The following is a 72,089-nucleotide window of genomic DNA, read 5'->3' on the forward strand; positions in this document are numbered from 1 at the left end:
GTTGAGTTTCAATCAAAGCACATAATGCCTAGTTGTGCGTGCTGTTGAGTTGTAGCCGCATGAGAGAAAAACGAGACCATTCGCACGTAGTGCAGTTTCGTGGTGCCCCCTGCAAGGGAAGAGAGAAGAATGTGCAGCTGTGTAGGTATTCTAGCATGTAAATCTTGTTGGGGCAAACTCAACTTTTTGGGGGTTGATGCATGCCAGCAAAGCCACTACACAACACAACAGTAAAAAATACATTAATTGCACTATAACAATAATGATAATTGCACTATTATGACAAACAGTGCCCACAAACTATTTGGGCCTACATAAAGTTGTTCCAACAGCAGAGCTTTCTTTTCAGCACCACGGAGTGAGCCCTTACCACTGCTACAACTGGCTATCAGCGGGCCTTGTTTGGAAGCAAAATCGTTCATTCAGCCTCATTTAATGCCTTTTTAAAAACATAGCTTATATGACTGACTTTCTTAAATAAATGTGGTTTCTACTGACAATTGAGAAGTACAAACTATGGCATAAGGGAATGATGAGCGAATTATAGGCAAACCATCATTTCGATTAATACATTAATGAGCGAGCTAAGACGGACATAGTCAAGATAACTATTTGTTCAGCACTTTTGAAGTGTACAGTGACAGAATCCAGGGCCGTTCTTACTGTATTGTCCCTGTACACCAAGTCAGAACTGTAGGATAAATAAAGGGGACAAATAATAAGCCAAGGAAAGCTCTTAGAATATTCGATGATGGCATTTCTTTAAAACAGGCTATAGGCTACATGTGCACCACCAAGTCAGAACAGTAGGCTAAGTTATGAGGGGAAAAGGGACCAAATTATTAGGGTAAGGCACATGGGCTACTAACAGCTTACTACACAACATACACTTTGTATTACTTTCTTAACTGCAGTATACATATCTCCCTGGAATATTGCATCATTTATGTAGCAGCATACAATACATTTTTGGACCATTGTGCTGTGCTCACTTGAACAAGAAGGTGACGTGGTGGTCCTTCTTGTAGGCAAATTCTGACATCAAACTTTGTCATAAAAGACTGGCATTCCCTGGATTTATGGTGCTTTCAAGACAACTGGGAACTCTGAAAAGAACAAGGTCAAATCATGATGTTTGTGATCTTCAGGTCGGAGCTCTAGAAAGAGGCCCGTTCAAAACGTATTTTCCCAGTCGGAGCTAGTTTTTTCTCAGAGTTCCCAGTTGTCTTGAACTCACTTAAGTCTGAGATTTCCCAGTTCAGAGTTTCCAGTTGTTTCGAACGCAGCAGAAGTCATGCTGGATTGACAGCATGGTCAATGTATTCAACCTTTTCTGGCCCATGGTGTTGCGTGCGAATGTTTATTATTTTAAGCTTGGAAAAGAGACCCTTAAACCAAGACTTAGACCACACACCCTCTCCACCGAATAGCAGGAGAAGCAAAATAGTGATTGCTTTGCAAGGCTTGCAGTTATTCACTGATTCCTTCCAAACCACTCATTGTTGAATTTCCCATTTTCAAATTGTTGTGTAATGTTTATGTCCAATGCAATAGCCGATGAACAGCGATTCGTTTTATCTATAATTGATTTTCATATGACAAGGATTGAAAAGGATTTGCCAGTAGATTGTCGACGTGATTCATGATGATGACTGCTTGTCTCGCTTGCTAGCTAACATTTTGAAAGTATGTTTACATGATCAGTCCAATTAAAGCTACGGTAGATTTAACGTGATTTGACATCATTTTTATCTGTGGCCACCGACCTTGAGCCTTCTTGGATGGGCACTTCTAATGTAAATCTATGGTAACACCCAAGGGGGCATGAACATTCTACCTCTCCCTGTAGATTTTGCAGTGACGTAGTGTCCCCATGAGTGGCAGAACACTGAGCCAATCACGGCGCAACTAGAGAAGATTACCAACCCCTACGCACTGTATTTTCTACTGACTGCCCCTCCACAACAGAAAACACTGAGCTAGACTGAAACACCTGCAAAAAGGAGACCATGTTTGTATGCGGCTTTATTAACTCAATATTAACTCTTTGCAAACTGATATGTGACACATATTAATGCCAAAATAACATGCAAAACAGGCAACAACAAACAATAAATATACAGTTAATGAGCAGTTACTGCCTTTTTGCTTGGTAGGGCAGAGTACCAGTCAGAAGTTTGGAGACATCTACTCATTCAAGGGTATTTCTTTATTTTTTTTATTACTATTTTCTACATTTTAGAATAATAGGGAAGACATCAAAACTAGGAAATAACAGTCATGTAATAACCAAAAAAGTGCTAAACAAATCTAAATATATTTTATATTCTTCAAAGTAGCCACCCTTTGCCTTGATGACAATTTAGCACACTCTTGGCATTCTCTCAACCAGCTTGACCTGTAATGCTTTTCCAACAGTCTTGAAGGAGTTCCCACACATGCTGAGCACTTGTTGGCTGCTTTTCCTTCACTCTGCCTCCCACCATCTCAATTGGGTTGAGGTCGGGTGATTGTGGAGGCCAGGTCATCTGATACAGCACTACATCACTCTCCTTCTTGGTAAAATAGCCCTTACATAGCCTGGAGGTGTAAAGAAACCCCCTTGAAATAGTATGTTTGTCCAAACTTTTGACTGGTACTGTATATATGTATTATTGTTTTTTTTTGCAAAAACAATGACAGGTTTCCACTCTATTTGACATATTTTGCCATGAGGCCGAGAGAAAGTTTTGCTGTTTTACAGCTAACCATGAGGCTGAGAGAAAGTTTTGCTGTTTTACAGCTAACCATGAGGCTGAGGCAATCATTCTAAAATCTCATTTGAAATGAAGTGTGTTTTTTTGTTGTCTTACAGTAGGTTTTACTATGCTCTTATATTTGGTTCCGATATGTACAATACTGTGATTTGTGATCTTGCAGACGTTGATTCAGCAATGATCTCACTTTATTAAATAAGCACCCTTCCCCAGTGTAGCCTGTTCTCTAGTAGAGTAGAGACGGAGCGTAAAAGTAGAAGCTTCGGGCCTTTAGCTGTCAGGAAGAAGGGTCGAGTAAAAGTCGAATCCACAGTAGGGTGAGAATATGTTCCGGATTGTGCGGGACAGTCCTGCATGTTGGTCCTTTGTCCCGCAACCAAACAATCAATGTCCCGCATTTTATCAAAACAATCTAAAACCACTAATTTACAAAAAAATATGATTTATTACGTATTTCAGTTAGGCATTCACATCTGTCTCTTTTGCAGCAGAGAGGAAGAGGCGAAGCAATCGCCAAAATATGTCCAAAATAAGGCCAACGCGTTTCTTTGTGCTTATTTCGGACCTAATCTTTTCGCCTGCCTTTGGGACAACGACTCCCATTGTTAGGACACAGACATGGGCATCTCGTCATTATATACTGATCTCTGTTTGCAGTCCTGTTGCTCTTTAGACAAGATATACATCATATAGGTGTGGTACTGATGATGTTAAACACTTCTCCAATCCTTGTTGAGATCTGATTTTCTGCGCAGCGCAAGGTGATAGGGCAAATGTCGTATCGTCAACCAATCACTTTTGTAAAATCCTTTCGGTCTAAATTCCAAGCTAAACTTGGAGGGGACAGTTAAAAAATAACGCTTCTGACAAAAAGCTACAAAGTAAATAAATAGCCGTATTTGAAAATGTATATAAGGTTATTAAATTGAAAATATATCATGTGATTTTATCAAACTTGTGAGGCTCTCCATGCTCATCAGTTGTTCATCTAACATATTTGCTGCTACGTCACTTAATCCTGTTGTCAAAGTCTCCCATCCTAACTGTTTTACATTCCCTACGACCAACCAGAAACGTTTCCTTGCCCAAGTATATTCCCAGATGTTCACAAAACAGACACACATTTGCTCATTACACACATTACACATTAGACATAATGGTCTAACCATAGGATGGATTGCAGTCTCTCCTTATCCATAAGTGTAAATACCAACATGTAAATAATAATAGGAGTGTAAAAAGTCCTGCTTAGAGGTATCTCTCCAAGGGGTTTGGCCAACCCTGATCTGTTTCCCAAATACTGTGGTTTGAATATGTTCACGTGACATTTGTCATTCTACAAATGATCCCACATTTAAGAAAAATCTAATGAAAATCTTCAGGTGGTTGAGGCTGATTTACAAAACCTTGCCATTATCTTACTCTACATAGGCAAGATATTCTGCAATTATGCCTACCGTTTCTACCTAGTAGCTTGCGCACAATACTAAAATGACAAATCCGGATATTTGAGGCAGGGGCATTTCAATATTGCCTATTCTCATTTCATGACTTAGACAACTGTGAGCTCCAAAAGTATTGGCACTGTGACACTTTCTTGTTTTTGTTTCCTCTCTGTACTCCAGTACACAATGACTTAGTTAAAGTCCAGACTGTCAGCTTTAATTTGTGAGTATTTTCATCCATGTCTGGTGAACAAACCGTTTAGAAAGGACAGCACTTTTTGTACATAGTCCCCCATTGATTAAATCAAGCTTGTGACTCTACAAACTTGTTGGATGTATTTGCTGTTTGTTTTGGTAATTACAGATTATTTTATTCCCAATAGAAATATATGGTAAATAATTGATTGTGTCATTTTGGAGTCACTTTTAAATACGAATATAATATGTTTCTAAAAACTTCTACATGAATGTGGATGCTACCATGATTACGGATAGTTCACGCATGAATCGTGAATAATGATGCGTGAGAAAGTTACAGACGCACAAATATCACAACGGTGAGAGGTTAGCATGTCCTGAGGATATGATATTTGTTTGTTTCTATTTTTTTATTTGACCTTTATTTAACTGTGTTTGTAACGTTCTCACTCATCATCATCCACGATTCATTCAGGACTATCCGACTATCTGTAAAACGTGTCAATGTCCCAAATATTTTGGAGCTCACTCACTGCCCATAAATGCTTACAAAAATACACTGCCCTAATTGAACATTTTTTTTTTTTTTTTTTTTTTCAAAGACACAAGTTCGCATATATCAGATTTCAAATAGCCTAATTAAACCAGCACAATTACTTAGATGTGAAACAATAACAGTATAGGGAATAACAGTAGTATTCTTGCTGTGATAAGAATGATCATGGGATATCTTTTGTTTAGAGGATAATCGCCGCGGTCATTTTAGTGTACCACACTCAGCGTTGTACAACCCCATCACCACTGGGTGGCGCTGCGTTGTATGCTACATTTGAACCACGATAGACTAAAAAGCTGTTACCAGATGCATGTAAATCATTCAACGTAGGCTATGACGAATTGTAGCCTTTTTGAGTGGCATATAGTAAAACAATATTTTGACAGCGTCAAGTTTGTTTATAAACTCATAACAATATCACAAGAAGTAGAAGTAGATGTAACAAGTAGGATGGCTAGTAACCTAGATTCTGACTATAGCCTACACGACGTGATGGAATACTTTTTAACACACATCCATAATATTTTGTTCCTTGCTGACTCTTACAGTGAATAGCCAAATAATTCGTGACTTCTCTCCTCCTCTAAAGGAGCATTTCCTCTGTTACAATGAGCGCTGGTGAAGAGACGCCTTGGCAGAGGAACATGCTGTGTGTGATTCACAAGGGATACTACAGACTTGAACAACTCTGTAATAATGTTGCGCGTCGTAGTGGAATCAGCCAAAGGCATCCCCAAAAAGAAACTCGGAAACCCAGATCCCATAGCAGCGGTAGTGTTCAAAGGTGAGTTATTGTTTTGTTTCCCCTTGCTGTGGCATTTAGCCTACATCTACTCTTTGGTTTCAATGCCTTGATGGTTGGCTATTCTTGAGAAGTTCAAAACATCTGGATCAAAGACGTTCTCCAAATGTAGGCTAATATAAATCAAAGATGAAGACATGCAGAGTTGCTTTCGGGTTGTCGCCTACTTCTTAGTTAGGCTACTTTATAGTTATTTTGATTTTAAAGTCATATTATCCTTTCTGCCCTTTGCTGTCAATGTTGGGTTAGTCGACCAATTTTCTGTCTATCATTTATTCTTTGAACCAACAACTGCAATATTCCACAATAAGATGATATTCTGATGGAATGTGTAGTCCCCAACCATTTAACATGTTCAATAAACACAAACATGATGATCTTTGTATTCAAAGTTGAAGTACTGCATCGTTAACTGTGCGCATGTAAGGGCACAAAACTACTATGAATTGCATTGAAGGTACAACAATGGTACTGTGCATTAGTTCTGAGATTCCCAAACCTCATTTTGCCTGCTTTAAGGCAATGAGTCACATTAAATCATGTTGCCTGTATTGTGTTACACAGAGGGAAAACACATTCCCCTATAAAGGGTTGGAATCATCCATTCTCCCCCTGTCATGAAGAGCTCTGCAGCTGGGTCAATGTGCTTCATTTTTGTATGGATATTTTAGGTCAAGAGTCAGTCCAAGATGCACATTCAACTTTTATGGTTCAATATGTTGCCTCTGTAAGTTGGCTCAATGTGTTACCAGCCCCAGGGACGTTGTAGATATTACTCATTTTAAAACTACCTATATATGTTAAAGGCCCAGTGCAATTAAAAACATGATATACCTGTGTTTTATATATATATATTTCCATTATGAGGTTGGAAATTGAAATTGTGAAAATGATGATAATGCCCTTTTAGTGTAAGAGCTGTTTGAAAAGACTGCCTAAAATGTCAGACTGTTTTGGTGGGGTAGAATTTTGGCCTACCTGCCTACCAGGCAGTAAATTAGTTAAGAGACCAATAAGAAACAACCCTCTCTACCAATAACAGCTAGTTTTCCCCTCCCCACTTAAACCACTCCTAAACAGTCCTTGCAAAATTATTGCTTGAGAACTTTGCATTTTTGCAAAGAAGCTATTTTTGTTTATTTTTTGACCATTTAGTTAAAAACAATCACAGTAACATAATTGTGACCCAGAAATGATTTGATATTCAGATAAAAACGTCTGCATTGGACCCAGAGAAATATATTACATTTACATTACATTTAAGTCATTTAGCAGACGCTCTTATCCAGAGCGACTTACAAATTGGTGCATTCACCTTATGACATCCGTTCCTTCTGTAGCTCAGTTGGTAGAGCATGGCGCTTGTAACGCCAGGGTAGTGGGTTCGATTCCCGGGACCACCCATACGTAGAATGTATGCACACGACTGTAAGTTGCTTTGGATAAAAGCGTCTGCTAAATGGCATATTATTATTATTATTATCCAGTGGAACAGCCACTTTACAATAGTGCATCTAAATCTTTTAAGGGGGGGGTGAGAAGGATTACTTTATCCTATCCTAGGTATTCCTTAAAGAGGTGGGGTTTCAGGTGTCTCCGGAAGGTGGTGATTGACTCCGCTGTCTTGGCGTCGTGAGGGAGTTTGTTCCACCATTGGGGGGCCAGAGCAGCGAACAGTTTTGACTGGGCTGAGCGGGAACTGTACTTCCTCAGTGGTAGGGAGGCGAGCAGGCCAGAGGTGGATGAACGCAGTGCCCTTGTTTGGGTGTAGGGCCTGATCAGAGCCTGGAGGTACTGAGGTGCCGTTCCCCTCACAGCTCCGTAGGCAAGCACCATGGTCTTGTAGCGGATGCAAGCTTCAACTGGAAGCCAGTGGAGAGAGCGGAGGAGCGGGGTGACGTGAGAGAACTTGGGAAGGTTGAACACCAGACGGGCTGCGGCGTTCTGGATGAGTTGTAGGGGTTTAATGGCACAGGCAGGGAGCCCAGCCAACAGCGAGTTGCAGTAATCCAGACGGGAGATGACAAGTGCCTGGATTAGGACCTGCGCCGCTTCCTGTGTGAGGCAGGGTCGTACTCTGTGGATGTTGTAGAGCATGAACCTACAGGAACGGGCCACCGCCAATGCATATACTCCCGAGTGGCACAGCTGTCTAAGGCACTGCATCTCAGTGCTTGAGGTGTCACTACAGACACCCTGGTTTGATTCCAGGCTGTATCACAACCGACCGTGATTGGGAGTCTCGTAGGGCGGTGCACAATTTGCCCAGCATCGACCGGGTTTGGCCGGTTTTGGCCATCATTGTAAACAAGAATTAGTTCTTAACTGACTTGCCTAGTTATATGCAGGGTATATATAAAAACATATATTGCATGTTTTAATCTTGCCACTTTGTGTAAATGCTACAGGTGAAAAGAAGAAAACTAAAGCAATTGATAGTGAACTCAATCCCGTGTGGAATGAAGTAAGTATACATATTAACATTACAATCCATCCTCTCTCTGGCAGTCTCTGGGAATGTTGAAAAAGGTGTTGAGAGTGAAGTTTTGTGTGGAGGAGGATATGAGAATGAATTAGGGAATGAGGCTAAAATGTTGTCCGCTGTGTGCAGTTATTATTAGATAGAGGAATGATAACTGTGAACACTTCCCCTTTGATTTAACGCATTTGTACCCCCCCATGTTTCATAATTTAACTAACATTGGCAAAGTTGCGTTTTTTATGAACTAACTCAATTTGTGGTTGCAGGTGCTTGAGTTCGACCTAAAGGGCTCCCCATTGGATGTGTCCTCCTTTATAGACGTGATTGTGAAAGACTATGAGACGATCGGCAAAGACAAGTACGTACCTGACATGTAGCTACTGTATATGTTTCAAAAGTTTTGTGAGGGAACACACATCACACACACACACACACCTCCTGCTAATCAGACGCTGCTAGTGCTGCTAGGGAGGAGGTGGGACATAGTGTTTTACTCAGTTTGACCTCTGTCATTTGTCAGTCAAAGTGCCCCTCCATTAGAATGTGAACCTGGTCATTACAATACAGTGTCTGGTAAGCACAGGTTATACAGAGAGTGAGTTAAAGGGAACATTCAAACCCTGAGGCCAGTGCTGAGTTTAAACTGAGTTGTAAAAAAAACTAGAGTAAGCACTTCTGCGGAGGGAGATCCATAATGTTCATTAAGGTCAAATCTTCAGGTTACTTGCGTAACCCCGTAGTTCTATGATAATATGAGTGAGCTATCTTACATATGGGGGCATGCCCTTTGGGGCGAGATCATAAGGAAGCTCCAATCACAAAACATCTGTCGTAAACAGACAGGAGGCGTGGCGAATAGTGGGGAACCCCACTTATTATAATGCGTCAAGTCCCGTACTCTAGCTCATTATCAAACATATGTGTTCCTCCTTAAGCATATTGAGATACCCCTCATATTATCAGAGAACAGGGGTTACGCAAGTAACCTTAAGATTTGACCTTAAGGAACATCATGGATCTCTGACTGCAGAAGTGTTTACTCAAGTGCTCTTTCAAATACTTTTTTCGTTATCTCAAATATGGGTATCTCACATGTAGTCTACTCCCATAGCAGTTGACTATATCGGTGGCGAGTTCACAATGAAGTCGGAAAATAACGAGACAAGTCGTGCTGAGGAGAGTGTAGAGAGAGCTTGTGATCTCCGTAAGGAAGAAAACGATTCATGAGCTAGAGGGCGGGGCGCCTTATAATAGGTTGTGTGATTGGAGTGTCCTTGGGACCCCCTCCCGAAGGACTTACCCCATACGTGAGATACAGAAACAAGTTTTTGAAAGAGGACTTAGTTGATCTACAATTACATATAAAAAACTCAAGAGAGAGAGAGAGAGAGAGAGAGAGAGAGAGAGAGAGACCTTTGAACTTCTATAATGTGGGTGGGGGGCACTGGCAGAGTCCAGAATCAAACACAAGCAAAGTAACAGAGCTTGCACAGGCTTGTCACTGGCAGATGGGGGTTTGAGTAAGCTTGAGAACCCTTTGCAGATGTGTGTGTATATGGGTGAGGTTGACTCATCTAGTATGAACACACACTCAATAAGGGGGGGGGTGGGTGGATATAAGGACATCTCCTAGTGACCACCATATACAATCATTTGTCCTGTTGAGGCATTTCGAATCCTCCATATCCAACGTCCAAATAAAATTAAAAAAGCCCAAAATGATATACAAATATGGATTCATACAGTATGTTTTTTTCTGCTAGAGACTAGACAGTAAACTATAGCCTGCTCTTGCCAACTCCATTACTCATTGTCAATCCAAACATGGCATGACATTGATTGACAAGGAGTTGACATGATAGCACAAATAGACGGGCACAGTTAGCAGCAGGGCCTTTGATATCAGCAAAAGAAAGAACTCCATATTATGCTGTATTATTTGACTTCATAGTGTGGAACTGCTTTAGACTCATAAAAGAGGAACTAGCCACTACCCAGTGCATAAATATAGCCAACTAATGTGCTGACAGGTAGTGTGTGTTCTATATTATTAGTCAGTAACAGTCAACTAATTTCCTCAGAGGGAAAATATTCAGCAATGGGTATTTTGCATGTGTCTGCTCACCTTTGAAAAGTCAACTGCCAACTAATTGAGTCAAGAAAAAATGTGAAACGTGTAGAATTCCAAGAGGAATAAAAAACAAAAGACTCAAAGAGCATTTCTCTCTCAGCTTCAGAGTAGCCTGCTTTCAATGCCAAGGTGTGATCTCTACCGCTGACCCTGTAGTTCAACGTCATTTCCAGGACCTCTTTTAACTCATGATTGTTTATCTCTCTGTGTGGGATGACAGATTACTTCAACACTGAGGTGACATAGCCAAGAGGGGAGAGGCATGACAACATCCCACCTTCCCCCCTCTCTCTTCTCTCCTACCCTCTTCTTTCCTCTCTCTCTCCCTCTCTCTCTCCCCCTCCCATCTCTATTCTCTCCTCTCTTCTTTTCTCTCTATCCCCCCTCTCTCTCCCATGCTCTCTTTCAATTCACTTAAATTATCTCTCCCTCCCTCCTTCTCTCTCTCAATTACATTTCTCTCTCTCTCTCTCTCTCTCTCTCTCTCTCTCTCTCTCTCTCTCTCTCTCTCTCTCTCTCTCTCTCTCTCTCTCTCTCTCTCTCTCTCTCTCTCTCTCTCTCTCTCTTGTCTCTCTCCTCCTCTCAGCCTGATACACAAGGCCAGACTACAGGCATGCTTGTGGTAGATGCTAATTGCTCCCAGCGGTTAGTCTTTCCTCGTCCTCCCTTTTCATGATTCTTTCCCCTCGTCTGTGGGATCGAGTGTTGTTCCTCACTACAGAGCACAGATGACATTTTTCCCAGTGTTCTCCGGGGAAGGCTCTAATGATTGCCAAAATAAGCTATGCTAGGCTGATGTTTGTCATTGTGACAGCTTATTAAGATCACTCAGTTACAGGAAAGTCGTCTTCTCGCTACAATCCTATCACTTTGTTTTTCTTGAGCCCCTCCAGTCCAGCACAAGCAATGGGCCTCAATGGTATCAACAATATGTTGACATATACACACTTCTTTAAATTGTGGCTGCATGGCACGGTGGTGGCTTTGTAAACATAACGGGAATAACTGAGATTAAGCAATGCAACATGATTCTTAATCATTGCGTAATAAAGAACCCTTGGTACCTTTCTAGTTAGTCCTCAGTTCCCCCATAAGGGACTTTCATCAGATATGTGTGGTAATTATAATTGCTCTATATGACTTGATGCTAGGTTTGTCAATTCTGAAAGATTACAAATGAGAACTGGATACTGCCTGGATTAGTCAAAAAAGTAATATATTCATACATATAAAATTTCATACATCATTGTTGTCAAGAGAATTATGTTCTCGATGTTCATAAACCCAATTCAATTAAGTGCTCAGCCTGAAACCCAGAATTTGTAGGAAACTGGTTGAAATGAATCAGACGGAGGCCCAGCTACGATAGTCAGAAAGTTTATTTACGAGAGCGCTGCTCTGTTGTACAAAACAATTCATTTACATTTACATTTAAGTCATTTAGCAGACGCTCTTATTTGATACTGGCTTATCCCGCACACACATTCACCCTCACACACGCACACACATTCACCCTCACACAGGCACACACATTCACCCTCACACACGCACACGCACACACATTCACACTAACACACCCATATGCGCACACTTTCTCACCAACCTTAGCACACAATGCCCTGCTACGGGATTCCGTGAGACTTACCCCCCCTCCTCCCTCAAGATAGGGAGACTGGGAAGTACTCTCAGTGGCCCCAGCCAAGGTCGGCCCTGAATCTTGCTCAGACAGTCTGTCTGTTATTCAAATAAGGTTTATAGACATATTGTACAGACTATGGTCATACATAATTCAAATCAATTTCATACTCATACGATTATACGGCTTCAGGGTTCAGGGTGGATTATTCTAGTCATTCATATAAATTCCCATCAACAATTGTACACAAACAACAGAGGAAATCTACACCTCTTTATGCAGTAGACCAGCAAGTATAATACATGCATTTATTTAAGTGATCTGGGAATGATATTATTATGTTACTGTATGCGTTTCCACAAGAAAGATTCATGTCACATACATACAGGTGGTGCTCATGACTTTTGACCTCTATTCCAGATTTATTGGCTCAGCTAAGATCTCTCTCCTAGACCTGGCTCATGGTCACACCAAGTCCCTCCCAGCAAAGAACCTGTCCCTGGTCAATGAGAAGAAACAGGACACTGGGGTGAGTTTCTCTATGGCTACACACTTGTGTCATTGAGAATGAACAGCTTCAAGAATGAACAAGATTTATAAACATGTATAAGCATTTATAATTGACTTATTCTTAAAAGTAAACAAAGCGTAACCAATAATACACTTTATTGTTGTGACATTGTCAAGAGGTTCGGTGCTTTTGGCTTAACGGCTAATGTGTTGGGTTGACAATCGCTGGACCCGGGTTCAAGTCCTGGTCAGAACTAACACACAAATTCCCTACATTGGTGTAATAAGTGGGATGGCGCCCATAAGGTCATCGGAAAGGCGAATACACATGAAGGACTTGGAATAAAGAAGCTTGGGGAGATGTTCTCCTGAAGGGAGGGGCTAGTGTAGCGAGTATTTCGCTACACTACAAGCATTTCGCTACTCTCGCATTAACATCTGCTAACCATGTGTATGTGACCAATACAATTTGATTTGATTGGAGTAGCGACCTTAACCCAACACCTAGGGACCTCGTCAAGAGGTTCAGGTCTCTTGGCGTAACCGCTAAGGTGTTGGGTTGACAGTTGCTGGACCCAGGCCTGAGTCCCAGTCAGAACTACCCCATGCATATAATAACTAGGTTAAAACGTCTTGATCACTGACCATAATATGTCAATGTAAAATAATGCAAGTTAAAGTTGTCAATACATTGAAGCAGCATGTTGACATTTAATCCCATCTTTTTTTAGGCAACCATTAATTTGATGATTGGTTATGAGCCGCCAGCTAGCACAGCTCCTAACCCTAACAATCAAACTGATGAAGACCCGTCGTATGGGGACACAGGTCAGTTTAACATAACAAATATGTGCACGCCATCCTTTGTTTTGGTTAAGCAAAATGGCGTCCTTCTCTCATGAGATCAGTTCCAATGTCTTTGGTATGCCAGTAATGTAAATCAACTCTTATACATGTCGTTTGGGAAAGGTATGCAGCTGTCTCAGTGGTATGTTTGGGTTTGGTATTGCAGTGGTATCTTGGTTCCCAGATTTGTATGTTTGTTAGCCAACTCCTCGTCGTTCAATGTCCTGTAATGAGCAGTTGACTAAAGTACAGACAGATCTGGTAACCAGGGTTGGGGCACACAACAGGAAGCGTTTGAAAACGGAAAACAAAGGTTGCATTTCTTATTGGGCAAGTCCTAGGTAGTCCCTACCTGTTTCAGAGTTTTTTTTCTCACCATTTGGTCTCTAATGAATACTACCCAGATAACCAGGCTAGTGGGGTGGTGTGATGTTGTGGTTTTAGGCTTTGGTTGGTAGGAAGTATTGGAGTGGTTCTGGCTTGTCTGTGTTCATGACACAAGTGAAAGGCTGCTTGCTGTTTATGGAAATGGAGGATGCAAATTGAAAAGACAAACACCACTTACGGCCTTTGGCAGACTTTGCCACGAGGAAACAGAATCAACCGAACATATTTTTTAGTACGTTCCATCGGGGGCTCGCTTTTGGAGTCAGGTCCGGGAATGGTTGTTATGTCATAATATCAGGTTACAGATGGACCTGCAAACTGTTTTGTTAGGTGATCTGAAAAACCACGATCTGTCAATGGGAAATATAATTTAACTCCTGGGTAAAGTATTTATTTATGGGGCAATATTGGTAGAAATGTTACGAACAGGGAGGTTCAGGACTCTCATAAGACATCATAGTAAAATGGATGGATGTATTGCAAAAGGAAATAGCAAAATGGCATTATACTGGGAAAGATGGGTGACTGTGGACATCGGAGAGTTGGAGTTCAGATTGAATGGTGGATTGGCGCTGTGGGTAAAAATCCAGCACTTGAGGAAATTAGGAATGTTTCTGTATGTCTAATTATTTAGCTACAGGTACTGTAGATATGAGGGGAAATAGCTGTAAGTAGCAGTAGAAGTTTTGTTGTCTCTTAGTTTACTCTAATCAGGGTAGAGATGGTAGGGTATGAATGTTTTTAATGTATATTTGTATATTTTTTAAATATACACACGACACAGGTACACTCAGCAGACAATATGCTGAACACAAGTCACCTGGACCAGAAGTCCCCACAATAATCGTAAACTAAAATGTTTTTACCAACTGGGGATATTTTGTAGGTCCCCACAAGGTCAAATTCTATTTCTAGGGGGTTTAGGGTTTAGGTTAGAATTAGTGTTAGGGCTAGAATAAGGGTTAGGAGCTAGAGTTCGTTTTAGTTTTAGGGTTATGGTTAGGAGCTATGATTAGGTTTAGTGTTAAGGTAATGTTTTCGGGTTAAGGTTAGGGTACAGGTCAGGGTTAGGTTTAGGGTTAGGGACATTAGGATTTTAAATGGGACTGAATTGTGTGTCCCCACAAGGTTAGTTGTACAAGACTCTCTCTCTCTCTCTGTGTGTGTGTGTGTGTGTGTGTGTGTGTGTGTGTGTGTGTGTGTGTGTGTGTGTGTGTGTGTGTGTGTGTGTGTGTGTGTGTGTGTGTGTGTGTGTGTGTGTGTGTGTGTGTGTGTGCGTGTGTGTGTGTGTGTGTGTGTGTGCGTGTGTGTGTGTGTTCTGGCTTACCAGGTGGGGATGAGGAAGGGAAGGATGGGGAGGAGGTATCCCTTGGGGGTCAGGTGGGGACCCCTGGAATTCCACCCACACCTGGCCAGCCTGGTAACCCCAACCAGAGGCCTGTCCGGACCAGCCGCAAGAGACAAGGAAGCCTACCTGGAAGCCCTGGCCAACAAGCCCCAGGACTTCCAGGTAGAGTACATAGCTAGGACATGAAGTGCATGTCAAACGTTTAAAGTATCCTCCCCTCCTCATCTCTCTTTCCTTCATTTGCACTGATCTGAAACCACAGGACAGATGAAAGCAGTATGGTGGATGATGGCTTTCAGATCAGTGGGAGGGAAGACTAGCAAAGGAATATTGAGATGCAGCCCTGGATGGTAGTATGGGGCCCTGTTTAAATACTTATGAAATGTGTCCTTCATCCTATTTTATCTTACTTGAGGTAATCACTAATCTGTATAGGCATGAGAGGTGACAGCAATATGATAATTATGCATGCATCAATCCAATCACTAACAGATCAGTGATTGCCTCAAGGAAGGAAGGAAAAAAGGAAGGAGATATGCATTTTGTAGTAGAACAGCACCACTTTGACCTCTCCTATTATTGACAAATTAAATAAATAAAAGGCGTAATTAAGGAATTTTGTGTTTGTTGAAGTCACTCAGTGTTAGTTAAACTCTTATACTCTTGTCTTCAATGACCAGATTCGCGTTCGAGTTATCGAGGGCCGACAGTTGCCGGGAAACAACGTTAAACCGGTTGTCAAAGTGAATGTGTGCGGACAGACCCACCGAACCAGGATCAGACGAGGAAACAACCCCTTCTTTGATGAGGTAATCTCTTCATAACTCCCTGCTCTTAAACTCAAAAATCAAAACCACTAGGGCAAAGTTACACTTCTCTGATTGCGTGAAAAGTCATCTTTGTTTCAGAATTTAATATTTTTATTGACTGTCTTTTTCACCTCTTTAAACGCTTGTCTTTCTAGGGAGTTTTTCCTAGCCGCCGTGCTTCTACACCTGCATTGCTTGCTGTTTGGGGTTTTAGGCTGGGTTTCTGTACAGCACTTTGTGACATCAGCTGATGTAAGAAGGGCTTTATAAATACATTTGATTGATTGATTGATTGTCTATTTGACTCCTGCTCCTCTTTTATCTTGTCCTGCTGATCCCTCTCTCAATGCACTCCTCCTTCTCCTGCTTCAGTGAGTTTCATTTGGATCTTCTTCTCTCTCTGCAACAGTGATATGTTTGAGTAAATCTAAAGCAGAATCCTCCATTAGATACATTATCTATCCCCCTTGACCTCTGACATGCATTTTCTCAACCTTTTCTAGTCAATTACTATACAATTGCTACAGTATGTCTGTATGAATTTCCTTCAAAATCAAGAGTATAGAAAGCTATGGAAAATGGTCATGGTTATGCCTAACTCTTTAATATGTACATAAATAAACCATGAAAATACTGTATATATCAACATATTTATAAACCCTCTCCACAGATATTCTTCTTTAATGTCAACATCCTGCCTTCGGAGCTTTTAGATGACTATATCAGTATTCGGGTAAGTACAACACTCCTCTCAGACTGGGTATAGTCTCTATACAGTGTGTTCACGAGTTGGGCTTCTCTCCATCTGACGAACATGTCGGAAGGGGTAGTAGTTGGAGTATGGTATGGGGTTTTTGGCGTGGATGGTGGACAGGGAGGCCAGACCCCGATTGGGGACAACGAGGTCGCTACTGTTGATCTGACCAAGTTGCACTTCGGGGAATAAGCTTTATCACCTACTCAACCTGGTTGAAGTACTTGCTGTAGACATGCTCTAGAGTGGAGCACATTGAGTGTCAGATGGTGCATTTAGCACAGAGGAGGCAAAATGAGCCAAAGGGAATGGAAGGGGTGAGAAGGTAATGTAAGGAAGGCCCAGCCCCTGGTCGTGTACCAAGGTTGTGCTGAACCCCCTTTCTGGTAGGGCCAACCCTCAGTTGTTGACTAGGTTTGACTGGACTTCCCAGTGCAGGAAAAGGCCCTGGTCATGGACCAAGGTGTGATCTGGACCACCCAGCATAGGAAAAGATAGAAGTGGAGAGAGAGATGGTAGTTGTTCTCCTATGGCAGTTCTTCCAGGAGCCAGTGAATATCCTCCAAGTCTTTAGCCAGGTAGTTCTTTGGAGCTAGGTCTGTAGCTTTAGCATCATCTTGCTCTGAGGCTACCTTCGTGACTGTGGGCTTATTTTTCAGGTCTTGGTGCATCTTTCAATGGATTACCATGTTGGTCGAATGAGTGTTTTGAAACTTGCATGAAGGGTTAAAGTTGGTTGCCCCCCCAAAAAATGCTGCCTTTGATGGGAATAACACTCTGGGGAGTGAGAAGGCTAGCAAACCCAGGAGTCGTTGAGTGGCGGCCACCATGACTGGTCAAGAGTGCATGCAACAAGCTAGTCCCGACTAGTAGGGGTCAGGTGGGGTAGGGATTTGGACACAGAGCAGTTGTAGGAAGTCACGGGGGAAGCAAACCTGAGCAGGTCAAGAGGGAGCCACGTCAACCTGAGCAGGTCAACAGGGAGCCACTTCAACCTGAGCAGGTCAACAGGGAGACACGGAGCTGTTAGAGTATGGGCTCATTGTAATGGCTGGAATGAAATAAATGGAATGTAGTCAAACATGTGGTTGATGTGTTTGATACTATTGCATTCATTCCATTCCAGTCTTTAGAATGAGCCCATTCTCCTATAGCTCCTCCCTCCTCCTTCCTCTGGCACACACACACAAGCACGCACACATTCACACACACATACACACACATTCACACACGCACACACGTTATCTGCTCCAAGATCTTCCACTTGACCTACAGCATATGGTGTGTATCTGACCATTGGGAGGTTATCCAGAGTATGGTTTAAATAGAATGATATACACTGACCCTCTTTTGCCACCAGAACAGCCTAAATTCGTTGGGGCATGGACTCCATGTTGACTCCAAAGCTTCCCACAGTTGTATTAAGTTGGCTGGATGTCCTTTGGGTGGTGGACTATTCTTGATACACATGGGAAACTGTTGAGCGTGAAAAACCCAGCAGTGTTACAGTTCTTGATACAAACCGGTGCGCCTGGCACCCACTATCATACCCCGTTCAAAGGCACTTTTGTCTTTCCCATTCACTCTCAATCCATGTCTCAATTGTCTCAAGGCTTAACAATCCTTCTTGAACCTGTCTCCTCCCCTTCATCTACACTGATTGAAGTGGATTTAACAAGTGACATCAATAAGGGATCATAACTTTAACCTGGATTCACCCGGTAAGACGACGTTAGACTATGTCACTTCTGTGTTGTCTCCGTATTGCTGTACTCTTTGTTGCTACTTGGCTACCTGCCAAACCTTTGAACTATTTAATCCAACTCTGTATTTAACCAATTTACCAATGTCTTAGTTTTGTCCTCACAAAACTTTTTACTTGACATTTTTCACCCCGGATGCTTTATTTGGACATAGAGCTGCAGGACCTCCTCCGGCCAAAAAAAGACAGGAGAACCATTGCCTTATGGTGAGCATAGCCAAGTTTCAAGCTCGGCTTCAGACGCAGTCGTTTGGCAAGGGCAATTTAAGTGTAGGAAATCACTGATCATAACCTTGATGTGATTGGCCTGACTGAAACATGGCTCAATCCTGATGAACTTATTGTATTAGATGACGCCACTCCTCCTGGTTAAACTAGTGACCATATCCCCTGCACATCCGGCAAAGGCGAAGGTGTTGCTAACATTTACAACAGCAAATTTCAATTTACAAAACAAATTACTGCACTTTCTTCTTTTGAGCCTCCAGTCATGAAATCTATGCAGCCCACTCAATCACGTTGTACTACTGTTTACAGGCCCCCTGTGGCGTTACAGCGTTCCTCACTGAGTTCCCTGAATTCCTATCGGTCCTTCTAGTCATGGCAGAAAATATTCAAAGTTTTCCTGACTTCAATATTCGCATGGAAAGTCCAAAAGGCTTTTGGAGCCATCATCGACTCAGTGGATTTTGTCCAACATGTCCAGACCTAAGCATTGCACGAGTCATACCCTGGATCTAGTTTTTTCCCGTGGAATGAATATTGTGGATCTAAATGTTTTTTCCTCATAATCCTGGACTATTGGACCATAATCTTATTATCCTTGCTACTGAAAAGGTAGCAACTCACTGCCTTCCTAAAGACAAATAATGTGCATGTATAAGAAACGCTCCAGGCTGGTTTTATACCCCATCATAGTACTGAGACTGCACTCGTGAAGGTGGTAAATGACCTTTTAATTGTGTCAGACCAAGGCTCTGCATCCGTCCTCATGCTCATAGACCTTAGTGTCGCTTTTGACACCATTGATCACCACATTCTTTTGGAGCGATTGAAACCCTAATTGATTTACACAGACAAGTTCTTGCCTGGTTTAGATCTTATCTGTCGGAAATATATCAGTTTGTCTCTGTGGATGTTTTGTCCTCTGACAAATCAATTGTGCGTTTTGGTGTTCCTCGAGGTTCCGTTTCAGGACCACTATTGTTTTCACTATATATTCTACCTCTTGGTGATGTTATTCGGAAACACAATGTCAACTTTCACTGCTATGCGGATGACACATATTTCGATGAAACATGGTGAAGCCCCAAAATTGCCTCCCCTGGATGCCTGTGTTTCAGACATAAGGAAGTGGATGGCGGCAAATGTTTTAATTTTAAACTCAGACTAAACAGAGACGCTAGTTCTAGGTCCAAAGAAACAAAGAGATCTGCTGTTTGATCTGACAAGTAATATTGATGGTTGTACAGTCATCTCATTTACATTTACATTTAAGTCATTTAGCAGACGCTCTTATCCAGAGCGACTTACAAATTGGTGCATACACCTTATGACAACCAGTGGAACAGCCACTTGCATCTAAATCTTGTTGGGGGAGAAGGGGGTGAGAAGGATTACTTACCCTTTACTTACCCTATCCTAGGTATTCCTTGAAGAGGTGGGGTTTCAGGTGTCTCCGGAAGGTGGTGATTGACTCCGCTGTCCTGGTGTCGTGAGGGAGTTTGTTCCACCATTGGGGGGCCGGAGCAGCGAACAGTTTTGACTGGGCTGAGCGGGAACTGTACTTCCTCAGTGGTAGGGAGGCGAGCAGGCCAGAGGTGGATGAACGCAGTGCCCTTGTTTGGGTGTAGGGCCTGATCAGAGCCTGGAGGTACTGAGGTGCCGTTCCCCTCACAGCTCCGTAGGCGAGCACCATGGTCTTGTAGCGGATGCGAGCTTCAACTGGAAGCCAGTGGAGAGAGCGGAGGAGCGGGGTGACGTGAGAGAACTTGGGAAGGTTGAACACCAGACGGGCTGCGGCGTTCTGGATGAGTTGTAGGGGTTTAATGGCACAGGCAGGGAGCCCAGCCAACAGCGAGTTGCAGTAATCAAGACGGGAGATGACAAGTGCCTGGATTAGGACCTGCGCCGCTTCCTGTGTGAGGCAGGGTCGTACTCTGCGGATGTTGTAGAGCATGAACCTACAGGAACGGGACACCGCCTTGATGTTAGTTGAGAACGTCAGGGTGTTGTCCAGGATCACGCCAAGGTTCTTAGCGCTCTGGGAGGAGGACACAATGGAGTTGTCAACCGTGATGGCGAGATCATGGAACGGGCAGTCCTTCCCCGGGAGGAAGAGGAGCTCCGTCTTGCTGAGGTTCAGCTTGAGGTGGTGATCCGTCATCCACACTGATATGTCTGCCAGACATGCAGAGATGCGATTCGCCACCTGGTCATCAGAAGGGGGAAAGGAGAAGATTAATTGTGTGTCGTCTGCATAGCAATGATAGGAGAGACCATGTGAGGTTATGACAGAGCCAAGTGACTTGGTGTATAGCGAGAATAAGAGAGGGCCTAGAACAGAGCCCTGGGGGACACCAGTGGTGAGAGCGCGTGGTGAGGAGACAGATTCTCGCCACGCCACCTGGTAGGAGCGACCTGTCAGGTAGGACGCAATCCAAGCGTGGGCCGCGCCGGAGATGCCCAACTCGGAGAGGGTGGAGAGGAGGATCTGATGGTTCACAGTATCGAAGGCAGCCGATAGGTCTAGAAGGATGAGAGCAGAGGAACTGTGAAGGACCTTAGCGTTACTCAGGATCCTGAACTCTTTTTTGATGAACATATCAAGAATATTTCAAGGGCAGCTTTTTTTCATCTTCGTAACATTGCAAAAATCAGAAACATTTTGTCCAAAGATTATGCAGAAAAGCTCATCCGTGCTTTTGTCACTTCTAGATTAATCTACTGCAGTGCTCTACTCTCCGGCTACCTGGATAAAGCACTAAATAATGTTCGGTTTGTGCTAAATTCGACTGCTAGAATCTTGACTAGATCCCCAAAATGTGATCATATTACTCCAGTGTTAGCCTCTCTACACTGGCTTCCTATAAAGGCTAGGGCTGATTTCAAGGTTTTACTGCTAACCTACAAAGCATTACATGGGCTTGCTCCTACCTATCTCTCCTATTTGGTCCTGCCTGTACATACCTACATGTACGCTACGGTCACAAGACGCGGACCTACTTATTGTCCCTATAATTTTTTTAACAAACAGCTGGAGGCAGGGCTTTCTCCTATAGACCTCAATTTCTATGGAAAGGTTTGCCTATCCATGTGAGAGACGCAGACTTGGTCTCGATTTTTAAGTCCTTACGGGTGCATCATGTCGCGCCAGGCTTATTTTGCAAAACTTGACTTGAGTGGGTTGAGTCACTGAAGTGATCTTCCTCTTGCTGGTCTTGCGCCCCCTTGGGCTCATGTGGTGGAGAAGATTTTTGTGGGCTATACTTAGCCTTGTCTCAAGGTAGTACGTTGGTGGTGTGTTGATATCCCTCCAGTGGTGTGTGGGCTGTGCTTTGTGGGGGTTATATCCTGCCTGGTTGGCCCTGTCTGGGGGTATTGTTGGACAGTTTTGATGTCATGGAAAGAGCAGGTTTTCTTAATGTTTTGAACACTCACTGTAAAATCAATCATTTCATAACTCTTTGATCGTGGTAAACTATGAAGCAGTTTAGGACTAAGGGATGGATTTGTTTCAACATCACTAATCCCCCCCCCCCTCCTCTCTCTCTGCAGGTCTATGATTCCTACTCCCTCAGGGCAGACAGTCTAATGGGGGAGTTCAAGGTGACACAGACATTTAAATATCCTTACATCCTAATTTACAAAAAAAGTGCATTTCATTTAGTTATTTACAGAGCAATATATCAATTACATCCAATCTATTATGTTTGCTTTTCATAACAATGACAGAAACCATTATATACACATAAATCACAGGAATCCTTTGTTCAAATATGGTATGACTACAATGCACACTACCACAATGTTTTTATACAGTATTGAATATATTACTGTAATCATCCTTCCAGGCAGTAACCTCAATATCCATATTTGTTTGATATTTAATTGAGTTGTCAACAAACATGCATTTTTATTTAAATAAAAGTAAAATGGTTGAAATCTGGTTCAAATCAGTTGTGTGGTGTATCTGTAACCAGACTTTACTTTCATTTTAACAGTTGGATGTTGGGTACATATATGACGAACCTGGTAAGTTCCTCTTTACAGAAGAGTGACACAGGAAACAAAGTATTATATTGATCTTCAGTTATCTTCAAAGACATCCTTTGTGTGTGTCTGTGTCTGGAATGTGTATATTCTTATGGTCAACAGCCCACGCCATAATGAGGAAGTGGCTTCTTCTGAGTGACCCTGGTGACTCTAGCTCGGGGACCAAAGGTTACCTGAAGGTCAGCCTGGTCATCGTGGGGACAGGAGACGAGCCACCGGTACGACTGCTGTGTCACTATGCTATGTCACCTCACACCTCACCTGTCTTTTCTACATTCGAGCATTTCGCTACACTCGCATTAACATCTGCTAACCATGTGTATGTGACAAATAAAATTTGATTTGATTTGATTCTCTACCATTGTACTTAATGTAATATTGATTATATCGTTTTTAATCTCAGCAAAAAAGAAATGTCCTCTCACTGTCAACTGTGTTTATTTTCAGCAAACTTAACGTGTACATATTTGTATGGACATAACAAGATTCAACAACTGAGACATAAACTGAACAAGTTCCACAGATATGTGACTAACAGAAATTGAATAATGTGTCTCTGAACAAAGGGGGTCAAAATCAAAAGTAACAGTCAGCATCTGGTGTGGCCACCAGCTGCATTAAGTACTGCAGTGCATCTCCTCCTCATGGACTGCACCAGATTTGCCAGTTCTTGCTGTGAGATGTTACCCCACTCTTCCACTAAGACACCTGCAAGTTCCCGGACATTTCTGGGGGGAATGGCCCTAGCTCTCACCCTCCATTCCAAACCACCCTCCATTCCAAAGACCCTGGGCATCTTTCTTTTTGTGTTTTTTAGAGTCAGTAGAAAGGCCTCTTTAGTGTCCTAAGTTTTCATAACTGTGATTTTAATTGCCTACCGTCTGTAAACTGTTAGTGTCTTAACGACTGTTCCACAGGTGCATGTTGTTAATTGTTTATGGTTCATTGAACAATCATGGGGAACAGTGTTTAAACCCCTTACAATGAATATCTGTGAAGTTATTTGGATTTTTATCTTTATCTTTGAAAGACAGGGTCCTGAAAAAGGGTTGAGTTTAGTAGCATGTGCATACAATATCAATATGTTATACAACTACATAGAACACACCATATTTCATAAAGGCTCTCCTCTCCTCTCCTCTCCTCTCCTCTCCTCTCCTCTCCTGGGTGTTCAGACTGAGAAGAGAGAGCAGAACGAGGAGCAAGATGACATAGAGAGTAATCTGTTGGTGCCTGCTGGGGTAACACTCAGATTGGTCACTCTCAACCTGAAGGTGTACCGTGCAGAGGACATGCCTCAGAGTACGTGTATATTCCTTCTTTCTCCATCAGCAGCATAGTATCATTTAGTCCAGTCCAAAAACAACCTCTTGCCCCTTTCCTTATCCCAAAGCCTCTTGTTTCTTCCACCTACCACTTCCCCCTTACCCCCTACCCCATTGGGTATGCATTTTTCTAGGTAAAGGAAACGTGTAAGCAATATGGAAAAAGTTAGTATGAACAGCCAACACCATATTGATTGTACGTATCTGCAAACACCAAGTGATTAAGGGTTATTTTTGAACCTGGAAATTCATTTCAAGTAATCCAACATTGTTATCAGTGGGCCTATTCTTTCAAAACGTTGATTTAATGTCTGTTATTTTTCATGTTGGTGTATGTTAATATCCATTCATTCCACCTCACAGTGGATGATGCATTTGTACAGACTGTGAAACAAGTATTTGGAGTGGAAGGCGATACGAAAAACTTAGTTGATCCATTTCTGGAGGTCAGCTTCGCTAGTAAAGCTAACACTCAGAACTCCTAGAATGCAAGTCATTAGGTAAATATTTTCATATCTTTGGTTTGATGTTGCTTATTGATGACATTGTTTTGGTTTCATCTGTGCACCAAAATCATAGAGAAAAATGCCAATCCTGAGTGGAACCAGCTGATCAACCTTCAGGTCAAGGTGTGAACTAGCTCTCTCGTATTACATGTAGTACACCACAACACAAATGGATGATATGAATGGAAGCCAGACAAACACAACACTCATTTCCCTCTTTAGTTCCCATCCATGTGTGAAAGCATCAAGTTGACTGTATTTGACTGGTAAGACTTTTTCAAACAAGTGTTATAACGGTTTACTGTTTATTACACTATCCACATTCATGTATACCGTCACTTTTAAATGCTGCTACTTTGAGTTTAAAGACATGGATATCGTAGGAGCATTTATTAACAATGTATTGAACCTTTCACACAGAGGGATCGTCTGACCAGGAATGATGTGATAGGAACCACATTTCTAAATCTGACCAAAATAGCCTCATCTGGTGGTGAGATTGAAGGTATGGTATCGCTCTTTCTCACTCTCACACTCTTTGTGTGTGTGTGTGTGTGTGTGTGTGTGTGTGTGTGTGTGTGTGTGTGTGTGTGTGTGTGTGTGTGTGTGTGTGTGTGTGTGTGTGTGTGTGTGTGTGTGTGAGTGTGTGTTCCCTGTCTCATCCACATTGCATCTGTCCCTTCAAACAGATACACCTGCAGAAAATTGCACCAATCTGTCATCTGAAGGTAAAGAACCATCATCTTTTTGTATGAGGCCTCCCTATAGGGTGGCAGGTAGCCTAGCGGTTAGAGTCTTGGGCCGGAAACCGAATGGTCCCTTGTTGAATACCGAGCCGACCATGTGCCATTGAGCAAGGCACGTAATCCTAATTTGCTCCAGGGGTGCCTTACTACTATGGCTGACCCTATAAAACAACACATTTCACTGCATCTCTCTGGTGTGTGACAATCAAATGTTTATTTGTATTGCTTTTGTCAAACAGGGGCAGCATTTGCAAATACTAAAGTTTGACTACAGATGTAGCGTAGGCACCAGACCACGTTGTATTACCATGTTTAAAAAAACACACAAAAACGGGGGGAAATAATAGAAAACAGCTACCCTCTCCAGACCATCAGATTGTTAAATAGTCACCCCTAGCCGGCCTCTGCCCAGTAGCCTGCCCTGTACATAGTCACTGTTTCTAGTCCGGCTACCACCCTGTACTCTAGCCTGCACCTTAGAGACTGCTGGCCTACTGTATGTACTTAGTCACTGTTTCTAGCCCGGCTACCACCCTGTACTCTAGCCTGCACCTTAGAGACTGCTGGCCTACTGTATGTACTTAGTCACTGTTTCTAGCCCGGCTACCACCCTGTACTCTAGCCTGCACCTTAGAGACTGCTGGCCTACTGTATGTACTTAGTCACTGTTTCTAGCCCGGCTACCACCCTGTACTCTAGCCTGCACCTTAGAGACTGCTGGCCTACTGTATGTACTTAGTCACTGTTTCTAGCCCGGCTACCACCCTGTACTCTAGCCTGCACCTTAGAGACTGCTGGCCTACTGTATGTACTTAGTCACTGTTTCTAGCCCGGCTACCACCCTGTACTCTAGCCTGCACCTTAGAGACTGCTGGCCTACTGTATGTACTTAGTCACTGTTTCTAGCCCGGCTACCACCCTGTACTCTAGCATGCACCTTAGAGACTGCTGGCCTACTGTATGTACTTAGTCACTGTTTCTAGCCCGGCTACCACCCTGTACTCTAGCCTGCACCTTAGAGACTGCTGGCGTACTGTATGTACATAGTCATTGAACACTGTCTTACCCACTTCATATGTATATACTGTATTCTAGTCAAGGCTCATCCTGTATAACTACTGCTGTACACACGTTGTCTATTCATATACTGTCCATACCGTCTATACCAGGGGTGTCAAACATACGGCCCGCGGGCCGGAACCGGCCCCCAAGGAGGTTCGATCAGGCCCGCAGGATAATTTGAAAGTGGAAAAAATGCATAAAAGACATGGAATTAATATTTTTTTTTTTTTAAGACAAGCCGCATCACTGAGACAGACTGAAAACAGCAGACGGTATCAATGCGCCATCTGCTGCTTGTTACGACGTTGTTAAGATTGTTAATGTCTCTACCTCTCCACTACACCCTCATTAGCCAAAATGTCGTTATCCAAACGGAGAAAAGTAGATAAGGAGTGTAGAATTTTCAAAGAAAAATGGACCACGTCCTATTTATTTACAGAGATGCACGGAAAACCTTTGTGCTTGGTGTGTTTGCAACAAGTTTCGGTATTGAAGGAATATAATATTCGACGCCACTACGAGACTCATCACAGCGAAAAATATGACGGCTTGCAAGGACAACTGAGAAGAGATAAGATTAACGAATTGCTGGCGGGTCTGAGGAAACAGCAGTCAACTTTCATCCAGAGCCGAGAAGTCAGTGAAGCAGCGGTAAAAGCCAGCTACCTAATTGCTAGCGAAATAGCATTAGCATCGAAGCCGTATTCCGACGGTGACTTTGTTAAACGATGCATGATGAAGGCGGCTGAACTTGTATGTCCCGAGAAGCGACAAGCTTTTGCCAATATTAGCATGACGAGGAATACTATAGCAGAGAGGATTTCGGAACTATCGGCAGATTTAGACAGTCAATTGAAACAGAGAGTCAAGTCATTTATTGCATTTTCCGTGGCAATTGACGAGAGCACTGACATCACAGACGTGGCCCAACTGGCCATATTTATTCGAGGAGTTGATGAGACATTGACTGTTACTGAAGAGTTTCTTGAGTTGGTGCCAATGATGGACACCACAACAGCCGAGGACATTTTCGGCTCTGTCCTTGCTGCATTGGACAGAGTTGGAGTGGACTGGTCCCGCGCTGTCAGCCTGGCTACAGACGGCGCGCCATCCATGGTCGGAAAGAAAGCAGGTGTCGCGACAAAGTTCAAAGACAAAGTACAAGCCCTTAATGGAGGAGATCGTTTCTGGACATTTCACTGTATTTTTGCACGAGGAGGCATTGTGTTGCAAGTCGCTGAAAATGGACCACGTCATGGAGGTGGTTGTTCGCACTGTAAATTTCATCCGGTCCAGAGGTCTGAACCATCGTCAGTTTGACAAACTTCTCAGCGACAGCAACATTACCCACAGCCTGCCATACCACACTGAAGTGAGATGGTTAAGCCGAGGCGCTGTGCTGAGGCATTTCTTTGATCTAGAGAGGAAATCGGACAGTTCATGGAGAAAAAGGAAAACCGGTGTTGGAATTACAATCTCAGGAATGGCTACGGGACCTTGCATTCTTGGTTGATATTACTGAACACTTGAACAATCTGAACAAAATGTTGCAAGGCCGCAAAAAAGTTGTCACACAGTTTTCTGACAACATACATGCATTTAAGTTGAAGCTGACTTTGTGGGAGATGCAACTGGCAAATGGCAACCATGCTCATTTCCCCTGTCTGAGAGATGTGTGTGTGACCAGACCTGATGCGGACATGAAACGGTACAAAGACAAAATTTCAGGACTACTGCGGGAGTTTGAGAAACGTTTTCAGGTATTTGGTGAACTTGAGACAGAATTTTCAGTTTTTCGCTCACCTTTCACAGTTAAAGCTTCTGATCTGCCGGTCGAAATTCAGCTAGAGATAATTGATTTGCAGTGTGATGCAGATTTGAAGGGCAAATTTGCCTCTGTAGGTCTGGACAGATTTTATCAGTATCTACTACCAGGGTACCCCAAATTAACAGCCCTGGCTGCTAAAATTTTGTGCATGTTTGGGACAACCTACCTTTGTGAACAAATTTTCTCAGTGATGAATATCAATAAAACAAAAATGCGTTCAAGGCTCACAAACAAGCACTTAAATGACATTCTGAAAGTGACAGCTAGTCAGGACATGACACCTGGTGTTGATGCACTTGTACAGGCCAAAAGATGCCAAGTTTCAGGTACAAATACAAGTCCAGACTAGACTAACACCTTTAAAATGCTGCCTTAGATACTGTTTGCATTGAAAGAATACAGCTCTGTGAAGATGAATCCTTACTGTGGTGATTTAAAAAATGTGCACTTTAATGTTAGTCAGCAGCTTCAAAACAAAAGTTGTGTGATGGAATTCTACTGTTCATACAACTCCATACATTTTCAGTATGTATTGTATGTGTATGTATGTTTCATGTATGAAGTTTACAGATTTACAGGACAGGCGAACACTTTCTTCATTACACATTTAAAATCACTCTCCTTAGTTTGTAAGGTGTACGCAGGGATTACATTTAGATTTTATATGCGTATGTGTAAGTGGTTTAAAAATTCCTTTCTTTAAAAGTCTCATTTAATCTTAAAGTGCATTACTATATTTTTCAGTACCAATTAAAGTTTTGTGCCTTTGTACAATCAGTGGGATCAGTTGCAATGCATATTTGTGAATGATAAAAGTAAATTGCACATTTGTCTAAGGAAATATGAGGTGTTTCATGAAATGTTTTGTAAAAGGATAGTTCATTAAATTTCAATATTTTCCTAATGTTCTTGTGCTTCTTTACACCAAAACAAAGGAAAGACATGATATTTTGGTTATTTATAGCAGAGTATGGTATAATTTTAATGGTCCGGCCCACTTGACATCTCCCTAGGCCGTATGTGGCCCACGATGCGAAATGAGTTTGACACCCCTGGTCTATACACACCATTATATACACACATACAGTATATACAGTATATTTCTATTCCAGACTCATTCTGATATTTCTACATTTCTTTCTTTAAATTGTTTTGTATTTGTCTGTATTGTTTTGTATTGTTAGATATTACTTCACTGTTGGAGCTTGAAACATAAGCATTTCACTACTTCTTCGATAACCTCTGCAAAATATGTACACACGACCAATAACATTTGATTTGTTTTGTTGAGTCTCGCTGTTTGAGTCTCGCCACCAGGCCAATTACACTGTACTTGGCAATGGACTGGAGTAAATATTACATGAATTCAAACCATTTCACAAAGAGAACCTGCCTTTTATTTCAGTGAGCAGTGGGGAGGCAGAGGTGGGTTTCCTCCCAGCGTTTGGGCCTTGCTACCTAAACCTGTACGGCAGTCTCAGGAGTTCACTGGCCTCCCAGACCCGTACGAGGAACTCAACTTTGGCAAGGTAAGACCATCCCAGCTCTGGCAGGATGTTTTGTTATTTCTTATTGTAAATATTTGCATATCTAACATGCACATCTCTCTCACAGGAACATGTAATTATTAAGATTCAGAATTGAAATTGTTGTAGAAAATTAGCTCTTGTAGTCAAGAACATTTTTAAGCATTCACCCAGGGTTTATTCAATAGTGACCTGTGCAGGGGAGACATTTTTTGGACGTAGCCAGCATTGCTCTCTCTTAGACAAAAATACATTTTAGCTTATATAGGCAAGGAACATCTGGTTTAGATCAGTATTCTCTTTTCTGCTGAGTTTCTTGGCAAACTTATCTATTCTATAAAACATAAAAACATACAGGTATCCCCCCTCTTCAATGTATAACACGTTTCATACTCCCCTTCCTCAAATCCAGACTGTCCGGTTCTAGTTCAACTTGGATAATAGCTTTAAAGCACACAGTACAGTTGTCTAACACAATTGTCATTAAGCTGAATTTTCCTTCACAATTATTTTTTTCTCAAGTCATTTCCTGTGTTGATAAGAACATATTGTGTAGCAACGCAATTACAGTATCACTGTCTGTCTGTCTGTCTGTCTGTCTGTCTGTCTGTCTGTCTGTCTGTCTGTCTGTCTGTCTGTCTGTCTGTCTGTCTGTCTGTCAACCAACCAGGGTGAAGGGGTGGCCTACGGGGGCAGAGTCCTCATCGAGCTCTCCACTCAACTGGATGGCAAAGCTGACAGGAAGCTGGACAACATCTCCAGTGATGACATCCTGATGGCCCAGGTACACAGAGAGGGTGGGACCCTGTCATAGCTGGGATATTGTTGCTTCATGTATTAATAAAGGTCTGAAACAGGGATGGTGTCAATTCCAATTGAAGGCAGTCAAATCAAGAAGTAATTTGAAATTCCAGTTCAATCATTTCAAAAAGGGCATATATTTTCCATGACTTCTCAATAAACTGTAAGGTAGAAGCTATTTACTTCAAAAGTAATTCAAATTACTTCCGGAATTGACTTCCTTCAATTCGAATTGACCCCAACCCTGGTACGAAACTTGCAAAACGTAGAGAAGAACTGATGAGAAATGGATACAGAGAAAGCTAGAAGGGAAAAGTTTACACCTCCATCCAGATTTCTTGTGTGTAGACCAGTGTTTCCAAATCCAATTTTGTTTTAGTCCCACAATAACACACCTTTAATGAATGTACAATGGAATAAAGCACCCCTGACCTCTTGTTTGTGCTTTCAGAAGTACCAGCGGAGAAGGAAGTTCTCGCTATGTGCTGTGTTCCACAGCTCCTGCATGCTCCAGGAGCCCGGTGAGCCAATCCAGTTCGAGGTCAGCATTGGCAACTACGGCAATAAGCTGGACTCCACCTGCATGCCACTGGCATCCACAACCCAATACAGCTGTGCTGTGTTTGACGGTGAGAAAACCTAGACTACACACCAGTGTTCTTCAGTCCTGATGGGTACCCTCCTGGTGTGCTAGCTATTGTTCCAGCCCAGTGCCAACACATTAGACCTTGATTAGACCTTCCCCTTACACTTGTGTCTATAAATAAGGTAGTAGTTTTGGAATTGTTAGCTAGATTACTTGTTGGTTATTACTGCATTGTCTGAACTAGAAGCACAAGCATTTCGCTACACTCGCATTAACATCTGCTAACCATGTGTATGTGACAAATAAAATTGGATTTGATTTGATTTGATTTTGACCTGATATCTGAATGTTTACAAAATAAAGCTTTTTTAGCACCCATGCTTCGAGAGCATGTGTTTGTTTATCTATCAATTCTAAAGGCACAAGGCAGACAAACTATACACAGTCATGCATACGAAAAGAGGAAAACATACAGTGCCTTCGGAAGGTATTGAAACCCTTAGACTTTTTCCACATTTTGTTACGTTACAGCCTTATTCTAAAATGGAATAAATAAAGCAAATTCCTCAGAAATCTAGAAACAGTACCCCATAATGACAATGCGAAAACAGGTTTTAGAAAATGTTTGCTAATTTATTAAAAAAAAAAATGGAAATATCACATTTACATAAGTATTCAGACCCTTTACTCAGTACTTTGTTGGAGCACCTTTGTCAGCGACTACAGCCGTGTGTCTTCTTGGGTAGGACGCTACAAGGTTGGCTTAGCTGTATTTGGGGAGTTTCTCCCAATTCTCTCAAACTCTGTCAGGTTGGATGGGGAGTGTTGCTGCACAGCTATTTACAGGGCTCTCCAGAGATGTTCAATCGGGTTCAAGTCATGCTCTGGCTGGGGCACTCAAGGACATTCAGAAACCTGTTTTTGCTTTGTCATTATGGGGTCTTGTGTGTAGATTGATGAGGGGGATTTTTTTTTTTAAATCAATGTTAGAATAAGGCTGTAACCTAACAAAATGTGGGGAATGTATAAAGGGGTCTGAATACTTTCTGAATACTTCTCATTCCTATCAAAAGTGCATTGCTGTTCCCAGTGCAGTAGAGACATCCCCATACAGCAGGACTAAATTGTCAAGTAGTACAGGTATATACCACTCTGCAGCTTGACCTGGATATGACTTAGTTCTGTTTCTCCTGTAGGTAACCACTACTATTACCTGCCTGGGCTGACACCAAACCTGTTGTCATCCTCACATCCTTCTGGGAAGACATTAGCCACCGATTGGATTCAGTCAACATCATCCTCTACATCGCAATCAACCAATCATGGGATAATTCTCAGTTGTTGCAACTTTATTATCCAACCTCACTTCTTTGAGAACAGCCATCCTTGCCAAAGCCTCAGAGGCGCGCTTGGCTGAGATCTGGCTCAAACTCATCAACCACGTGATTGAGGATCTGAACAAGTAAGACATTCATCGATCATATCTCAGCTTATGATAGTTTCTTGCTAGGTTCTGTTAGCTTCCTTCTAACTTATCCTAACTTCATGCTAGATTCAGATCGCTTCATGATATGTTCTGATAACTTAATGCTTGGTTGTGATAATTTCATGCTAGGTTCTGGTAGCTTTGTGCTTTGTGATAGCTTCACCCTAGCTTCACATTCTTTAGTTAATGTGAGGTTGTAATAGTTTCATGCTAGGTTCTGATAGCTTCGTGATACGTTTTGATAGTTGAACACTAGCTTCTGATAGCTTTATGCTAGGTTTTGATTGCTTAATGCTAGGTTCTTATAGCGTCATATAGGTTCTTCTAGCTTTAAAGCTTCTGATAGCTTCAGTATAGTTTCTGTAGCCTCATGCTAGCTTCTGATAGCTTTCAGGTACCAGAGCTTGAGGGCAGGCCCAACCTGACGGCTCTGGACGTCCAGATTAAGAAGCTGCGTGATTCGGCGGTGGCCAGCATCAGGGAGATGGCCAAACGCTTGAAGGAGGAGGCCACCGACGTTATAGCCACTCTGACAGACATCGAGGACTGGCTGGAGAGACTGAAACAGCTTGCAGAGGAGGTCAGGAGCAACAAGACATTGACATTCTCACAACATTCAGGGTTCACTCAAGCCCACTCAATTTGTACCCTGAGCACACGTACCAGCCTGTAAATTGAATTCTCTCTCTCTCTCTCTCTCTCTCTCTCTCTCTCTCTACTACTATAAACGGAAAACTCACTCTCTGCCCATCTCTTAATAATCTCTCTTTCATACCTGTGTTTCGCTCTTCCCTCAGCCCCAGAACAGTATGCCTGATGTGGTGATCTGGATGCTGCGTGGAGAGAGGAGGGTGGCGTACACCCGTCTCCCAGCCAATCAGATCCTCTACTCCACCTACAGTGAGCAGGCCTGTGGGAAATACTGTGGCAGGACACAGACCATCTTCATGCAGGTACTAGGATGGAGAAGAGACTGATACTAGTGATAATAGTAGTAGTACTAGTAGTAGTAGTAGTAGTAAGTGTAGCAGTATGATAATGGTAGGCAAATTCTACGGCAGGACCTTTACTATCTTAATGCAGTTAATATGATGGAGAACAGAGACTACTGATCATGCTACTACTATTATCACTAGTATTAGTAATATTAGTGCTAATAGTAGTAGTACTTGTTTAAGTAGTAGTAGTGGTATAATTAAGCAATAAGGCCCGAGGGGGTGTGGTATATGGCCAGTATACCATGGCTAAGGGCTGTATCCAGGCACTCCGTGTTGCGTCATGCGTAAGAACAGCCCTTAGCTGTTGTATATTGGCCATATACCACACCCTCTCAGGTCTTATTGCTTAAGTATTTGTAACAGTTTAACTTCCTTCCCCTCGCCCATACCCGGGTCGAACCAGGGACCCTCTGCACACATAGACAACTGACACCCACGAAGCATCGTTACCCATCGCTCCACAAAAGCCGCGGCCCTTGCAGAGCAAGGGGAACAACTACTTCAGGTCTCAGAGCGAGTGACGTCACCAATTGAAACGCTATTAGCGCGCACTACCGCTAACTAGCTATCCATTTCACATCTGTTAAATATAGTACAGGGGTCAGCAACAGGTGTCACGCGAGCTAAAACCAGCCCGTAAGTTATTTTTTTTACCCCCACCCCCACTCAACGGTTTTTATGGAAAAAAACAATTATTTTTTTATTTAAAATATAAAGAATTCATTAAAAAAAATCATTAATTTAGTTATTCTGTACCCAAGTATTCACACAAATAAAAAAAGTGACGAGATCATGTCTCTATGTAATCAAGGTATGAAATTATTATTTTCAAATACAATTTCTTTTTGGAATTAGTTGTGGTTAATTTGCAGTGTACAAATGATTCTAATTAGGTTCCAGCTCCCGACCATCCGATCCGACAACAATCAGCCCGCTGCTGAATCTATTTGCCTACCTCTGGTATAGTGGTATGATAATAGTACAGGAATACTACAGCAGGACTAAGACAGTCTTCATGCAGTTATTACTAAGGTGTACAGAGACGTAAAACTGATGCCACAGACATTGTTAGTGGATATTGAAGCGAAAGTGGTTGAAAAGACGTCATTATAATCAGAAACTGATGTCCTTTCAACTAGTTTTTCTCAGTCTTGGCTGCAGGAAAGAGGCTCATAATCAATCAGTTTTGTGTCAATGTCCAATGACAATGTCTGTCGGAGTGCGAAGAGAGAAAGAGTCCAGGGGGCGGATCTGTTTAAACGCATTGGTTTAAACCTCAGATATGGCATAAACATTCGGAGATAACATGCAGTTAGCTACTTGCCGTTTTCATAGGTGATGTACAGTAGGGTTGGACGATACACCGTATATACCAAATACCAGTGTATTTCAAAATAACCCAGGTTGGATTTTCAATATATAATTTCAATATATAATCTAAACATTAGCTGGTTAACTGAAGGTAGCTAGCACCGATTAGTGCTAGATATTAAAATCTGTATACCGCTCAACCCCGATGTATAGTATTTAGTTTTGTTGTTTGTTTGTTTCGGACAGTACCCCATGGACAAGAACAAAGGCGTGAAGATCCCTGTCCAGCTCCGTGTCAACATGTGGCTGGGCCTCTCTGCCCACGAGAAGAAGTTCAACAGCTTCTCAGAGGGAACCTTCAGTGTGTTCGCAGAAATGGTATTATTATTGTTATTCACATGGGTTTTGTGGCAATGCTTTGTTTTACAGTACTAAAGTTGGTATTTTTGGCTGGTCTTTACTATGTAGATGAATCTCTTTTCCTTTACCCCCTCGTTCTCGCTCTCCCTCTTCACCCTCAGTATGAGAACCAGGCCCAGGTGTTTGGGAAGTGGGGCACCACAGGGTTGGTGTGCCGGCAGAAGTTCTCTGACGTGACTGGGAAGGTGAAGCTGAAACAGGAGCGCTTCATGCCCCCCAGGGCGTGGGAGTGGGAAGGCGAGTGGTTCGTCGACCCCGAGAGAGGGTGAGAGTGACCTGTTGGCATGCTTAAACACACACACAAACACATGTACGATGTGCGCGCAGACACACACACACACACACTCATACTCACTCATACACGCATACTTATACTCATATCCACACACACTCACACAAACTCACTCAGGCACACAGACACACAGACGTTTGTGGACCCTGATAGATGGTGAGCAGGAGATCTCTAGCGCTATAAATAAATGAATTTAAGTAGAAACTTCCTGTTTTCATTGTTTGTTTTCAGTAGTTTACATTTCAGTTGGACTAGCCCACCCACACGAATCTAGCTTGGTCTGGCATTGTCTGTGGTTGTGGTTAGGGAATCATCCTCGTTCCGTCTCTGTTGATGTGCAGAGAGTCATAGTACTGAGCATAGTACTCAGTACACAATAGTCCCATTTCCACCTCATCCACTCCACCTAAGTCCTCATTGTTTGCCTCTGAGTCAGAGTGCACAACACCAGCCCCTCATAGTACTCCTATAGAAACACTTCCCCAAACAGTTACCTCATTGATTTGGTTGATTTGACCTTTCCCCAGACACAGTTACCTCAATGATTTGGTTGATTTGACTTTCCCCCAGATACGGTTACCCCGTTGATTTGACCTTTCCCAGACACAGTTACCTAATTGATTTGGTTGATTTGACCTTTCCCCAGACAGTTACCTCAATGATTTGGTTGCTTTGACTTTTCCCCAGATACGGTTACCCCGTTGATTTTACCTTTCCCCAGACCCAGTTACCTCAATGATTTGTTGATTTGACTTTTCCCCAGATACGGTTACCCCCTGATTTGACCTCTCCCAGACAGTTACCTCAATGATTTGGTTGATTTGACTTTTCCCCAGATACGGTTACCCCGTTGATTTGACCTTTCCCCAGACACAGTTACCTCAATGATTTGGTTGATTTGACCTTTCCCCAGACAGTTACCTCAATGATTTGGTTGATTTGACTTTTCCCCAGATACGGTTACCCCGTTGATTTTACCTTTCCCCAGACAGTTACCTCAATGATTTGGTTGATTTGACTTTTCCCCAGATACGGTTACCCCGTTGATTTGACCTCTCCCCAGACAGTTACCTCAATGATTTGGTTGATTTGACTTTTCCCCAGATACGGTTACCCCGTTGATTTGACCTTTCCCCAGACACAGTTACCTCAATGATTTGGTTGATTTGACCTTTCCCCAGACAGTTACCTCAATGATTTGGTTGATTTGACTTTTCCCCAGATACGGTTACCCCGTTGATTTGACCTTTCCCCAGACACAGTTACCTCAATGATTTGGTTGATTTGACCTTTCCCCAGACAGTTACCTCAATGATTTGGTTGATTTGACTTTTCCCCAGATACGGTTACCCCGTTGATTTGACCTTTCCCCAGACACAGTTACCTCATTGATTTGGTTGATTTGACCTTTCCCCAGATACGGTTACCCCGTTGATTTGACCTTTCCCCAGACACAGTTACCTCATTGATTTGGTTGATTTGACCTTTTTCAAGACATTTCTTCAGTGGTTCAATCCTACCTTCTTTCCACTAGAGGTGAGCATTCCTTGTCTAAGCTCCAGCTGCCAGTACTCGATAGGTTAGTGGGATCAAGCCCGCTATTTGTGATGTGTATGTCTGTGTTTGGTTTTAACAACCATGTGGGGACCAGAAGTCCTCACAGGGATAGTTAAAACCAGGAACATTTTGACAAGTGGGGACATTTCGCCGGTCCCCACGAGGAAAAAGGCTATTTTAGGCTTATGGGTTAGGTTTAGGGTTAGGGTTACAATTAGGGGTTAGGTTTAGGAGTTAGGGTTAGGGTTTGGATTAAGGTTAGGTTTAGGGTTAGGGGTTAAGGAAAATAGGATTTTGAATGGGAATCAATTGTTTGGTCCCACATGGATAGTCAAACAAACGTGTGTCTGTGTTATTCAGCCTGCTAACAGAAGCAGACGCGGGGCACACAGAGTTCACAGACGAAGTCTACCAGAACGAGACACGTTTCATTGGCGGGGGAGTGGAAGGCTGCTGCCGACCCCTTCACAGATGTGGTGAGACAGAGCAACACACACACAGATACACACACTATTGCTAGAGACAACCCTGTCGCCTGTACTCAGACCCCTCTATCTACAAGAGGGAAGAGGGAAGAAATATGTAACACTGAGAAGTTAAGCTGACCCCTCAGTGTCACATTAATTCTCCCTTTAGGAGAATTAATGAATTTTCTTACGAAAAGAGGTCAACGGAACTGAAGCCATTTAGTCTGTTTCCTATGCAATTTGATCTACTAGACTAAGTAGCGACAGGTGCTCTTCCATGGATTCATTTTATGCACATATCACTCACTGTCTTGTTTTAAGTCATGTTTCCCTTGTCAAGAGAGCTGCATATAGCCTGGGTACCATTCCACTTTTTGTCTCTCCTTGTCATGCCAAGAATTGTAGCGAAAAATAAAATAAAAGTTGTTTCTTAATAACAGTATTTATAGTTGTTCTTAAAATTCTGGATATTGAACGTTGAAATTGCCAAATGTCCCGACTGTTTGGCGTATGACACCGAGTACTAGGAATGAAAACAGGTCTGGATTTTAGGCTAAGCTGCGTAGCCTTGATGTTTTCAAACTGTGATGCCTATTGTTTTGATGTCGGGGAGTTTACACAGACAGCTACCTTTTACCACAATCGTGCTTGTTTCAATGAATCCCATATATAGAGAGGCTTAGTTAAATACTTGATAGGAGACTAGAAACCAATGTGAATCAATCCCTCCCACACAGAATACCCAGAGGGGAAAATAGAGTGCTACTTCCCTACTTTTATAAACAGTGCGTCTCTGTATTGTTTTGATGTTGTAATGTGGTGTCATTGTCACATGTTGATATACAGCCACTGTGTAATGTTGGAAGTGACTGTTCTGTGTAGAATGGGCAGAAGAGCCAGAGTCCAGGGAGATAGAGTGTCCTGCTGGCTGGAAGTGGGAGGATGACTGGAGCTTCGACAGCAACAGGGCTGTGGATGAGAAAGGTAAAGAAGCAGTGGAATTATCCTCCTTCATAACCCAGAAGATAACACTGGAATTGATTTTATAATGTACTGGTGTATACTTGTTTCAATCAAACAATCAATATTGTTTAAGGATTGCATTATCATATGTAGAACAATATGGCACTGTATTGTATACAATTTAATTGATACACCTCTTCTGTACTGTATTTTGACTTGACCTATTATAACCAATATGATACTACAGTATAAAGCTGAATGTCCTCTGACTCTGTATACCGTTTGTCACTGTGTGTGTTGCGTACCAGGTTGGGAGTATGGCGTCACCATTCCCCCCGATGACAAGCCCAAGTCCTGGGGAGCAGCAGAGAAGATGTACCACATACACCGCAGGAAGAGACTCTTACGGCCACGCAGGAAAATAGCAGACACTAAAGCAGCACCTGAGGTGAGCGGAGGAGGAAGAAGAGAAGCGGAGGGAGGAGGAGAAGGAGGAAGGGGAGGGAGAAGGAAGAGGAGGAGTTGAAGGAAGAGGAGGAGGAGGAGGAGGGGAAGGAGGAGAAGGAAGATGAGGAGGTAAGGGAGGAAGAGCAGGAAGAGGAGGGTAGGAGAAGGAAGAGGAAAGGGAGGAAGAGGAGAAGGAAGAGGAAGGGGAAGAAGGAGGGAGAAGGGGAAGAAGGAGGAGAAGAAGGGAAAGGAGGATGAGGAGAAGGAAGAGGTTATAGAAGGGGAAGAGAAGGGGAAGGAGGAAGAGGAGGAAAAAGAGGAAGAGTAAGGAGAAGGAGGAGGAGAAGGGAAAGGAGGATGGAGGAGAAGGAAGAGGTTATAGAAGGGGAAGGAGGAAGAGGAGGAAAAGGAGGAAGAGTAAGGAGAATGAGGAGGAGGAGGAGAAGGGAAAGGAGGATGGAGGAGAAGGAAGAGGTTATAAAAGGGGAAGAGAAGGGGAAGGAGGAAGAGCAGGAAGAGGAAAAGGAGGAAGAGTAAGGAGAAGGAGGAGGAGGAGGAGAAGGGAAAGGAGGATGGAGGAGAAGGAAGAGGTTATGGAAAAGAGAGGAGGAAAATGTTTAGTGTGCAGGGTAAAGTGGAAGCATGTGTGTATCTGTGTGTATCCGAGAGCTTCTGGTCAGCGGGGTGGTGGCACCGGGATCCTCATCTCTCCCAAGTGGTCATTCTCTCTTTCTCCCCTTACCCATCTGTCTATCGCCTCCTTTGAATTTCATGCTGTCACAGTTACCAGCCCTTTCAAGCTTAACATCCTTATCATTTATCGCCCTCCAGGTCCCCTCGGAGAGTTCATCAATGAGCTTGATGTCTTGATAAGCTCCTTTCCTGAGGACGGCTCACCTGTCACAGTTCTGGGCGACTTTAACCTCCCCACGTCTACCTTTGACTCATTCCTCTCTGCCTCCTTCTTTCCACTCCTTTCCTCTTTTGACCTCACCCTCTCACCTTCCCCCTACTCACAAGGCAGGCAATACGCTCGACCTCATCTTTACTAGATGCTGTTCTTCCACTAACCTCATTGCAACTCCCCTCCAAGTCTCCGACCACTACCTTGTATCCTTTTCCCTCTCGCTCTCATCCAACACTTCCCACACTGCCCCTACTCGGATGGTATCGCGCCGTCCCAACCTTCGCTCTCTCCCCCCGCTACTCTCTCCTCTTCCATCCTATCATCTCTTCCCTCTGCTCAAACCTTCTCCAACCTATCTCCTGATTCTGCCTCCTCAACCCTCCTCTCTTCCCTTTCTGCATCCTTTGACTCTCTATGTCCCCTATCTTCCAGGCCGGCTCGGTCCCCCTCCCGCTCCGTGGCTCGACGACTCATTGCGAGCTCACAGAACAGGGCTCCGGGCAGCCGAGCGGAAATGGAGGAAAACTCGCCTCCCTGCGGACCTGGCATCCTTTCGCTCCCTCCTCTCTACATTTTCCTCCTCTGTCTCTGCTGCTAAAGCCACTTTCTACCACTCTAAATTCCAAGCATCTGCCTCTAACCCTAGGAAGCTCTTTGCCACCTTCTCCTCCCTCCTGAATCCTCCCCCCTCCCTCCTCCTCTCTGCAGATGACTTCGTCAACCATTTTGAAAAGAAGGTCGACGACATCCGATCCTCGTTTGCTAAGTCAAACGACACCGCTGGTTCTGCTCACACTGCCCTACCCTGTGCTCTGACCTCTTTCTCCCCTCTCTCCAGATGAAATCTCGCGTCTTGTGACGGCCGGCCGCCCAACAACCTGCCCGCTCGACCCTATCCCCTCCTCTCTTCTCCAGACCATTTCCGGAGACCTTCTCCCTTACCTCACCTCGCTCATCAACTCATCCCTGACCGCTGGCCACGTCCCTTCCGTCTTCAAGAGAGCGAGAGTTGCACCTTCTGAAAAAACCTACACTCGATCCCTCCGATGTCAACAACTACAGACCAGTATCCCTTCTTTTCTTTTCTCTCCAAAACTCTTGAACGTGCCGTCCTTGGCCAGCTCTCCCGCTATCTCTCTCAGAATGACCTTCTTGATCCAAATCAGTCAGGTTTCAAGACTAGTCATTCAACTGAGACTGCTCTTCTCTGTATCACGGAGGCGCTCCGCACTGCTAAAGCTAACTCTCTCTCCTCTGCTCTCATCCTTCTAGACCTATCGGCTGCCTTCGATACTGTGAACCATCAGATCCTCCTCTCCACCCTCTCCGAGTTGGGCATCTCCGGCGCGGCCCACGCTTGGATTGCGTCCTATCTGACAGGTCGCTCCTACCAGGTGGCGTGGCGAGAATCTGTCTCCTCACCACGCGCTCTCACCACTGGTGTCCCCCAGGGCTCTGTTCTAGGCCCTCTCCTATTCTCGCTATACACCAAGTCACTTGGCTCTGTCATAACCTCACATGGTCTCTCCTATCATTGCTATGCAGACGACACACAATTAATCTTCTCCTTTCCCCCTTCTGATGACCAGGTGGCGAATCGCATCTCTGCATGTCTGGCAGACATATCAGTGTGGATGACGGATCACCACCTCAAGCTGAACCTCGGCAAGACGGAGCTGCTCTTCCTCCCGGGGAAGGACTGCCCGTTCCATGATCTCGCCATCACGGTTGACAACTCCATTGTGTCCTCCTCCCAGAGCGCTAAGAACCTTGGCGTGATCCTGGACAACACCCTGTCGTTCTCAACTAACATCAAGGCGGTGGCCCGTTCCTGTAGGTTCATGCTCTACAACATCCGCAGAGTACGACCCTGCCTCACACAGGAAGCGGCGCAGGTCCTAATCCAGGCACTTGTCATCTCCCGTCTGGATTACTGCAACTCGCTGTTGGCTGGGCTCCCTGCCTGTGCCATTAAACCCCTACAACTCATCCAGAACGCCGCAGCCCGTCTGGTGTTCAACCTTCCCAAGTTCTCTCACGTCACCCCGCTCCTCCGCTCTCTCCACTGGCTTCCAGTTGAAGCTCGCATCCGCTACAAGACCATGGTGCTTGCCTACGGAGCTGTGAGGGAACGGCACCTCAGTACCTCCAGGCTCTGATCAGGCCCTACACCCAAACAATGGCACTGCGTTCATCCACCTCTGGCCTGCTCGCCTCCCTACCACTGAGGAAGTACAGTTCCCGCTCAGCCCAGTCAAAACTGTTCGCTGCTCTGGCTCCCCAATGGTGGAACACACTCCCTCACGACGCCAGGACAGCGGAGTCAATCACCACCTTCCGGAGACACCTGAAACCCCACCTCTTTAAGGAATACCTAGGATAGGATAAAGTAATCCTTCTCACCCCCTTAAAAGATTTAGATGCACTATTGTAAAGTGGCTGTTCCACTGGATGTCATAAGGTGAATGCACCAATTTGTAAGTCGCTCTGGATAAGAGCGTCTGCTAAATGACTTAAATGTAATGTAAATGTAAATGTATCTGTATGTCAATTTCAAGTGCTAAAGTTCTAGTTCTTACACACTGGCCACTGCCTCTCTGTTGACTCTACAGAGGCGGGATCCCGGCGAAGGCTGGGAATACTCGTCCTTGATTGGCTGGAAGTTCCACAGGAAGGAGCGTTCGTCTGACACATTCCGCCGTCGCCGCTGGAGACGCAAGATGGCTCCGTCAGACGGGATAGGAGCATCAGCCATCTTCAGACTGGAGGGGGCGCTGGTTAGTAACTTCTTCTGAGTTCAAAAACAATTGACTACACAGGAAGGCTAGACTTAAAGTAGACTCTCAAGCCACACATCAAAGTGCTTCATTTTACAAATGTTGTTTTTCACGGGCAGAAGATTGACTATCAATCATCAATTTTATAATTGTTGCTCTCAGCTGTGTGACTGGGTTGTGGAGACAAATAAAGTACTACTTTAGTTACAAAGTGTTAGATTCTAGAGTAAAAAACTCAGACGCTTATTAAAGCTCTTTATTAAACCACTGGGTCATACAGCTGCGTAAGACATATTCACACAAGCACTGGTATTTAACCATTTCTACTATGCTGAGACCTCGTTATACATCGGAACAGCCAATCCACCAAGTCATTTATGTTCTTCCTCACTTCATCTAACCTGACCTCTGCCCAAATTGCTCACACCTCCCCAACTCACGGCTGTCATGATGACTTGTACCAGACTGTGTCTCTTCTCCTACCATAGGATCCCTGATGGCTAACAACAACATATCCTGACAGAATGTAAACATTATACATTCCCCTCTCTCCCTCAGTGACATGAATACGTGTATTTCATATCTAAAAGTCAGAACCCATCAAAGGCTTTGGGAAACCCAGTCCATGATAATAAAATGGAATTTGGCCAAGTGCCTTTTAGTGTGTTATCTTGATTATAATATCCTCTCATTATTCTCCTCCATCTGCTCCTTCCTGCCCAGTGATCCTGGTTGGCAACGCACTCAAAAGGCCGAGATTAGACCAAGAGTTGACTCATGCCCTATTTATTTATTCACGAGGGTGTGCTATTTGTGCTGCTGTACCATCATGGGCCCTATCCCGAAACAAACCCAAACCCCTAGTCCCTGGACACGTATGGAGATTCAAGAGGATTGGATAGATTTAAGCAATATCATTATAGCTCCAGCAGGGTCCAATCATTTAAAATCTTCTATGTGTCTAGGGTTCATTTTTTTGGACTGGGCCATGGTTGTGTTATTATGTCTTGATGTCATGTCATGATGAGCTTGAGCTCAATGCACATATTTTCCTAATGGATGATCATGATAAAGTAATAACTATAAAATAAAGACAAATGTATTAAACTTTCACCACTCTAGAATTACCCATCTCTCTAATGAAGGCATTGCTAGTCCTGTTCTGGTCTCTGTCTCTCTGGCTGTATTTACACAGGCAGCCCAATTCTGATCTTTTTCCCACTTATTGGCAAAAGAGCTGATCTGATTGGTCCAAAGACCAAGTAGTGGGAAGAGATCAGACTGGGGGTGTCTTTGTAAACTCAGCCTCTGTGTTTTGTCTACAGGGGGTAGATGTTGATGAGAAGGCCAGTAAGAAGGACGCTGCCAGACTGTTTGGTGCCAACACACCCACAGTTTCCTGTAACTTTGACCGTGAGTAACATTGACCTATGTCAGCTGATTGCAGACACTGATTAAGTGATTAAGGCTGTGGCCACACAGAGATAGATGAAAGAGTATAAAAACACAAAAGCATTGGTCCCGGTTTTTCCATCAAAAAAGTCAAATAATTTCCACATTTTGCATACGAGTTGCGTACTTAACAAGATGGACAACATCAGCATTTTGTTGTTGACAGATAGACATTCATAATCTCCTTTGTTCGTGAAGGTATGACTCCACTTGAAAGGCGTCACTGGCGTCGCCCCGTAGGTTAACGTTTATTGTCCTGGAGGCAGAACTGAGCAATTTCCCCTTAGATAGGAAAGGGAAAGGGGGATACCTACTTAGTTGTACAATTTAATGCATTCAACTGAAATGTGTCTTCTGCATTTAACCCAACCCCTCTGAATCAGAGAGGTGCGGAGGGCAGCCTTAATTAACATCCACATCTTCGGCGCTCGGGGAACAGTGGGTTTTCTGCCTTGCTCAGGGGCAGAATGACAGATTTTTACCTTGTCAGCTCAGTGATTCGATCCAGCAACCTTTCAGCAAGCTGCAACATCAAAATTGGCTCTAATGTAAAAATTCATGAAAACTAAAATTAGCTTTTTGGTCTATATTTAAGGTTAGGGTAGGCATTAGGGTTAGCAGTGTGGTTAATGTTAAGGTTAGGTTCAAAACAGGATTTTATGACTTTGTGGCTGTGCCAGCTAGTGACCACGCTGCAGAGCTGCCTCCAGAAAATGATTCATGATAAAAAAATGCTAATCTGCGGTCACGCCAGGCACATTTGTTAATGTTTTTGTAACGAAGGAGATGAGCATCCATCATCATGGTAAAAAAAAAATATTATAGTACATACTCTGATGTTCTATCGTTCCTGCAATGATGTCAGAACCAAAATAACAGCGTTCGTTGTTGTAATATCTCAAACGGACGTGGAAGTATCAGCACTACAGATTCCAGCTTTAAGGACCACAATTATTGATGTTTGACAACCATTAAGATAAACCAGTTTAAATGTCTCTGCATTTAAGCTGATTGATATGATGTTTTCTGTTTAATTGATTGATTGTCTTTCGATTTGATCCTATAGTGTATGCACTAATTGTAAGTCGCTAAGAGCGTCTGTTAAATGTCTAATATGTATATGTAAAATTTTGTTTCTGTATCACTGGTAACACCCCTGCCCCCAGCTTCTACCCAAAGAGGAGATGTACACCCCTCCCATCGTTCTGAAGGTGATGGACCACCGGCCGTTCGGCAGGAAGCCCATTGTGGGCCAGTGTACCCTCTCCCTGGAGGAGTTCCGCTGTGACCCTTACGTCACCAATGCTGAGGTGGCCATGTCTTCCAAAGGTACACACATACAAACAGAACCACGTATGCACGCACACAAATACGCATGAACGTATGCACGAATGCGCACACAGATACACACACACACCCACACGCAACATTGCTGAAGTACTGTACCCCCCACCTCTATTTACTACTACCCCCCTTCTTTTCTGTTGTGTATTGTTGTATTAGTGGCCATGATGGCAGCAACTCAAGGAGACGTCATCATTAACATGGAGGATAGGCCCATCCTTAATAGTGAGGTAGCTACTGTAAAACTCATAAAGGACTTTACAGTATGAGCTTGTCTTAGTGTTGTGTTGTTATATCAGAAATGTACCAGCACTGTAGCCTGGGTGCCAGGCTGTTTCTGCTGTTTTGTAAAAATAGCTTGGCATGACAATGAGTGACAAAGAGTTGACAAGATAGTTCAAACAGATCTGGGATCAGGCTAGCAAAAATGTGTTGTGTGGTTACACATTCTGATGATGTTATTCTGTTTTTCTTCCTAGCTCCACAAAGAGAAGGTGAGATTTGTCCTTTCTTTTATGAATACCTATTATCAAGGATGGAAGGAATCAAGGATTTGATGGCTTGTACACTTCTGACAGAGTCTGAATGTGCTGTTATTGAGGCTTATTTGAGTCTCCCTGTTTTGCAGGAGGAGGAGGCAGTTGACTGGTGGAGTAAGTTCTATGCCTCTGTGGGAGAGCACGAGAAGTGTGGGCCGTACCTCAAAAAAGGATACGACACCCTAAAGGTACAGTAACGTTTTCCCACTTCTGTCTCCGAGACTGAATGGTTTCAGTTTCCCTGTTTTTTAAAAATAAATCTCTTTTGTCTTACAATGGTCACAAGGATTGTTCATAGGACTTTTCCCATCAATATTTAACACCCACCTGGGTTTTACACGACAACCTGTATAATGGTGATGCTGTGAGAAATGTGTGTTTTCTTATATGTATGTTGGTGTGAATTGTGTGTATCGCCTCAGGTGTATTAGGGTTGTACATACAGTCAGGTCCCAAATGATTGGCACCCTTGATAAAGATAAGCAATAAAGACTGTATAAACATCATAATACAAATACTGAGCTATATTGTATGCTCAAAGAAATTGGTGAGTTTTATTATTTTATTTTAATGTAATTGTTCAGAGAAAGAGATTTTGTTAACAATAGACCTTAGACCATTCCTCCATACAGCTCCTGGAAAATCATCATCTTGCCATGGCCATCTCATTCTCCGGACTTGAACCCCATTGAAAACCTGCTGTTTGAATTGAAGAGGGCAGTCCATAAGTGTAGAGGAAGGATATCAAGGATCTGGAAAGATTCTGTATGGAGGAATGGTCTAAAATGTTAGGAAAAGTATTGGACTATTGAAAATGGGTGCCAATAATTTTGACCCCTATCTTTTAAAGATTTCTTCTCATTACTTGTTTAACAAAGCCTCTTTCCCTGAGCAATTGTATTAGAATAAATAACAATATAGCTAAGTATTTGTATTATTTATTTTATACTGTCTTTTTTGCTCATCTTTATCGAGGGATTTTGATGTGTGTGTGTGTGTTTCAGGTTGTGTGATATGTGTTTGTCCTCAACATATATATATATATATCCTCCAATTTGTAGTCGCTCTGGATAAGAGCGTCTGCTAAATGACTTAAATGTAAATGTCCTCATGTGTATAACAGTGTGATGTGTGTTTTCCCAGGTATATGAAGGGGAGCTGGAGGAGGTCCCAGATTTCCGAGGGCTGACAGATTTCTGTAAAACGTTCCGACTGCAGCGGGGGAAGACTGAGGATGAGGACGACGACCCCTCAGTGGTCGGAGAGTTCAAGATGATCACAGACCTCTTTTTCTTTTAGGAATGTATGATCCTTCGTGTGTACATGTCATCCTGTTAAGATGTATTTTCAAGGGAGTTCTGTCCAGAGCCTGTTTTCAATAACAAGGAGACATGGACTGGGGGCCTTTTAAAGCCCTGCACATACAGCTGGTGGGGGGGAAAACAACATTACATAGAAAATATGATAAAAAAATCCTTATTTTCTTAACTTTACATGTGAACCCAGCCTAATTATTGACACCTCGCCTGACTTTTGACCCCTGACCCTGCTGGTGTCTCCTGTCCTGTAGGGCTCGTTCCGGGTGTATCCCCTATCTGATGACCCAGAGATGCCAGCCCCGCCACGCCAGTTCAGAGAGCTGCCTGAGAGCGGGTTGCAGGAGTGCCTGGTCAGGATCTACGTGGTGCGATGCATGGACCTGCAGCCTAAAGACAACAACGGCATGGTGAGTAGACGACAAACACAGTCTAAGAGACTCTACACACTGAGAACACTTCCAAGGCGATCCTGGATCAGGCGTATGTCAAACGCTGGATTAATTTCAACTTTCAGCTGAGCATTTTTGCTGCACATATACATAAGTTTGCCCCTCTCCCTCACCAACCGACAGTTCTCATTCAAATGCATGACTTATATAGCCTTTTCCCACACATAACATATTTCAACATTTGTGTTTGTTTTGGCTTTTTAGTGTGACCCTTACATCAAGATCTCTTTGGGGAAGAAAACAAAAGGTGACAGGGATGACTACAAACCAAACACCCTCAATCCAGAGTTTGGCAGGTAAACATGTTTTTATTTTATATTTAACCTTTATTTAACTAGGCAAGTCAGTTAAGAACAAATTATTATTTTACAATGACGGCCTACAGTAGTAGTTTTAACTAAAACCTTCACTTACAGAAAACGGTCAAAATGCCACTAAAACTGTTGAATTAATGAATGAATTAATGGATGAATGAGTTATTTTGAAATGTATAAAGTTGTTTCAGTCAAGGGAAATCAACAATGCACACATAAGTGCATCTGACCAAGTTAACCTCGTCCCTTCCTCCTGTGTCAGGACGTTTGAGCTGTCCTGTTTCCTCCCTCGAGACAAAGACCTGAAGATAGCTGTGTACGACTATGACTTGCTCACCCGAGATGAGAAAATGGGAGAGACGGTCATTGACCTAGAGAACAGACTCCTCTCTCGCTTCGGCGCCTACTGTTGTTAACAAATATAGTTTTGGCAAGTCGGTTAGGATATCTACTTTGTGCATGACACAAGTAAGTTTTCTAACAATTGTTTACATTCAGATTATTTCACTTATAAATCACTGTATCACAATTCCAGTGGGTCAGAAGTTTACATACACCAAATTGACTGTGCCTTTAAATCAAACAGCTTGGAAAATTCCAGAAAATGTCATGGCTTTAGAAGCTTCTGATAAGCTAATTGACCTAATTTGAGTCAATTGGAGGTATACCTGTGGATGTATTTCAAGGCCTACCTTCAAACTCAGTGCCTCTTTGCTTGACATCATGGGAAAATCTAAATAAATCAGCCAAGACCTCAGAAAAAAAATTGTAGACCTCCACAAGTCTGGTTCATCCTTGGGAGCAATTTCCAAACGCCTGAAGGTACCATGTTCATCTGTACAAACAATAGTACGCAAGTGCAAACACTATGGGACCACGAAGCAGTCATACCGCTCAGGAAGGAGACGCGTTTTGTCTCCTAGAGATGATCGTACATTGGTGCGAAAAGTGCAAACCAATCCCAGAACAACAGCAAAGGACCTTGTGAAGATGCTGGAGGAAACAGGTACAATGTATCTATATCCACAGTAAAACAAGTCTTATATCGACATAACCTGAAAGGCCGCTCAGCAAGGAAGAAGCCACTGCTCCAAAACCGCCATAAAAAAGCCAGACTACGGTTTGCAACTGCATACGGGGACAAACATTGTACTTTTTGGAGAAATGTCCTCTGGTCTGATGAAACAAAAATTGAACTGTTTGGCCATAATGACCATCGTTATGTTTGGAGGAAAAAGGGAGAGGCTTGCAAGCCAAAGAACACCATCCCAACCGTGAAGCACGGGGGTGGCAACATCATGTTGTGGGGGTGCTTTGCTGCAGGAAGGACTGGTGCACTTCACAAAATAGATGGCATCATGAGGCTGGGAAATTATGTGGATATATTGAAGCAACATGTCAAGACATCAGTCAGGAAGTTAAAGCTTGGTCACAAATGGGTCTTCCAAATGGACAATGACCCAAAGCATACTTCCAAAGTTGTGGCAAAATGGCTCAAGGACAACAAAGTCAAGGTATTGGAGTGGCCATCACAAAGCCTTGACCTCAATCCCATAGGAAATTTGTGGGCAGAACTGAAAAAGCATGTGCGAGCAAGGAGGCCTACCAACCTGACTCATTTACACCAGCTCTGTCAGGAGGAATGGGCCAAAATTGACCCGACTATTTGTGGTAAGCTTATGGAAGGCTACCTTTAACGTTTGACCCAAGTTAAACAATTTAAAGGCAATGCTACCAAATACTAATTGAGTGTATGTAAACTTCTGACCCACTGGGAATGTGATCAAAGAAATAAAAGCTGAAATAAATCATTCTCTCTACTATTATTCTGACATTTCACATTCTTAAAATAAAGTGGTATCCTTACTGACTTATGACAGGAAATTTGTACTAGGATTAAATGTCAAGAATTGTGAAAAACTGAGTTTAAATGTATTTGGCTCAGGTGTATGTAATCTTCCGACTTCAAATGTGTATTTCGGTGACCCATAAGGCTATTTTAAATGGGAATCAGGATGACTGTGCGTGAATTGTGTCAATCTCATAGACTGTCAGTTCTTGCATTCTTGCATCAGTTCTGCTTATGAACTTGGTGGTTACATTCCCACCTCATACCTTTACATTTACCAAACAAAGTGGCAGTGTTAGGCTGTTTATTGAAATGGTAGATTGAGCCTTTAAGTGTGTGATATTTTTCAACAGGTACTTCATGCGGGCTATCGTCTGGAACACCACTGATGTCATACTTGATGAGACCAGCATCACCGGAGAGAATATGAGTGACATTTACGTCAAAGGGTACGGCAGAGCACGATTGTCTACTCAATGGTACAGCATTGAGTGATTGGCTACTCATACAGATCATACTGTATTGCTGATCAAGCAAGGGCAGTGAACCCTACATTTTAAGTGTGCAAAAAAGAAGTGAAAACCATGTGCACAGCTGTCCACATACTTTAGATATTGGTGCTGGTTCTAGCAGGAAAACATAGGTGTCCAAAACAAATGTGAAAAAATACACACAACCAACTTTGACTTCATAATTATGTTGAAATGTTTTCATTGCAGAGTGCATGAGAGTGTGCCCCATTGCCGACTCGATTGGTGGCATACAGCAAACAGGAAATTGATAGAGAAATAATGATGTATGGTTGATCGAGTAAATAGGCGCAAGAGCAGTGGTGTCGAACTCATTTAGCCTTGGAGGCTGCATTCGGTGCTCAACGAGGTCTGAAGGGGCGCACTGAATATTTGTTGTAATTCCTCGCCGTCAAAACTTGCAAAAAATAGTGCTCTAGCCATTGTTTTGGGAATTTCCGATGCTCCCTGACTGTCTAGCTTTCATTTTGGTGATTATTGTGAGCTGGAAACAGTCAAGCAACTGTATGAATGTGGGTCCATTATCATTACTACACTGTTTAAATGTGGTTTTAGTCATTTTAAAGTATATTTATTTACAGGTGGATGCCAGGTATGGAGGAGGACAAGCAGAAGACAGACGTCCATTACAGATCCCTGGATGGTGATGGCAACTTCAACTGGCGGTTTGTCTTTGGCTTCGACTACCCGCCCGCAGAGCAACTTTGCCTCGTTTCCAGAAAAGTGTGTTTGAAGAGATTTATTGTATTATTTATTGCCTTTATTTAGCAGACACTTTTATCCAAAGTGACTTAGTCATGTGTGTTGTGCATACATTTTATGTATGGTACCAGGAATCAAACCCACTATTCTGGTGTTGCAAGCGCCATGCCCTACCAACTGAGCTAACTATCTAAAGTGAAACATTTTGACAAATGAAGTCAAAGTTTGACAGTAAATAATAGTTTCAGAAATGGATATGTTGGGTAGATGTTGAGCTCCAGACTTATATCCAAATGTGTTTGTTTGGTTTGTTGTCAGGAGCATTTTTGGAATCTGGACCAAACCGAGTTTCGGACTCCCCCAAAGTTGATCGTCCAGATTTGGGACAATGACAAATTCTCACTGGATGACTACCTGGGTAAGATACATGTATTTCCTCTGATCTAAACTAACTGATACAGAGTGTTTCTCTTTTTCTCATCGCCGGATGTCTCCAAAGATCTGACTGACTGGTTTGAATTCATTTATATTTATTGTCCATGAAGATAATAACAAGAAACATCCATCAGCATTTGAAAACCAATCTTATTTCAACCCAGGTCTGCAGTACATAACATATAACGGTGAATAGGAAATGTGGGAAGGAAACAGTGAAATAAAGGGATTGCTAATGCAGTTTGTTGTATTTGGGACACAGGCACAGTTGAGCTGAATCTGCTTCATCTGATCCCCCCTGCCAAGAACCCTGAGAAATGCAGTCTGAAAATGTTACCAGGGGTTACAGGCTCCACACCTTCCAAACAACCACCGCCCAACTCTCTGTTCTCCCAGAAGTCTGTGCGGGGCTGGTGGCCCTGTATGATCGAGCAGGATAGGAAGCACATTCTGGGTGTAAGTCTTGTTGTAGTGAAACTGAGAGAAAAAATAGCATATTCTAAGTTAATTTTCCCATTTTTCCATGAATACAGAAAATATTGCAATTCTACATATTCTGCCATCGGGCAGAGAGAATATTTTGCTGTTTTAAATCTAATTTACTGCAGTGTTACAAATTGTTCCATTACTTATGCCATGTTCATATGGTACCTGGATGAGAGCGACTAACAAAATGGTCATTTAAGCAGACATTTTTATTCAGAGCGACTTACAGGAGCTCAGGTCAAGGGCACGTAAGATTTTTCACCTAGTCAGCTCTGGTATTTGAAACAGCGACCTTTCAGATACTGGCCCAACTCTCTTAACCACTAGACTACCTTTGTGCCCCCAAAATCAATGGAGGAACACTACCAAATTAAACAATTGCACCTTGTGTTTACTGTAACTGTGGTATGTGCTTGTCATACCTTGCTACCTTAAGATGAATGAAAGCCTCTCTGGATGAGACTAAGATGTAAATGTAAAATAAGTTAATACAGATTTCCTCAACATAAACATTCAGATTTCAGATTTCCTCAACATTCCTCAACATAGTGGATCAGGTGTCATTGTGGATGAATTTATAGCCAGAAATGCCTGCTCATAGGTGACCGTATTTAGTCACTTTGATCCTTTGCACAGTATTGATAAACATAATGACATCAAATGGATGTCTGAAGTCACAAGCTTTATGGCTAAATGTGTTTATAGATCACAGAGAAGATTGGTGAGAAAGTCTGTGGAGAGTTTATGACTGTCTCTGTTTTCCCATAGGGGAAAGTGGAGATGACCCTGGAAATAGTGGAAGAGAGGGAGGTAGAAGAGAGGCCTGCTGGGAAGGGCCGGGACAAACCCAACATGAACCCCAAACTAGACTTTCCCAAATAAGACAACATCCACAAGTCACCTTTCAACCACCTATGACAATAACATTGTAGCTTGTACACTGTTAGTAGAATGTTTTAACATACAAACTACATAGCGCTATAACATTCAGTAACAACATGGCACCCAATAAGAGTCTTCATTTCAAACTGGGCTTGCCTAGGCCTACCCCCTAAAAAAAATTGTTTTGTTGTTTCTCTCTCATACAGTCGCCCCGACACTTCCTTCTTCTGGTTCACCAGTCCATGCAAGACCATGAAGTTCATCATATGGCGCAGATTCAAATGGATCTTCATTGGTTTGATAGTCCTCCTGCTTGTGCTCTTGTTCCTTGGGATCCTGCTGTACTCCCTACCAGTAAGATATGTGTCCTTGTAATCGATAATACGAATATATCTATGCCACATAGAAGACACTTTCATCCATAGCAACTATAGTGAGTACATTGTGCATACATTTGTTGTGTTTGTATGTGATTCACTCATATAGTGTAAACAGACAATGTGCATCATTCCTTTGATATGCTGAATTGCAACATAATATGGTCAAATTAATGCAATAATTCCACTCCACGAATGCATCCTGCATATGAATATAACAGAGGATTTAACCTTACTTTAAATAAAAGTAAAATATGTGTTTTATTAATTAAATATTTTCTCTTTCTTCTCCAGAACTACATCTCAATGAAAATTGTGAAGCCTTTCTCTTCGGAGTGACTCTACGGGGCAGCTGAGTACTATGCCCGTCTTCGTCCAAGGGATAAGGCGACAGAAGTCTTGACACTCAGACCCTCACAAACTCTATGCAATGTATTCCTATCAGCGTTGTCTTCAGAGTTGTGTGCATTATTTACATTTTTACACTTTATCAATCAAGGCTACACTTCACTTGCATTAAGTACTGTAGCCACACAGCCCTTTTAATTGTACTGTACTTGTACTGTTCTTACCTGTCTGTCTTTCCCTGAAATACCGAAAGCGAAAGGAAAGGGAAAGGGGGTACCTAGTTAGTCGCACAACTGAATGCATTCAACCGATAATGTGTCTTCTGCATTTAATCAAATGCTATTTTGTATGCATGCTTTACTAAACCTAATATAGAGAGTGTGTCTTCGCTGATAGAATGAGCTACTAACAACAAACACTGTTGTTGTGTCTTCAATGTCCCAACATTCTAAAAAGCCACTTCCTTAGACACCATACAGAGAAGGCCCCAACGCATTTCCAAGTAGGGGCATGAGATCATTTCTTGGTTGCAACAAAAATCCCCTTTAATTTACTCACAGAATGTCTAGGTATGTCATACAGTCTGGGTAAATCCAGGTATGTCACACATAATAAATGAAGTATGGTTTCCATGTAAGCATAGACAGTTTTTCTGTAAATATTAATTGGGATCTAACTCAAAAAGATACACAAAATGATTAAGGTAAAATAGATGATTGTCTTGAAATCAAAAGTTTAAATCCAAAGGTATTAGTCCACAAATGAAACAGTATTAATCACTCTAGTTTTTGGAAGGCATTTTTCTAGCAGGCATCTATCCCCTGTTCTAATTTGGTTCCACCATAGAGGCATAAAGAAGGCTCATCATTGTATCTGTGCTATAATGGCTTCTGAGACAGGATGGGCAGTGCAATTGAGGGTTATCTCAATTTGAAAGTCAAGTGATAATCACACTTTTAAAATGTCATGTTCTGATAAAGCATACCCAAATAATGGTGTTGGAAAAAACACTTTAAAATCCCAACCTCAAACTTGTATCTCAACCAGAAAAAATGCTTGCTATTTCCTCAGAGGATGATGACATCCTCCTGAGGAGGATGAGCTGGCCAATCAGCGGTCTACTCACATTAATATTGGACATTTATTTTAAAGTAGTCCATTTCTTCTTATTCAGCTTCTATGAGTCAGTAAACAAACTAAAAGGGTGCATACTGCCACCTGAAGTGTGTTGTCTGAACAGGTATAAAGCCAAGGTTGGGGATTTACTGCCACCTGCAGTTCTGGAATGTTTCCTCAGGAGTATAATTCATTGGCTGATCCCTCCTGATTACCTGGATGGAATTATGTGATCCTTCCTTAATTTAACCCATAGGAAGTCCCAAACAGTTGACAACTCCATTGTGTCCTCCTCCCAGAGCGCTAAGAACCTTGGCGTGATCCTGGACAACACCCTGTCGTTCTCAACTAACATCAAGGCGGTGGCCCGTTCCTGTAGGTTCATGCTCTTTATTTTCACAAAGCGGCGCAGGTCCTAATCCAGGCACTTGTCATCTTCTTATTACTGCAACTCGCTGTTGGCTGGGCTCCCTGCCTGTGCCATTAAACAAACTCATCCAGAACGCCGCAGCCCGTCTGGTGTTCAACCTTCCCAAGCATCACCCCGCTCCTCCGCTCTCTCCACCAGTTGAAGTGCATCCGCTACAAGACCATGGTGCTTGACGGAGCTGTGAGGGGAACGGCACCTCAGTACCTCCAGGCTCTGTCAGGCCCTACACCCAAACAAGGGCACTGCGTTCATCCACCTCTGGCCTGGCCTCCCTACCACTGAGGAAGTACAGTTCCCGCTCAGCCCAGTCAAAACTGTTCGCTGCTCTGGCTCCCAATGGTGGAACACACTCCCTCACGACGCCAGGACAGCGTATCAATTCACCTTCCGGAGACACCTGAAACCCCACCTCTTTAAGGAATACCTAGGATAGGATAAAGTAATCCTTCTCACCCCCCCCCCCTTAAAAGATTTAGATGCACTATTGTAAAGTGGCTGTTCCACTGGATGTCATAAGGTGAATGCACCAATTTGTAAGTCGCTCTGGATAAGAGCGTCTGCTAAATGACTTAAATGTAAATGTAATGTACTTTAAAATGGTGAAAGCCCTCAATGGCAATGTTCATGCTGAAACAGGTTCTATCCATTTGGAGTCCTCTTTCTACCTCTATGGGTTCCACTGATGCATCTTAGCTTTAACCCATTATATTTCCATATAAACAGTTTCCATACTGTGAATAATAACTTAAATAACAATGTTTTCTTTTCGCATACAAAATGGCTCTAACAACTGTTGTGTTCCAATTTAATTTATATCAATAGGCTTTTCTGTTTTAATAAAGAACAATGATTATGTACAAACGTGGCGGTTGCGGATTTACTGTAAATGTTTCTCTCCATACTGATCCCGAAGGCAGCGTTTTAGATCACTTACTGACACCTGGCTGGTGTAGCGGTAGTTCCACAGCCCTGCTGCACACATGGCTAAAAGTGTCCATATAGGTTTGAATCTACTGCCCATTGTCACTACCATAGATTGTGTTTGTATACTGTGTCAGGACTCAATCAATCAATAGACAATTCCACCAATTTATCGATTGGCTGAATAGTCTGTTGGCTGATTTTCAGCAAACTCACGTCAGGAAAAGCACATTAAATTGTATAATTTGTATTGGTGATTCTACAGAAGTGGTTCACATTGCTGTCCCCAATCAAAGTACTATTTTAAAAAACAGATACATTTCAAAGTAAATAAATCAACGTTTGAAGATGTATTTATATCATAATATATTCTAATTAATTCCAAGTCAATTACAAACATTGTTAAATTAATATAGTACAAAGTCATTGTTTAAATACCCATTCCTATTGAGAGGTGGCTGCCCCACAACCCTCCTAAAATTCATGTTTGAAAATAAAGCAATTGAAGATTTTTGTAACACTTATCAAATCTTGAGTTAGTTAGTATTATTACATTGAAAGATACTGATCTAATTAGTACACTCTTAGAAAAAATAGGTTATTTGCGGAGGGACAGGGTTGTACCAAGAACCATTTACATCTGAAGAACCCTTTTTGGAAGAATTGGTTCTTTAATGATTTTTTGGTAGGAAAAGGATTCTTTGGAAGGCAAGAGGGTTCTACTGTACATAGAACCCTTCTAAACTGAATAAGCTTTTAAATAGTGCCTAAGCATTAGTGTTTACCTCAGTGTTTAAACTTTAACATCAGGAGTTTGAGTCATCCGATAGGGGTGGGAATGTTTTAAACTGTACCTACAGTATACTCCCATTCGGTATTAGATAGAATGTCGCGGCCCCACCTGCTTTGGGGGAAAATGACCCGTGGTTACCCCATTGTCTCACAACAAAAACACCACCTTTTTGCTACCGACCAGAACATTAAGCTAGCCAAGACCAACTAACCCAAACAAACTGACTATATGAAACAAGTTAAATGCTTTACCTGTGATTAAATGTTTTCCACACACATAGCTACGTGTAGACTACTTGGACACTGAGTTCTCACATTTTCTTACTCTCCCACACTGAATAGCCTGAAGCGCTCTTCTCGCAGGATCTATTTCCCTACATGGGAGCATTACGAACTGTAGGTTGTGATTTTTGACAAGTTACATGTACAACAACACAGCATCTTTTCGGCATGTTTTGTTATTTCTGTATAACAGAAAATAAATGTTTTTACATGTGGGTCAACGGGAATGAATGTTTGTTTCCCCCAATTTATGGGTGTGGTCGAGGGGAATGACTTCTTATGGCGTGAATATCGACCATCGAGTATATGGGAATATTTGTACATGTATCTGGTATTCCTGATGTGTCTGGGATTCCTGTGTGTCAGGTAGTTTTTAAACCAATTACACGCAGTGTGATCCAGGCCTATGACCAGGTCTAAAGCCAGATTGAAGAACATTTACAATACATTTCTTAGATAAGAAAGTTCTTAGTTGAGAGTTAGGCAGGTAACTCCAAGAGTTATACCGGTCTAACAGAACACAGAGGAGAGGGTGTTCTTTAATAGTAGCCTCTCCAACAAAATCCAAGTAGAATCAGACATTCCCCAGGGCAGCAGTCTCGGCCCCTTAATTTTTACTAATGCCCTGCCACTGGCTGAGTAAAGCCTGTGTCTTCATATATGCGGATGACTCAACACTATACACGTCGGCAAGTTAAATCACTGCAACACTTAAAGAGCTGCAGTCAGTTTCAGAATGGGTAGTAAGTAATAAGCTAGTCCTAAACATTTCAAAAACTAAAAGCATTGTATTTGGGGCGAATCATTCACTAACCCTCAACTAAATCTTGCAATGAATAATGTGGAAATTGAGCAAGTCGAGGAGACTAAACTGCTTGGAGTGACCCTGGATTGTAATCTTGTGGTCAAAACATATTGATGCAGCAGTAGCTAAGATGGGGAGAGGTCTGTCAATAATAAAGCGCTGCTCTGCCTTCTTAACAACAATATCAACAAGGCAGGTCCTATGCAGATCTAAACTTGGCCCTAGTTTTGTCACACCTGGACTACTGCCCAGTCGTGTGATCAGGTGCCACAAAGAGGGACTTGGCATAATTACAACTGGCCCAGAACAGGGCAGCACGGCTGGCCCTTAAATGTACACATAGAGCTAACATTAATAATATGCATGTGAATCTCTCATGACTCAAAATAGAGGAGAGATTGACTTCATCACTACTTGTTTTTTTACTCAAGCAGTAAAATCAGATTTTAAAAAACAGTGAGGACTGAAGAATCACATACAGGTACAAACACAAATACAATCACATAACATACACACTATACACACACGTAAACTTGGATTGTGTACTGTAGTAGAGTAGGGGCCAGAAGGCACACAATGTATTGCCAGCAGCAACTCATGCAACACAGTCCCCCTCAAAAACTAAGGGAATGCAGGCGACAAGTTTAGATCTGCATATTATGCCCATTGAAACGCATTGGGCTTATTCAGGACAGATTTTGGTGACAGTGTGCCCTCTCGCCTCGCCTCTCCCTCTTTGCTGAAACTAGTGAGCGAAACAGCGCTGCTCTGTGTTACTATATGTAGCCCTTGTATCTGAAGCTGTCTGACCAGAAACATTATGACATGCCATACTCCTTATGTCCAGACAGCATCAGATACATGGTCTACACATACGGAGACAGAGGGGGGATGTTTCGCTTGCTCGGATGCTTTACCTGAGATCATAAATCCGGCCCTAGCTATTTGGTTGCACAAGTGGGGACACTTCAGGTTGAGGATAAGTTTCACACATCCCCATGTGCTACATTCATCCCTGAAATGTACCCAACAGCGACCCCACTGCAATAGTAGAACGAAGTCACCTAAGCACCACATACAGATGCTGGCACTAAGACCGCACTCAGTCAGCTGTATTAGGAAATAAGCAAACAGGAAACCACTCACCCAGAGGTGTCGCTCCTAGTGGCCAGAGACTTTAATGCAGGGAAACTTAAATCAGTTCTACCAAATTTCTATCAACATTTTAAATGTGCAATCAGAGGAAAAACAAATCTGGATCACCTGTACTCCACACACAGACACGCATACAAAGCTCTCCCTCGCCCTCCATTTGGTAAATCTGAATCAATTCTATCCTCTGGATTCCTGCTTACAAGCTAAAATTAAAGCAGGAGCACCAGTGACTCGGTCTATAAAAAAGTGGTCAGATGTAGCAGATGCTAAACTACAGGACTGTTTTACTATCACAGACTGGAACATGTTCCGGGATTCTTCCGATGGCATTGAGGAGTACACATCAGTCACTGGCTTCATCAATAAGTGCATCGAGGACGTCGTCCTCACAGTGACTGTACATACATACCCCAACCAGAAGCCATGGATTACAGGCAACATTCGCACTGAGCTAAAGGTAGCTGCCGCTTTCAAGGTGCATGACTCCAACCCGGAAGCTTACAAGAAATGCTATGCCCTGCGACGAACCATCAAACAGGCAAAGTGTCAATACAGGGCAATACACCGGCTCCGACGCTCGTCTTATGTGGCAGGGCTTGCAAACTATTTCAGACTACAATGGGAAGCACAGCCACGAGCTGCCCAGTGACACAAGCCTACCAGACGAGCTAAATCACTTCTATGCTCGCTTCGAGGCGAGCAACACTGAAGCATGCATGAGAGCTGTTCCGGACGACTGTGTGATCATGCTCTCTGTAGCTGACGCGAGTAAGACCTTCAAACAAGTCAACATACACAAGGCTGCAGGTCCAGGCGGATTACCAGGACCTGTGCTCCGGGCATGTGCTGACCAACAGGCAGGTGTTTTCACTGACATTTTCAACATGTTTGAAAACAACGTTTTCGTCTTTTGAGCTTCTAGTCATGAAATCTATGCAGCCTACTCAATCGCTTTTTATAGCTACTGTTTACAGGCCTCCTGGGCCATATACAGCGTTCATCACTGAGTTCCCTGAATTCCTATCGGACCTTGTAGTCATAGTAGATAATATTCTATTTTTGGAAAAGTCCACAGACCCATTCCAAAATGCTTTCGGAGCCATCATCGACTCAGTGGGTTTCCAACAGTGGGGTTTCCAACATGTCTCTGGACCTACTCACTGCCACAGTCATACTCTGGACCTAGTTTTGTCCCATGGAATAAATGTTGTGGATCTTAATGTTTTTCCTGATAATCCTGGACTATCGGACCACCATTTTATTACTTTTGCAATCGCAACAAATAATCTGCTCTGACCCTAACCAAGGAGCATCAAAAGTAGTGCTATAAATTATCAGACAACCCAAAGATTCCTTGATGCCCTTCCAGACTCCCTCTGCCTACCCAAGGATGTCAGAGGACAAAAATCAGTTAACCACCTAACTGAGGAACTCAATTTAACCTTGCGCAACCTTGCAGTTGCACCCCTAAAAACTAAAAACATTTGTCATAAGAAACTAGCTCCCTGGTATACAGAAAATACCCGAGCTCTGAGGCAAGCATCCGGGAAATTGGAGCGGAAATGGCGTCACACCAAACTGGAAGTCTTCAGACTAGCTTGGAAAGACAGTACCGTGTAGTACCGAAGAGCCCTCACTGCTGCTCAATCATTCGAGTTTTCCAACTTAATTGAAGAAAATAAGAACAATCCAAAATTTATTTTTGATACTGTCGCAAAGCTAACTAAAAAGTACCATTCCCCAAGAGAGGATGGCTTTCACTTCAGCAGTAATAAATTCATGAACTTCTTTGAGGAAAAGATCATGATCGTTAGAAAGCAAATTACAGACTCCTCTTTAAATCTGCGAATTCCTCCAAAGCTCAGTTGTCCTTAGTCTGCACAACTCTGCCAGGACCTAGGGTCAAGGGAGACACTCAAGTGTTTTAGTACTATATCTCTTGACACAATGATGAAAATAATCATGGCCTCTAAACCTTCAAGCTGCATACTGGACCCTATTCCAACTAAACTACTGAAAGAGCTGCTTCCTGTGCTTGACCCTCCAATGAACATAATAAACGGCTCTCTATCCACCAGATGTGTACCAAACTCACTAAAAGTGGCAGTAATAAAGCCTCTCTTGAAAAAGCCAAACCTTGACCCAGAAAATATAAAAAAGTATCGGCCTATATCGAATCTTCCATTCCTCTGAAAATGTTTAGAAAAATCTGTTGCCTTCCTGAAGACAAACAATGTATACGAAATGCTTCAGTCTAGTTTAGACCACATCATAGCACTGAGACTGCACTTGTGAAGGTGGTAAATTACCTTTTAATGGCGTCAGACCGATGCTCTGCATCTGTCCTCGTGCTCCTAGACCTTAGTGCTGCTTTTGATACCATCGATCACCACATTCTTTTGGAGAGATTTGAAAACCCAAATTGGTCTACACGGACAAGTTTTGGCCTGGTTTAGATCTTATCTGTCGGAAGGATATCAGTTTGTCTCTGTGAATGGTTTGTCCTCTGACAAATCAACTGTAAATATCGGTGTTCCTCAACGTTCCGTTTTAGGACCACTATTGTTTTCACTATATATTTTACCTCCTGGGGATGTCATTCGAAATAATAATGTTAACTTTCACTGCTATGCGGATGACACACAGCTGTACATTTCAATGAAACAGGGTGAAGCCCCAAAATTGCCCTCGCTAGAAGCCTGTGTTTCAGAAATAAGGAAGTGGATGGCTGCAAACTTTCTACTTTTAAACGCGGACAAAACAGAGATGCTTGTTCTAGGTCCCTGTTGAATCTGACAATTAATCTTGATGGTTGTACAGTCATCTCAAATAAAACTGTGAAGGACCTCGGCGTTACTCTGGACTGTGATCTCTCTTTTTTAATTTTTTTTTTATATGAAATTTTACCCCCTTTTCTCCCCAATTTCGTGGTATCTTGTCTCATCGCTACAGCTCCCGTACGAGCTCTGGAGAGACGAAGGTCGAAAGCCATGCGTCCTCCGAAACACAACCCAACCAAGCCGCACTGCTTCTTAACACAGCGCGCCTCCAACCCGGAAGCCAGCCGCACCAATGTGTCGGAGGAAACACCGTGCACCTGGCTACCTTGGTTAGCACGCACTGTGCCCGGCCCGCCAGAGGAGTCGCTGGTGCGCGATGAGACAAGGATATCCCTACCGGCCAAACCCTCCCTAACCCGGACAACGCTAGCCCAATTGTACGTCGCCCCACGGACCTCTCGGTTGCGGCTGGCTGCGACAGAGCCTGGGCGCGATCCCAGAGTCTCTGGTGGCACAGCACTGAAATGGTCTTCCGGTCTGGGTTGGCACTCCCCTTGGATTGTGCCGTGGCGGAGATTTTTGTGGGCTATAGTCTGCCTTGTCTCAGGATGGTAAGTTGGTGGTTGAAGATATCCCTCTAGTGGTGTGAGGGCTGTGCTTTGGAAAAGTGGGTGGGGTTATATCCTGCCTGTTTGGCCCTGTCTGTGGGTATCATCGGATGGGGCCACAGTGTCTCCTGACACCTCCTGTCTCAGCCTCCACTATTTATGCTGCAGTAGTTTATGTGTCAGGGGGCTAGGGTCAGTCTGTTGTATCTGGAGTATTTCTCCTGTCTTATCCGGTGTCCTGTGTTAATTTAAGTATGCTCTCTCGAATTCTATCTTGATCTCTTTCTTTCTTTCTCTTTCTCGGGGGACCTGAGCCCTAGGACCATTCCTCAGGACTACCTGGCATGATGACTCCTTGCTGTCCCCAGTCCACCTGGCCGTGCTGCTGCTCCAGTCTCAACTGTTCTGCCTGCGGCTATGGAACCCTGACCTGTTCACCGGACGTGCTACCCGTCCCAGACCTGCTGTTTTCAGCAGGAGTGGTAGAGATACTCTCAGTGGTCGGCAATGAAAAGCCAACTGACATTTACTCCTGAGGTGCTGACTCGACAACTACTGTGATTATTATTATTTGACCATGCTGGTCATTTATGAACATTTCTGTTCTGTTATAATCTCCACGCGGCACAGCCAGAAGAGGACTGGCCACCCCTCATAGTCTGGTTCCTCTCTAGGTTTCTTCCTAGGGTTTGGCCTTTCTAGGGAGTTTTTCCTAGCCACTGTGCTTCTACACCTACATTGCTTGCTGTTTGGGGTTTTAGGCTGGGTTTCTGTACAGCACTTTGATATTTCAGCTGATGATATTTCAGTTCCTAGGAAACTATGCAGTTTTTAGTTTTTTTACGTGTTATTTCTTACATTAGTACCCCGGGTCATCTTAGGTTTCATTACATACAGTCGAGAAGAACTACTGAATATAAGATCAGCGTCAACTCACCATCAGTACGACCAAGAATATGTTTTCCGCGACGCGGATCCTGTGTTCTGCCTTACAAACAGGACAACGGAATGGATCGCATGCAGCGACCCAAGAAAACGACTCCGAAAAAGAGGGAAACGAGGCGGTCTTCTGGTCAGACTCCGAAAAAGGGCACATCGCGCACCACTACCTAGCATTCTTCTTGCCAATGTCCAGTCTCTTGACAACAAGGTTGACGAAATCCGAGCAAGGGTGGCATTCCAGAGGGACATCAGAGACTGCAACGTCCTATGCTTCACCGAAACATGGCTCACTGGGAAGACGCTATCCGATGCGGTGCAGCCAACGGGTTTCTCCACGCATCGCGCCGACAGAAACAAACATCTTTCTGGTAAGAAGAGTGGCGGGGCGTATGCCTCATGACTAACAAGACATGGTGTGATGAAGGAAACATACAGGAACTCAAATCCTTCTGTTCACCTGATTTAGAATTCCTCACAATCAAATGTAGACCGCATTATCTTCCAAGAGAATTCTCTTCGATTATAATCACAGCCGTATATATCCCCCAAGCAGACACATCGATGGCTCTGAACAAACTTTATTTAACTCTTTGCAAACTGGAAACCATTTATCCGGAGGCTGCATTCATTGTAGCTGGGGATTTTAACAAAGCTAATCTGAAAACAAGACTCCCTAAATTTTATCAGCATATCGATTGCGCAACCAGGGGTGGTAAAACCTTGGATCATTGTTACTCTAACTTCCGCGACGCATATAAGGCCCTGCCCCGCCCCCCTTTCGGAAAAGCTGACCACGACTCCATTTTGCTGATCCCTGCCTACAGGCAGAAACTAAAACAAGAGGCTCCCACGCTGAGGTCTGTCCAACGCTGGTCAGACCAAGCTGACTCCACACTCCAAGACTGCTTCCATCACGTGGACTGGGACATGTTTCGTATTGCGTCAGATAAAAATATTGACGAATACGCTGATTCGGTGTGCGAGTTCATTAGAACGTGCGTCGAAGATGTTGTTCCCATAGCAACGATAAAAACATTCCCTAACCAGAAACCGTGGATTGATGGCAGCATTCGCGTGAAACTGAAAGCGCGAACCACTGCTTTTAATCAGGGCAAGGTGTCTGGTAACATGTCCGAATATAAACAATGCAGCTATTCCCTCCGCAAGGCTATTAAACAAGCTAAGCGTCAGTACAGAGACAAAGTGGAATCTCAATTCAATGGCTCAGACACAAGAGGCATGTGGCAGGGTCTACAGTCAATCACGGACTACAAGAAGAAACCCAGCCCAGTCACGGACCAGGATGTCTTGCTCCCAGGCAGACTAAATAACTTTTTGCCCGCTTTGAGGACAATACAGTGCCACTGACACGGCCTGCAACGAAAACATGCGGTCTCTCCTTCACTGCAGCCGAGGTGAGTAAGACATTTAAACGTGTTAACCCTCGCAAGGCTGCAGGCCCAGACGGAATCCCCAGCCGCGCCCTCAGAGCATGCGCAGACCAGCTGGCCGGTGTGTTTACGGACATATTCAATCAATCCCTATACCAGTCTGCTGTTCCCACATGCTTCAAGAGGGCCACCATTGTTCCTATTCCCAAGAAAGCTAAGGTAACTGAGCTAAACGACTACCGCCCCGTAGCACTCACTTCCGTCATCATGAAGTGCTTTGAGAGACTAGTCAAGGACCATATCACCTCCACCCTACCTGACACCCTAGACCCACTCCAATTTGCTTACCGCCCAAATAGGTCCACAGACGATGCAATCTCAACCACACTGCACACTGCCCTAACCCACCTGGACAAGAGGAATACCTATGTGAGAATGCTGTTCATCGACTACAGCTCGGCATTCAACACCATAGTACCCTCCAAGCTCGTCATCAAGCTCGAGACCCTGGGTCTCGACCCCGCCCTGTGCAACTGGGTACTGGACTTCCTGACGGGCCGCCCCCAGGTGGTGAGGGTAGGCAACAACATCTCCTCCCCGCTGATCCTCAACACGGGGCCCCACAAGGGTGCGTTCTGAGCCCTCTCCTGTAATCCCTGTTCACCCACGACTGCGTGGCCACGCACGCCTCCAACTCAATCATCAAGTTTGCGGACGACACAACAGTGGTAGGCTTGATTACCAACAACGACGAGACGGCCTACAGGGAGGAGGTGAGGGCCCTCGGAGTGTGGTGTCAGGAAAATAACCTCACACTCAACGTCAACAAAACTAAGGAGATGATTGTGAACTTCAGGAAACAGCAGTGGGAACACCCCCCTATCCACATCGACGGAACAGTAGTGGAGAGGGTAGCAAGTTTTAAGTTCCTCGGCATACACATCACAGACAAACTGAATTGGTCCACTCACACTGACAGCGTCGTGAAGAAGGCGCAGCAGCGCCTCTTCAACCTCAGGAGGCTGAAGAAATTCGGCTTGTCACCAAAATCACTCACAAACTTCTACAGATGCACAATCGAGAGCATCCTGGTGGGCTGTATCACCGCCTGGTACGGCAACTGCTCCACCCTCAACCGTAAGGCTCTCCAGAGGGTAGTGAGGTCTGCACAACGCATCACCGGGGGCAAACTACCTGCCCTCCAGGACACCTACACCACCCGATGTTACAGGAAGGCCATAAAGATCATCAAGGACATCAACCACCCGAACCACTGCCTGTTCACCCCGCTATCATCCAGAAGGCGAGGTCAGTACAGGTGCATCAAAGCTGGGACCGAGAGACTGAAAAACAGCTTCTATCTCAAGGCCATCAGACTGTTAAACAGCCACCACTAACATTGAGTGGCTGCTGCCAACACACTGTCATTGACACTGACCCAACTCCAGCCACTTTAATAATGGGAATTGATGGGAAATGATGTAAATATATCACTAGCCACTTTAAACAATGCTACCTTATATAATGTTACTTACCCCTTATTCATCTCATATGCATACGTATATACTGTACTCTACATCATCGACTGCATCCTTATGTAATACATGTATCACTAGCCACTTTAACTATGCCACTTTGTTTACTTTGTCTACATACTCATCTCATATGTATATACTGTACTCGATACCATCTACTGTATGCTGCTCTGTACCATCACTCATTCATATATCCTTATGTACATATTCTTTATCCCCTTACACTGTGTATAAGACAGTAGTTTTGGAATTGTTAGTTAGATTACTTGTTGGTTATCACTGCATTGTCGGAACTTGAAGCACAAGCATTTCGCTACACTCGCATTAACATTGCTAACCATGTGTATGTGACAAATAAAACTTGATTTGATTTGATTTGATGTAAGAAGGGCTATATAAATACATTTGATTGATGAGCCTACCAGATGAGCTAAATAACTTCCATGCTTGCTTCAAGGCAAGCAACACTAAAGCACACATGAGAGCATCAGCTGTTCCGGATGACTGTGTGATCACGCTCTCCACAGCCGATGTGAGTAAGACCTTTAAACTGGTCAACAGACCTTTAAACCAGGACATGTACTCCGAGCATGCGCTGACCAACTGACAAGTGTCTTCACTGACATTTTCACCCTGTCCCTGGCCGAGTCTGTAATACCAACATGTTTCAAGCAGACCACCATAGTCCCTGTGCCCAAGAACACCAAGGTAACCTGCCTAAATGGCTAGTGACCTGTAGCACTCACGTCTCTAGCCATGAAGTTCTTTGAAAGGCTGGTCATGGCTCACATCAACACCATTATCCCAGAAACCCTAGACCCACTCTAATTTGCATACCTCCCCAACAGATTCACAGATGATGCTATCTCTATTGCACTCCACACTGCCCTTTCCCACCTGCTAAAAAGGAACACCTATGTGAGAATGCTATTCATTGACTACAGCTCAGCGTTCAACACCATAGTGCCCTCAAAGCTCATCATAAGCAAAGGACCCTAGGACTAAACACCTCCCTCTGCAACTGGATCCTGGACTTCCCGACAGGCCACCTCCAGGTGGTAAGGGTAGGTAACAACACATCTGCCACACTGATCCTCAACACGGGAGCTCATCAGGGGTGCATGCTCAGTCCTCTCCTGTACTCCCTGTTCACCCATGACTGCATGGCCAAGCAAGACTCCAACACCATCATTAAGTTTGCAGACGACACAACAGTGATAGGCCTGATCACCGACAACGATGAGACAACCTATAGGGAGGAGGTCAGAGACCTGGCAGTGTGGTGCCAGGATAACAACATGATCAAGACAAAGGAGATGAGTGTGGACTACAGGAAGAGGAGGACCGAGCACGTCCTCATTCTCATCAACGGGACTGTAGTGGAGCAGGTTGAGAGCTTCAAGTTCCTTGGTGTCCACATCACCAACAAACTATCATGATCCAAACACACTAAGATAACATCTATTCCCCCTCAGGAGACTGAAAAGAGCATCCTGACTGGCTGCATAACTGCCTTGTATGGCAACTGCTCGGCCTCCAACTGCAAGGCACCACAGAGGGTAGTGCGTATGGCCCAGTACATCACTGGGGCCAAGCTTCCTGCCATCCAGGACCTCTATACCTGGCGGTCAGTGGAAGTCCCCAAAAATTGCCAACGACTCCAGCCACCCTAGTCATAGACTGTTCTCTCTGCTACCACACGGCAAGCAGTACTGAAGCGCCAAGCCTAGGTCCAAAATGCTTCTTAACAGCTTCTACCCCCAAGCCATAAGACTCCTGAACAGCTAATCAAAGGGCTACACAGACTATTTGCATTGCCCCCCTCTTTTACACTGCTGCTACTCTCTGTTTATTATCTATGCATAGTCACGTTAACTCTACCTACAGTACATGTACATATTATCTCAATTACCTCGACTAACCGGTGCCCCCGCACATTGACTCTGTTCCGGTACCAACTGTAATATAGCCTTGCTATTGTTATTTTACTGCTGCTGTTTAATTATTTGTTATTTTTAATTTTTTACTTTACTTACTTTTGACTAATACAATTTGATTTGATCACTCGGCTCTCAGCTGCTCAACATGCAGTAAGTCATTGTTTTGCAGGCCAGGAGTGTCCGTATAGCCTCTCCCCGCTAACTATTGGTTTAATTTAAACAACATTGTTCCATAATGTTACAGTATTAGTTAAACCTCTTCAGTTTACTGGTAGTATGCAAATGTTTGGTGGCACCAAAAGAAAGGAAAATGTTGTGTGTCTGGTAAAATAATCTGTAGTATTGTGTAGGCTGTAGCAATATCTTATTAGTTAGCCATGATTTGAAGTAGGTGTATCTAGCTGTTTTATTTTGTATTTGTTCAATGCCTCAATTGATTTCAGAAGTTATATTGGATATACCGTATGTCTGAGTAGAGCTGACAAATCAGAACTGAGTAGGATTGCTAGGGAGCCCCATGAGGAGCACCTGATACTGCACTGACTTCTCTGTCCCAATGTGTTTCCCCACCTCTGAACCCCCTTACCCCAAATAGAGTTGCCCCTGATCCTAGATCTATGATCATTGCCAATTTTAACTCCCTCTCTTTGTCGCTCTCTCCCCATTAATACTGTAATTATGCTTTGCAGCAGAGATTATGTCAAATATTTCACAGTAATATTTTCCTTACTGTAAAACATTACAGCATCCCTCTAAATTTACAGCAGGGATTCTGTAATATGTTTTACAATAAGGAAAATAGTACTGTAAAATATATTACAGCATCTCTGCTGTAAACAAAATTACAGTATTAAGCTTGCAACTCTGGTGGCAGTATAATGCTGTAAATTTACGAGGAAAAGTTTTACGGTGTAACTCACAAATAAACCATGACTTGTAAATATGTAAAAGATGTTTCACAAATATTGACCATGTGTCACTTAAGCAATAAGGCACGAGGGGTTGTGGTATATGGCCAATATACCACGGCTAAGGGCTGTTCCTATGCATGACGCATCGCGGAGTGAGGTGCCTTACTGTTATTAATTATATACCAACGTAATTAGAGCAGTAAAAATACATGTTTTGTCATACCCGTGGTATACGGTCTGATATACCAAGTCTGTCAGCCAATCAGCATTCAGGGCTGGAATCACCCAGTTTATAAAAATAAATATATGATCTGTAAATAAGGGAACACTAAAATAACACATCCTAGATCTGAATGAATGAAATATTCTTATTAAATACTTCTTTCTTTACATAGTTGAATGTGCTGACAACAAAATCACACAAAAATTATCAATGTATATCAAATGTATCAACCCATGGAGGTCTGGATTTGGAGTCACACTCAAAATTAAAGTGGAAAACCACATTACAGGCTGATCCAACTTTGATGTAATGTCCTTAAAACAAGTCAAAATGAGGCTCAGTAGCGTGTGTGGCCTCCACGTGCCTGTATGACCTCCCTACAACACCTGGGCATGCTCCTGTTGAGGTGGCGGATGGTCTCCTGAGGGATCTCCTCCCAGACCTGGACGAAGGCATCCGCCAACTCCTGGACAGTCTGTAGTGCAACGTGGCGTTGGTGGATGGAGCGAGACATGATGTCCCAGATGTGCTCAATTGGATTCAGGTCTGGGGAACAGGCGGGCCAGTCCATAGCATCAATGCCTTCCTCTTGCGGGAACTGCTGACACACTCAAGGCACATGATGTCTAGCATTGTCTTGCATTAGGAGGAACCCAGGGCCAACCGCACCAGCATATGGACTCACAAGGGGTCTGAGGATCTCATCTCGGTACCTAATGGCAATCAGGCTACCTCTGGTGAGCACATGGAGGGCTGTGCGGCCCCCCAAAGAAATGCAACCCCACACCATGACTGACCCACCGCCAAACCGGTCATAGTGGAGGATGTTGCAGGCAGCAGAACGTTCTCCACGGCGTCTCCAGACTCTGTCACGTGCTCAGTGTGAACCTGCTTTCATCTGTGAAGAGCACAGGGCGCCAGTGGCGAATTTGCCAATCTTGGTGTTCAATGGCAAATGCCAAACGTCCTACACGGTGTTGGGCTGTAAGCACAACCCCCACCTGTGGACGTCGGGCCCTCATACCACCCTCATGGAGTCTGTTTCTGACCGTTTGAGCAGACACATGCACATTTGTGGCCTGCTGGAGGTCATTTTGCAGGGCTCTGGCAATGCTCCTCCTTGCACAAAGGCGGAGGTAGCGGTCCTGCTGCTGGGTTGTTGCCCTCCTACGTCCTCCTCCACATCTCCTGATGTACTGGCTGTCTCCTGGTAGCGCCTCCATGCTCTGGACACTACGCTGAAACTACAATTTGAACAAATGTAGAACGATTTGTGAGCAAATGTTCAGAAATCCCTAACATTTAAATATGTGGAATGCACATTTGCACATTGAAAAAGTGGTGTGGATCCGTATTCTGTGTTTACAGAATGTTGAGATTTTCTCCCTCACCTGTCCATGTACTGCAATCCACAAATGTCGCTTCAGATGAGAGTCGGCTATCTCTATTCATTGGATAATCTTTGTCACGTGACGAGCAATGATGAATTTTCATCACGACTGTGCACTTGTTCTTAGCTAGAAGAAAGAACAGCTTCATGAAATGTGAGTATAACGTTTATTTATTCAACAAATTATGTTAAAATGTTCAACAAAGGACTTTCGTATCAATATTACATTTGACCATTGGGTGCATGCAATGCCGAGTGTGTGTATCGACAGCTAGCAGGCGATCTCGTCACCTGTTCAGACAAACCACCTAAATTAGCAGTGGTTGAAAAAGCACCCAATTGTCATACTTGATTAAAAGTAAAGATACCTTAATAGAAAATGAGTCAAGTAAAAGTCCTCTAGTAAAACACTACTTGAGTAAAAGTCTAAAATATTTGTTTTGAAATATACTTAAATATCAAAAGTAAATGTAATTGCTAAAATATACACATGTATCGAAAGTAAAAATAATTTCAAATTCCTTCTGTTAATAAACGGCACCATTTTTAAAATTGTATTTACGGAAAGCCAGAGGTATACTCAGACAATTTACAAATGAAACATTTGTGTTGAGTCCATCAGATCAGAGGTAGTAGCGATGACCAGGGATGTTCTCTTGGTAAGTGTGTGAATTGGACCATTTTTATGTTGCTAAGCATTCAAAATGTAACGAGTACTTTTAGGTGTCAGGGAAAATGTATGGAGTAAAAAGTATATTTTCTTTAGGAATGTAGTCAAGTAAAACTTGTCAAGTACAGAAACCCCTAAACACTACTTTAATAGTACTTTAAAGTATTTTTACTTAAGTACTTTACAACACTGCTTAATAGTTCATTGTTAATTCAGGAATGTGTCAATTATGAAGAACTACTCAGTAAAAAAAATCTGAGTTGGTGATCTGGCTAGCAAGCTACATTGAAATGTTGCAAATCATCTTTGTCAATCTGTCTTTCAGGGACTTAACAGGGCAATTGATGCTTTGGCAGGACAAATCACTCTTTCCCGACTGGTGTGGAGGTTTTGAGAAATAGTAACATTATCTGATTAGAAATGTTAGAAATCCAGCTGTTTTCTGCTCCGTTTAGGCTTGCTAGCCAAGT

At 43.2% G+C, this 72,089-nt stretch overlaps 1 pseudogene; it reads left to right on the forward strand.

Annotated features, from left to right (window-relative positions):
• The first annotated feature begins 5,280 nt into the window (after nt 1-5,280).
• LOC118384158 (myoferlin-like) lies at nt 5,281-53,356 on the forward strand (annotated as a pseudogene).
• The last annotated feature ends 18,733 nt before the right edge of the window (nt 53,357-72,089 follow it).

The sequence above is a fragment of the Oncorhynchus keta genome, chromosome 32 (assembly GCF_023373465.1).
Source record: "Oncorhynchus keta strain PuntledgeMale-10-30-2019 chromosome 32, Oket_V2, whole genome shotgun sequence".
NCBI classification, from domain to species: Eukaryota; Metazoa; Chordata; class Actinopteri; order Salmoniformes; family Salmonidae; genus Oncorhynchus; species Oncorhynchus keta.